The sequence below is a fragment of the Perca flavescens genome, chromosome 22, assembly GCF_004354835.1.
Source record: "Perca flavescens isolate YP-PL-M2 chromosome 22, PFLA_1.0, whole genome shotgun sequence".
In the NCBI taxonomy this organism is placed as follows: domain Eukaryota; kingdom Metazoa; phylum Chordata; class Actinopteri; order Perciformes; family Percidae; genus Perca; species Perca flavescens.
The window spans coordinates 2,731,961-2,802,679 of NC_041352.1; the positions used below are offsets into that span (position 1 = coordinate 2,731,961).

General features: G+C 41.1%; 2 protein-coding genes, 1 long non-coding RNA gene and 16 other non-coding genes across 22 annotated transcripts; 17 read left to right on the forward strand and 2 right to left on the reverse strand.

Moving 5' to 3' along the window:
- Positions 1-9,007: 9,007 nt before the first annotated feature.
- Positions 9,008-36,822, forward strand: LOC114548832 (uncharacterized). The gene is made up of 3 exons (XR_003691429.1): positions 9,008-9,166; positions 12,554-12,680; positions 36,405-36,822. It is a non-coding gene; the product is annotated as an uncharacterized LOC114548832 (long non-coding RNA).
- trnas-aga (transfer RNA serine (anticodon AGA)) lies at positions 14,539-14,620 on the forward strand. Its single transcript has one exon. It is a non-coding gene; the product is annotated as a tRNA-Ser (tRNA).
- Positions 15,162-15,243, forward strand: trnas-aga (transfer RNA serine (anticodon AGA)). Its single transcript has one exon. It is a non-coding gene; the product is annotated as a tRNA-Ser (tRNA).
- On the forward strand, positions 15,527-15,598 carry trnag-ucc (transfer RNA glycine (anticodon UCC)). The gene has a single exon. It is a non-coding gene; the product is annotated as a tRNA-Gly (tRNA).
- trnas-aga (transfer RNA serine (anticodon AGA)) lies at positions 15,815-15,896 on the forward strand. Its single transcript has one exon. It is a non-coding gene; the product is annotated as a tRNA-Ser (tRNA).
- On the forward strand, positions 16,688-16,759 carry trnag-ucc (transfer RNA glycine (anticodon UCC)). The gene has a single exon. It is a non-coding gene; the product is annotated as a tRNA-Gly (tRNA).
- On the forward strand, positions 17,014-17,085 carry trnaa-ugc (transfer RNA alanine (anticodon UGC)). The gene has a single exon. It is a non-coding gene; the product is annotated as a tRNA-Ala (tRNA).
- Positions 21,436-21,507, forward strand: trnag-ucc (transfer RNA glycine (anticodon UCC)). Its single transcript has one exon. It is a non-coding gene; the product is annotated as a tRNA-Gly (tRNA).
- Positions 21,732-21,813, forward strand: trnas-aga (transfer RNA serine (anticodon AGA)). Its single transcript has one exon. It is a non-coding gene; the product is annotated as a tRNA-Ser (tRNA).
- On the forward strand, positions 22,088-22,159 carry trnag-ucc (transfer RNA glycine (anticodon UCC)). The gene has a single exon. It is a non-coding gene; the product is annotated as a tRNA-Gly (tRNA).
- trnaa-ugc (transfer RNA alanine (anticodon UGC)) lies at positions 22,778-22,849 on the forward strand. Its single transcript has one exon. It is a non-coding gene; the product is annotated as a tRNA-Ala (tRNA).
- On the forward strand, positions 23,777-23,858 carry trnas-aga (transfer RNA serine (anticodon AGA)). The gene has a single exon. It is a non-coding gene; the product is annotated as a tRNA-Ser (tRNA).
- trnag-ucc (transfer RNA glycine (anticodon UCC)) lies at positions 28,397-28,468 on the forward strand. Its single transcript has one exon. It is a non-coding gene; the product is annotated as a tRNA-Gly (tRNA).
- trnas-aga (transfer RNA serine (anticodon AGA)) lies at positions 28,693-28,774 on the forward strand. The gene has a single exon. It is a non-coding gene; the product is annotated as a tRNA-Ser (tRNA).
- On the forward strand, positions 29,049-29,120 carry trnag-ucc (transfer RNA glycine (anticodon UCC)). Its single transcript has one exon. It is a non-coding gene; the product is annotated as a tRNA-Gly (tRNA).
- Positions 30,740-30,821, forward strand: trnas-aga (transfer RNA serine (anticodon AGA)). The gene has a single exon. It is a non-coding gene; the product is annotated as a tRNA-Ser (tRNA).
- map3k8 (mitogen-activated protein kinase kinase kinase 8) lies at positions 35,480-43,370 on the reverse strand. 3 transcript variants are annotated; one of them, XM_028569376.1, is made up of 8 exons: positions 43,086-43,370; positions 42,079-42,441; positions 41,431-41,601; positions 40,543-40,804; positions 39,540-39,646; positions 38,555-38,707; positions 36,344-36,590; positions 35,480-36,251 (listed from the first exon to the last, which is right to left on the reverse strand). In XM_028569376.1, the coding sequence occupies exons 2-8, from the start codon at positions 42,412-42,414 to the stop codon at positions 36,127-36,129; spliced, it is 1,401 nt and encodes a 466-aa protein (XP_028425177.1). In that variant the 5' UTR covers positions 42,415-42,441; positions 43,086-43,370; the 3' UTR covers positions 35,480-36,126. The 3 variants fall into 3 exon arrangements, with proteins under 3 accessions (XP_028425177.1, XP_028425178.1, XP_028425179.1); XM_028569377.1 differs by having other exon boundaries at positions 41,431-41,598; positions 43,082-43,370; XM_028569378.1 differs by having other exon boundaries at positions 43,082-43,368.
- A 1,824-nt stretch (positions 43,371-45,194) lies between these two features.
- Positions 45,195-57,597, forward strand: mtpap (mitochondrial poly(A) polymerase). 2 transcript variants are annotated; one of them, XM_028569433.1, is made up of 9 exons: positions 45,195-45,407; positions 46,084-46,247; positions 46,387-46,620; positions 48,063-48,287; positions 50,848-51,059; positions 52,687-52,913; positions 53,988-54,080; positions 54,187-54,260; positions 56,769-57,597. In XM_028569433.1, the coding sequence occupies exons 1-9, from the start codon at positions 45,260-45,262 to the stop codon at positions 57,105-57,107; spliced, it is 1,716 nt and encodes a 571-aa protein (XP_028425234.1). In that variant the 5' UTR covers positions 45,195-45,259; the 3' UTR covers positions 57,108-57,597. The 2 variants fall into 2 exon arrangements, with proteins under 2 accessions (XP_028425234.1, XP_028425233.1); XM_028569432.1 differs by having other exon boundaries at positions 45,198-45,407; positions 46,081-46,247.
- Positions 57,598-61,191: 3,594 nt separating this feature from the next.
- On the reverse strand, positions 61,192-61,263 carry trnae-cuc (transfer RNA glutamic acid (anticodon CUC)). Its single transcript has one exon. It is a non-coding gene; the product is annotated as a tRNA-Glu (tRNA).
- Between the last annotated feature and the right edge of the window lie 9,456 nt (positions 61,264-70,719).

The window sequence follows — 70,719 nt, forward strand, 5'->3', positions numbered from 1 at the left end:
TTTGGGAATATACAGTTGTGGTTACAGTGTGGGGGTTAAATCCTCCTCACAGACACATAACAGCATCTCTGCCCTGTGAGTGGGTGTGTATCAGACTGCCTTTTTTGTAATTGAGTCTGACATCCCAGTATTCATCTTAGCCGTTTTCTAAGGTTAGTGTTGTTATTTTGCTCTGACCAAATCAGTGATGTATCCCTCCTGCTAGTCTAGCATTGCCAGACCTTCCTCCACAGCGTTGCGGAGGAGGGTCTGGCTAGTCCACACAGCATTACGGGATGGGAGAAAAACGTGCTCTGGTTTATTGGCATTTCTTTAAACCAATCACAATTGTCTTGGCGGTGCTAAGCGCCGGACGGAGCCACGGTGCCTCTGCTAAATAGCCTTGAGAAGGAACTTGTTTTGGTGGAACATGTGTACGTTCAAAAGTAGTTTTAGTCATGTGACTGAAAACTCAGATTGGACAGATAGTCTAGCTAGCTGTCTGGATTTACCCTGCAGAGATCTGAGGAGCAGTTAACCATAGTCCTCACAAATCCACCGGAGGTTAGAACGCCAACACAAAGACAGAGGAAGGGGACGGACATCTGGCCAAAAAGAGGGACATCCAGCGGAATTTCCTCTGGCACCTAAACAATCCCAGAAGTGGAAGGTCATGGGATATAGACTACCCTCCTGCTGATGTCATTTTTTGTCGTCACAATGCTAGCATGCTATGAAAAGTGGGGTGCCCCTGCAGCTCAGCTGGTAGAGTGTGCACCTCTTGTACACAATGGCAAAGTTCTTGCTGCAGTGACCCGGCTTCAAATTTGACCAAGGGGGTAAGCTTCGCTTCAGAAGTCGTACCTCCTATGGCGCCATTTTGATGCTACAAAGAGATCACCTCCCGTTAGCATTCCACTGACTAGCATTCATTTTGACGTCACTTGACAGCGAATAACTTTACATCTGAAGCGTTTAAAGACTCTATTTGTCCATTGTTTATTTCTAAAGAAACACGACAATGTATAAAAGGCTCCATTACCTTGTACCTCACGTTATAGCTCCGTAGCAGACGCTTTTGTAAAAATAAGCTAACGATTGGGTCATAACCACGAGACTTACTGTCGCACAGTAGATGAATTACCGTATAGTACAGGAGAAGCTCGCAGGCAGTTTCGACTTACATTAGCTGTTTAGGTTTAATTACTAATGTTAACTAGCATGTTAGTGATGTCTATGTTATCTCCTTACATATACCTACACTCTCCATCTCTGTAAGATTGGGAATGATTGAGATTTCTCTTGTCACAGCTACCAGAAGACTTCCAACTTTCAGACAGGTTGCTCACGTCACATTTACGTTGTCTCTGTCAGTTGGAGGCTGCGCAGTAAAGCAAGAGATCACCGGAAAAGTGCTTCTAATAGCCTTCACTGGTCTCCGTCCAGAGCAACGGGGTCTATTGGTCCATTATATACTGTCTATGACTCTGACCTGTTGCCTTTTGCTGCATGTCATTTCCTCTCTCTCCTCCCTTTCCTTTGATCTTGAGCTGTGCTGTCAATAAAAGGTTTTAAAAAAAATCATCATAAACAAATTTGCTAGAGCAGTTCAGTTAAAGCTACGCTATTCAATATTTCCATAAACGCCGGATGTCGCTCTTTTCACTCTTTGCACGAATAAAACTACTTTTGAACATACACATGTTCCACCAGTTTTGCAGAGGCACTTTGGCACCATCTGGGGCTTAGCACCAGCCACGACGTGATTGGTTTAAAGAAATGCCAGAGCACGTTTTTCTCCTATCCCGGAATGCTGTGTGGACTAGCCAGACCTTCCTCCGCAGTGCTGTGGAGGAAAGTCTGACAATGCGATCTAGTGTTATTCTGACTTACGGATCCGACCTAACAGTACTTCATGGCTTCTTCTCCAAAACATGGGTTTTCAACTGCAAGTTACTGTACTGTACTCAAGCAATGACATCATACAGAAACCACATGGGAAAAAATGTTTAAGGGTTTATGAAATCTGCATTTGACGCTAAAACATACATACTCCGACCAAAATGTGAGTGTTTGGATTTGAACACTACTGGGAAGCTACAGAATGATATAAAAACCTCAAGAAAAAGAAAAAATATTGGACTTTCCCTTTAAATCTTTAAAAAGAGATGTGGACAGCACTTATGTCTGAAATCAGGTGTGTGTGTACGTGTGTGTGTACGCTCACTGATGTCTTCTTTTCTTATCGAAGCCTTTAAATGCTGTGTCAAGCAAATATTTGTTAAGATGTGCGTAATTCCTAAAACAACATTTTGAAAAACGTGTAATGTTTTGAATCTGCCGAAAGTTTTTAACAATATAGCAGGTTTACTAATTAATAATAATAATATTTGCATAAATAAAGACATTTGCATGCAGAAGAGTCAGAAATTGTTGCAATAAAATTCACCAGAATGCAGGAAATTACCTGGGGGATGACCCAGACACCCCGCTTATAATTTGTCTCCCCCCCCCACCCCATGTTAAAACAAACGTTTTCACTAGATAGGTAGAGATCTCAACCCCCTCCCCCCAATGTTAAACCCAAAGTTACTCCCTGGCTTTTCTCATTATGTGAATATTTGTCTAGATCTATTTTGCGGGACTATTTGTGTCTCAGTTAGTCTGTTTGTGTGAGGTAGTTTATGTCTCCTCTGCCTGTATGTGTGTGTGTGTGTGTGTGTGTGTGTGTGTGTGTGTGTGTGTGTGTGTGTGTGTGTGTGTGTGTGTGACTGTGTGTGTTTGTGGAACAGACAGCAGTCTACACAAATGCAACCACTCTGGCTCCACAGCTGCTCTGTCACTGTCAGATCTCGTCAGCAAAACTGCGGTGGCTCGACCCCGTCTGGTCGTTGACTTTCTGTCTGTTGGGTTGCCAGATCCAGGGTGGTCCGTACCGCCACGCTCGTCCCGCACTGTCCGCCTTCGTTGTCGGGGGGATTATGCAGATTTAGGAGCACTGCCCTTACTCCTTCCCTCCTCCTCGTAAAGTAATCCATCCTCTTCTCATTCTTCTGTTCGCACGCCTCCTCATGCCAGTCCGGGAGATGCCCTTTCCACTAACGTCTGAGCAGCTGGCTCTTCACGAAGAGATAACATTCTCTGAATGTGATAAATGTCAAACGTACTGTATACATGAGATGCTACTTTCCTCAGCAGACACAGAAACAGTCCAGGTTGTAATATAAAGAATAATAAGCCAAATGTTGTGTGACACAGGTTTCATAGACTTGTAGTTCCCTCTAACTGCTGCCGCTGCTTAACACCTTATAATATATTTAGTGTTAAAGTACAAAGATATGGACGATTTAAAGTGCACCCAGTAAAACAGATCACATACTTGTCTTTTTAACATATTGTTTCATTATATGCTTACATAGAAAGGAAATACTTGTCAAATTGTGTATTATATTTCACTTTATAATTTGTTGGATTTCTTTTTATTTGGCCATTTTATATCTTACACTCAATTAGAACTATACTTTTGGATGAAAGTAGGCTATACAGCAAGAGAGGTTTACATCTGCTCATCCTAACCTAACAGAAGTCAGGTAAACAGGATCATAGTGGAGTTTTTAATTCAAGCTTCTGTGCTTTATGTGAGATCTTTCCAGCAGACAGAAACAGCTCATATGATCAACCTGAGGAGGGCCAGTTATGTGGAAAGAAGTCAAATTTAATTACCACACACAGCCACAACTGGCGGAATTTGCTTGTGGTGCAGCAGCATGGTCAGTACAGCTGAGTTTCTGATACATACTGTACAACCCACACAGACACACGATACACATCAACAGTAGACCTACTGTACATGCTGTACAAAAATGTGTTCTTTTGAATGAATTCAGTGTCCTTGTAGCATTTTGTAGCTCTGAGTGGGACGGAGCTGCAGTGTCAATCTAAATAGCCATCTCTGCTGGCAGAGAATCAGTCACCCTGAACGCTGAATGAATCAACACTAAGACACAGGGCCTATATGGAGACCCAATATCTAACTGTAAATCGAGGAATGTGTGTGTGTGTGTGTGTGTGTGTGTGTCTGTCGCATGCGCAGTACAGCAGTGGGGGCAGGGAGTTGCTACATCCCTAAAAGGCTTATTGATTGCAGTTGGCGTGAAGTTAATCGTACACAAACACATGTTAGAGATGAACGCCCAGGATTATATTTATTATAAACTTCTGAAAGAAAATACTGGGAACTAAGGATTTGGCCCATTCCGAACAGGCACATGCTTCAAAGCGGTTGTTTTTAACATTTTAAGGACTCAGCTCATTATTAGAAAACCGTTTTATACTGACTTTCACAATAATATATTATTGCATGTCATTTGTATTACCATCCCGTGCTGCCACTTTTCATCACAATGTCTTTCCAGACAAACAGGGGAGTTATGTGATTGGCTGTCAGCTATGCAGACCAAAGCAACAGCCAATCACAGAAATGGCTCTGTGCCGTTTGTCTTTGTTATTGACAGATAAAGACTTTAAGATGAAATGTCTCAGTATTGAATTAAAATAACAACTTTTGTGAAATAAAAACTAAAGTAATGTGAAAATATATAAAATATATTATTTAAAAAGCATATGACATTGTTTACAGAGGGGGCGGAGATTTAAGGCCTATACTGCAGCCAGCCACTGGGGGCGATCAAACCCTAAAGGCTGTAGTGCCCTTTATAGAGAGAGTGTGGCCAACTCAAATCATGGGTGCCATATTGGAGACCAACGTCAGATGACTCTACAGTGTAACCCTATGGGGCGAATAGGCTATCTTGAAATAAATCGCTTATTTTCATCTTAAACAGACATATCCATGTTATTATCAACGTTTGTCAATATGTAAAAGGCCCTTATGGAAATATTTCAATGTATATTTACCTTCTATATCTTAACTGGGCCTCAAAAAATGCCCATTGTAGTGAGTGACCACGTCGCCTAATAAGTCTCTGAGCAGTGTTTACCTTTCTAATGTCCACTAGCATACAGGCTAACTATAGCTAGCTTTGTGTGTAACGTAATAAAAACCCACCCATCTCAGATGAGCGAAGCTCAATATTTCATTCAATAAAATTATGGTACAAAAGGAGCACTAACACCACAGGTCTTATGTTGACAACGTGGACGCAGATATAGGAAACTCCGAAGGTGTAATATTTACCTAACAGGCTAGCTAGGTAACGTTAGCAAACATCGGCGTAGCTGTCTGAACTTGTGAAAAGCCGAACAAGCTGTGTTTCACTTTCCCTCCAATATTATTATGAACATAATAAAGACACCTGGATTTTGTCCACACCAAAAGCCATATGACTATGGCAAGATCACAAGCACTTAGGTACATGGAGTGCTAGCGAAAAAGCTAACGCTAACATAAGGCATGGCTAACTTAAAACTTCATTCATTTCTAAAGCAGTGTTAGAACTTTTTTGACAGCATGGTACACATTAACGATGGTATTACTATATTTGTCCTATGTAATTTGTTATCATATCGAAGAGAGAAATTGACATTTACCTCACACAATAATGAGTAGTCACTTTTTTCACCTCTTTTCACCTTCAGCTCCCATACTTTTTTCCTTTTTGGTTCTGTCTTTCAGTACAGCCAAATGTGCAACAGTTGGGCATTTTTTCCGTGATTTATGCCATTTTTTAAATAATTTATTACATTTTTCCACTATTCCCTGCACTATGTCAATGGGAATCAGATGAATGTTGGTATCCAACATGGAGTCCACGAAACACATGACCACCTCGGAACCAATTGCATAACGGGATAGCTCAGAACACTGGATTCCCTAGTTGGCCAAACTCTGTCTGATATACAGCGCTGAAAGGCTGATTTATGCTTCTGTGTCGAATTGACGGCATACTCCCTTCGAACCTCCCTTGACCACAAATGCTGTGATTGGTCAACTGGTCCTGTGTGTTGATAGTCGGTGTTTGAAGCAACCTACTGTGGAGAGTTGCAACATGCTAGTTCACTGACATAAGTTTTGCAAATAAACTCAGACATATTGGTTACAATGACAGGGTTATCCATTTGTAAAGAGTCTATTTGTCAGTAACGTAAATTAACACTTCGCTAGCAAGCAGTTGTGCTAAAGTTTGCTTGCTAACATAACATAAACTGACTGGCAGACACCTCGCAAATAACCTCAGACTTGTTTTCTGGTTACAGTAACTAGGTCAATGGATTTTATTGTGTCTGTTTCTCCAAAAAAGGGTCACGACGCCGTAGGAGCGATGGCGTACCTATGGCATGGATTTGACGCAGAAGCATAAAACAGCCTTAACCCTTTCCTCTTCACTTATATAGTCCATGCATCAACCCCTGGTATGAAACCCATGTCCAAAATAGACATACATTCTGTCATTGTGTTACTTATGGAAGCAATTATAGTAAAAAAATAAATGATTTCTCTTGTTGCTGGGGACCCCCAGGAACCACCTCAAGGACCCCTGGGGGATCCCACCTTGGGACAAACTGCCTTAGGCAGTTACATGCGCCGAAACTACAACAGATGTGTAAAAGAACAACAGTAAAACTCAACGGAGTAAGGTGGATTTGAGCTTGTCAAAACTTTGCAGATTATGATTCTGAAAACAATTAACAACCTAGAGTTTTGACAGGGCAAACCTGAGTAGCATTTCTCCCTAAACAGAGTATGTAGACACTAAAGTCTCTCCAATTCATACATAATTCATGGTTAAGCCTGTGCTGGATGGCTGGAAGGCCTTGTACTGTTTGTGGCCCACTGTTATAACCATATGAATAATTAAAGACAGAGGTTTCCTCTCCATTGCCATACAGTGTGTACCATGGTAATTTACACAATCAGGTTGAGATACAAAATGGAAGGTTTATATTGCAGCAGGATCAAGCAGTACTTGGAAGCTCCCATATACTCTTTGTGGCAGCTGGTGTTGGTACACCATATGTTATATAAAGTTTCTCAGCTGGCCAGGCCTTCATGTTGCTCATCTGGGTGTACTTTCCCAAAGTGAGGTAATGTTTTTCGGTCTGCTCTCCCAAAACTCTCAGAGCAAATCATTTTGCAATGTCATGTCAAGTGGGGTTGTTTTGCAAGCTTTCATTCCAGAAAATGGAAACAACTCTGTCCTTCGTTTTCTTCGTTTGATCTGTGCCAGATGTTGCCCTCACTCTGAATTTTGTCCTTCGCTCAGTGTGTCCAGCAAATAAAAAACTGTTGCTTGCTTTCAGTCCTTTTCAACAGACTCTGTGTCGCGTTGCTTAGCCATGATGGAAACCAAACAAAAACATGTGAGAGAAATGGTGGATGATGATGTCAGATACAAGGGTTGGATAGCCTCTTCCCCAAGCCCTTGACCCATTTTATTGAGATGCTGGAAACATTCTGTCAAATTCCTCAGTGGAAAGACCACAGTGGTTTAACAACAGCTGGATCTGTGGTCAGCTGAGAAACTGTAGATGAACCATTGTGTAGAGAGACAGCTTGTGTAACACGGAGGAACTAGCTTCAGTAGACAATGGAGGGATCCTGCTACTGGCTGAAAAATATCATCCTTTGTCAACAGAAATACAGTGTTCCTGCAATGGCCTCAGCTTGATTGCCCTCAAAGATAAGAGGTTATCCTGTGCATCAACATTAGTGAAAGCTGTAGTAACATATGGTGTATTAGTACTTCTGTGGACTTGTTTTTACCCTGTTTGTATGCACAAAAAACAGTGTCAAGGATTGTTATCAATTGGTAATGCTAACGATGCCTATTCCTGGGTAGAGCTAACCCCACAATGAAAAATTCGACTTGTAAATGGATTGCATTCAACTCGGTTGTGACGTCATTCCCAGCTCCAGCTTCCGAGTTCCAAGTTAAATGGAATGCACTCATCAGTCGCCCTAGTAGTTTTTGCGTTGTGTCACACACACCATGGCCAATTGTCAACCCTTGTCGGCTTTTTTCGGCCCTCATAATTACTCGTATAGGTATATTCATTTCAACATGTCTTTTAAAAGCTCCACATACACCTTACAAAATAAACAAATACAAAATTGTCTTAGCAGAGGGACCAGGCATAGATTCTGTGCTGCAGCTGGTTGATATGGGCAAACGCTGTTTTGTTGTAGGCTATGTGTCATAGCAACGCTTTATATATCCAGTTTTCCCTTTTGAATGAAGAATAGATTACCTCTGCCCCTCCCAAACACTTACCCACCATGCACCCAAAAAACTGCAGACTCTTTCTCACCTTGTAATCCTCCTGCTGTTAAACATGGAATCTTATCTTATTCATATGACAGATAAGGTGGGGTTTTGTTAATTTATCATAGAATAAAGTCATTTTCACTATAAATATTTGAAATGTAATGGCATACGTGTAATAACATTATTAATATCTGCATTCCCTTAATGTCTGCTGGTTCCAGGGCCCTGAAACTGTGCGTGCTGGCTTATTGGCATGGCTTATTTGGACACTTAAATTGAATAAAATCATCATTAATGTAATAGTCTCCTGTGGTTTATCTGCAAAGTCAAAATATCTGCTGTGAAAAAGGCTTATTATACACATGCAAACAATATGTCAGCTTTTCCGTCAACAGGTTGTGTTCCAGTGGCAAAAACATGGTGTGTAGTTACTTGTTATTTAACAGGTAACTTGAAAGACACATTTTCAATTCAAGCTTGGCAATTACGTTTATATGGCGAAATTTCTGTTTTTCTATTGGAAAAAAATCACCCATTTATTTTCGCAATGCTTCCTGTTCACTTGAAATCTCTTAACTTTGTGAATTAAAACAATTATATGAGAGGCACTGTAAACTCAACCCATTCATGAAGGTTATACAGAATGTTAATAAACTGGGGAACTTTATTAACGGATCTTTATTTATTTTATTTTTTTATAAAAACGGATCTACCAGAGGTCATGGAGGACATTTTGACGTCACATGATTTGGTTCGAGTCCGTGCGTGACCGTATACAGTCGTGACCGGCGTGACCCCGCCACACAGGACCGCACGCGAAACGTGAAGACGCGCACAGTAGTCAGTTGATTGACGTAGCTAGCTAATGGCGGCGAAACACAAATAAATAAATACACACAAAGTCAACAGCCAAAACAACTGGCAGGTCACAGTTTGTCAGTTAAACCGGAGCTTGTCCACAAGTAAGTGACATTAAACCATAGACTATGAAATAAGTAAATACTGCTAATAGGAGTTAGCTGGCTAGCTAACGTTCGAGCTAACTTAACTTTAGCTAACGTAACTTTAGCTAACGTTAGCTAAGTTTGACTCTTATTTCCGCCCGTTATATTCTTTTATCGTTTGCTTTTCCAGCACAATAAAACACAGGGCCTCTGAATCACAGTTTGGTTCATGTTTGTCCAGCATTATATTAAGTTGATATAAGGTCCCTCTAACTGTTAAGTAATAATAGGAAAATGTTATCCCCTATCTTGCACTAGCTAGCAAAGTTAACGTTATCCGAATGCATTGACGTTTGTGTACTGTAGGGATGGCTGACGCGAAACTGACGTTCCGAAGCTTTGTCGAGATCTTGTATATATGTCAATGGTCGAGATCCCGAAGCGCAGAGTTTCGAAACACTGAAGCGTGATTCAAAACACCCATGGCACCTGACTACGGCTAAATGAAGCATCGGAGTGTTTCACAAGTGTTTCGACAGGTGGCATGGTCCGCCGAATCAGCGTTTGATTGACAGGGTCTGGAACAAACCACACAATCGCACATCTGTATAGACGGGTTTCCTGTTTACAAACATTACAGGGTGCGTGCGCATACCAGGGGCAGAAAGCCAGATTGGTGAGCTGGTCCGATAATGCAAACGCATTTTTGTCTCAGTGCACATTGTCTTAGTCCCTTCATTTCATCATGGCATTTATATAACACATACTATATGGTCTTACAAAGCTAACGTTTTTGACCGATTACAATTTAATCATTTTTTTGTGAGCTGGAGAGGTCTCGTTACGAGGAAGCTAGCTATAGCTCTGTTTGCCATTCATTCAATGGGGAAACGTCTTGGCTAAACTTTGGACATACATTGCATATATTTACACTTTTAATTCCGTCATGGCATTTACATAGCACATACTATATGGTCTTACAAAGCTAACGTTTTTGACCGATTACAATTTAATACATTTTTGTGAACTGGAGAGGTCTCGTTACGAGGAAGCTAGCTATAGCTCTGTTTGCCATTCATTCCAATGGGGAAACATCGCGGCTAGACTTTGGACATACATTGCATATATTTACACTTTGAATTTCATCATGGCATTTATATAACACATACTCTATGGTCTTACAAAGCTAACGTTTTGACAGATTACAATTTAATCAATTGTCGGTTTTTAATTTTGCAGTGTTACTGTGATATATATGTATGGCTATAATGATCATTTTAGGCTAATGTTGGTTTATGCCTTAAAATAATGGCCAGGATTTCTGGGAAAAGGTACGATATGTTTGTTTCAAAACATCACTGCAGGTTGATGTTGATGTTTTTAGCAGCAGAGGTTGACTGAGGGCGACAACACTGTCTTGGTTAGCTCGCCGAAGCTCTAGCCACTGTCTCGGCAACGTTAGCTAATGTCCGCTAGCTAATGTAGGCTAACTATAGCCAGTTAGCTTTGTATATAACGTAACAAAACCCCACCCATCTCAGAGGAGCGAAGCTTAATATATCATTCAATAAAGTTATGTACAAAACGAGCACTAACGCAACAGGTCTTATCTTGGCAACGTGGACGCAGATATAGTAAACTCCGAAGGCAGTATTTATTTAAGGTAATATTTACTTAGTAGGCTAGGCTAACGCTGTTGCGCTAACGTTACCAAAACATCGACGTAGCTTTAGCTAGCAGTCTAAACTTATCTCGAATCCAGACCTTTAACTGTCTATGGTCCAGACTCGAGTACCACAGCCCTGACAGGTATATATCACTGAGCTGAACAACAAGTTTCCTGATTGATACAATGGGAGCCTGATTCTTGCATATGAACCCAATCAACCCCTCTTATGGCTTGAAGCCATAACCTCCGCCAGTTTTTGGCAAAAGCATGCTTCCCCCTAACCTGACTCCGCCAGATGGATTGCTTCGCATTTGCTCGGCATATCCATCTGGGAACTTTCCGTTGGAGAACTTTTGGGAAGGGGCGGAATACTGGTTATTTGATTGGATGAACCATCTGTCTATCACCTATATTGGTGATAGACGGACCAAATCAACCAATCAGATCCACGAAGCGTATGAAAATACAACCACAAGCCCGCCCCTGCTGCTGCAGGCAAAGCACAGCTCGTAAGCTCAGCATGCAAGCAACATGTCGGTAAAGGATATTTGCCATTTGTGTAACGAGAATTTAGGAATAAAAGGCCCCATTTCAGGTTCCCGGACCATATTCCAAAAGAAGGATCCAAGAGAAAAAAAGCATTAGCGAGCAGCTAACAGAATTAGGGCTACCGCTGGCTGATAATACTGGTTAGCTGATTGGATAAACCATCGGTCTATCACCACCTAACCCACCTCAAAACCAACGCTGATTGGCCCGGTCGTTTGGCTAACGGCTCCAAATTTTCTCTGCCTCAAGATGCCAGACTGATCTGCGAGTGGAAAACTGGAGCTCGCCAGATCAGGACGTCTCACGAGGCTAGCTTCACCCTAGGTGTGTTAAACATCAGGCACCCATCACTGGCTCTGTTTGTACAATTAACCACGCAACAACTCCTTGGCATTTTGACTTACGCTATGCCGCTACTACTACCTAGCTACACAACACGTCTTCTTTCTGCCCCCTGGTTGCGTGCGCAAGCCGTGATGACGTTGCCGAGAAACCCATGTATAAAAGTGAAGTCAATACATCTTGACCTCTTGGTTTTTGTGACAGGAGTTTGATTTTGAGATAGCGGATTTTTGGTGATATAGTGACATTTATAGTGCGATTTGTTTAGTTATATTTAGGCTTACATTTAAATTTACACATTGACTGATAGGCTAGAGACAGACAGAGTATACATACAGTGACACATTAATAGATAGATAGATAGATAGATAGATAGATAGATAGATAGATAAAAATGGAAGCTCTGTTTTCATTTTCATTCAGAGCCACAAATGTCAACATCAGGCCCATCATAATCCACATCAACACCAGTAGAAACACAGGACAGTTTATGGGAAAGTTTTGATGATAGTACCCGTGAAACAGTGAGGAGCCTACAAGCCTTACAAGCTTCACATATTACAAAAATATATATTTTTTTTTAATGGCTCGTTGTCAAGGTTGTTTCAGATCAACACCTGCAAGTGACCACTAAGTGTCATCGTTGAGACGGGTGTTGGATTGTTTCGAAGCCTCGACACAATATGGCACATTTGCTTCAACAGTTTCATTGTTTCACGAAGCCTCGATCTGTCCACCACTAGTGTACTGTAGCTAGATTGTTGTTGTTTTTTAAAAAGTACCATTGCCGCTGAATTAGTTAACAATTAAACCTTTCTCCCATTTGCCTTTTTCTGTGTGTGAAGTAACGATACACTAACGGCCAGGCAGCATAGGAGACTGGAGGGCTGTTTGAGAGGAGAGGGATAGTCATACTTATGCAGCTTACGGAAGACCTGTAACGTTAACTGCATCATTCCACAGCCTTGCAAGGTACACTTCCCCACACATCACACTCTGGCATTTTTCATGTTTTTATGTGTTTCACTATTTTTATATACAGTCAATAGTTAGTATGAGTGCATGTAACTTAACTAGTGGGTTACCTCAAGGTGACTTTTATAAGAATGTGAACCACTGCCATCTTGTGGCCAAGTTATGGAACTAAACATGATGGGTGCCTTTTTAAAATAAACTTCCTATGTTGTTAGAAGGAACACATTTCAGTCATATTCCAAGCTCAAGTTTATTTCAGATGAATCAATATCCAAAATACTTGCTTATGTAAAGTGATTCCACATGACAGTTAAGGAGATTGTTGAAATGTTTTTACTTTAACTTTACAATTTTTCCTTCACCTAGAAATATAGGCTATATAATCTTGGGTGGGTTGGAATGTAACTAAGTACATTTATTCAAGAGCTGTACTTAAGTACACATATATTACTATATTTGTCCTGTGTAAGTTGATATATTGAAGAGACACAATACCTCACACAATAATGAACAGCTTCCATACTTTTTGCCATTTTGGTTCACGGGGGGACTTGTGAAATCTTTTGCCGCTTCCCTGTCTTTCATTGCAGGCAAACGCGAAAGAGTTGGGCATTTTTTCAGTGATTTATGTCATTTTTAAAATAATGTATTAAATTTTTCCACTGCACTGGGTCAATGGGAATCAGATGAATGTTGGTATCCAACATGGAGTCCACGAAACACGTGACCACCTCGGAACCAATCGCATAAAGGGATAGCTCAGAACATTCGATTCCCTAGTTGGCCACATTCTCTATAATATTTTCAGGTTGTGGTCGACGACTAGCGGGGCCTGCTTTGGTTGTTTGATAAATTGATCAACATTTATTGTGATTGGTGGTTCGCTGTGCATGCAGAGCCTGGCTGTAACGCACTAGCAGCATACTTTGTGTATCCAAGAACCCTTAAATCGGTGTGAATTATGTTATATCAGACACAGACTTCTCATGTAGATTACTGTTACGTTTACAGCTTCGTGGCTCTGAACCGTAGTTAGAACAGATCCCTTGTTTCTTTAGGCTAACTCAGTTAGCTTTAGCCTGGCTGGTAGACAGTTTTTAGTCTGGCAACTCTGCGGTGATGGTCAGGTGACATCGTGATAATAGTGTATTAAACAGGTGCTTTATTTCGTCTTTGCAGCAAACACAAAACAATGACTACTGTAGCTTCCCTACCCATGCAATAGCATGCACTTTACTGTGTCTGTGCCCCCTGCTGCTTACGGTACTTCTCTACACACACATGAGAGTGCCTCACTTGTCATAACAAACCCTGCCAGACTACGTCATATACACACATTTTGCACATGGCCACCTTCCTTAAAGGGGAAGGGTCACCGGTCATTGACAATGACAACTGTGCAAGTTTTCCTTTTGTATCGAGTAGCAAAAAAGTTGTAGCATATCTATAGCACGTCCTGCGATGTGACTATTGCACATGTTGTTAATGTCTCCCAGATTTCAGATCATATTCCTGCTGGAACATGTCCGGTTGTGTAGTATTTGGGTTAGAAGCCTTTATTGGTGATTTTTCATGGTATAAAGTCCTGCTATATATTACGTTGCAGTCAGTATTTTTCGGGAGGGGGGCTTCACAAGACAAGCGCTCCATCAGAGGGTGAATACAGCTGATAATGCCATGGGCAGTATGAGAAGTGTTTTTTGAACATTAAAGCATGTTCTACTAGTAGTTAGTAGATCTGCTTAGAAGTGGACTTTTCCTATAACTACGTTCCTGTACCTACTTGGTTTGAAAGCGGCTATTGACTACTATTGATTAAGAGACACAGAGTGCAAACTGCTGAAACAAAGTATGAGTTGTTGTGGCCGAGTGGTTAAGGCGATGGACTAGAAATCCATTGGGGTCTCCCCGCGCAGGTTCGAATCCTGCCGACAACGGTTGGTTTTAAGTTCTGTCTGCTAAGTTGTTAAAACTTGATCAATACAAATAGCTCAGTTGCTTACAGTCAGGGTTCAAAAGTAGCACCATCTTCTAGCCCAGATCTAGTTAAATATGCAATTGTCTGGTAGATTTGCTTCACTCACCAGTAGTGGTGTGAATCTTCACTGATCTCCCGATTCAATTACGATTATCAGGTCAGTGATTTGATTCGATATCACGATGCGTCAAAAAAAAAAATTCTGTTAAAGTTAATGCAAAAAAAAAAGTTAATGCAAAAAAAAAAAGTTTTGCATTAAAAAGTTAATGCAAAACTTTTCTTCTGAGGAATGTTTGCTGTAGACCAACAAATTTGGTCACATCCAAAACCTGAGAGGGAGGTGTAGTTAGGAAAAACCTGACTGAATTTGGCAGGGAAAATAACTGCAAAGCTATTTGTAAGCTACAAATGTGGTACTTTAATTTTGGCAATCGTCCTAATTGATACACCAAAAAGTCAGTGTGTAGTCGGAGATGTGCTGGTGGTGAAAGGTAGTATGAGTTGTCGTGGCCGAGTGGTTAAGGCGATGGACTAGAAATCCATTGGGGTCTCCCCGCGCAGGTTCGAATCCTTCCGACAACGGTTGGTTTTAAGTTGTTTTGATAATGTTGTTTTTTACTGTTTAACTCATATGGTTAATCGGTCGACTCAAAATTTGTATTTTCGGTTAACGGTTAAATGTTAATCATTAACATCCCCAGACACTACTGAGACATATACTACTGAATAATGTCAGATTCTGAATCTCAAAGGCAAGCAGAGTTTTTGATGCACCTCCCCTTTCCTCTGCTCCACTCCTCCTTTTTCCCCAATCCCTTCGTCACATAAACTGAGTCTGCAGTGGAATACTTTTTTTATTTGTACTGCGATGGTGGTATAGTGGTGAGCATAGCTGCCTTCCAAGCAGTTGACCCGGGTTCGATTCCCGGCCATCGCAAAACTTTTCTTCTGAGGAATGTTTGCTGTAGACCAACTAATTTGGTCAGATCCAAAACCTGAGAGGGAGGTGTAGTTAGGAAAAACCTGACTGGAGTTTGCTGGGAACATAGCTGCAAAGCTATTTTAAAGGTACAAATGTGGGACTTTAATTGATACACCAAAAAGTCAGTGTGTAGTCGGAGATGTGCTTATTGTGAAAGGTGAAGTAGCATAAGTTGTCGTGGCCGAGTGGTTAAGGCGATGGACTAGAAATCCATTGGGGTCTCCCCGCGCAGGTTCGAATCCTGCCGACAACGGTTTGTTTTAAGCTCTGTCTGCTAAATTGTTAAAACTTGATCAATACAAATAGCTCAGTTGCTTACAGTCAGGGTTCAAAAGTAGCACCATCTTCTAGCCCAGATCTAGTTAAATATGCAATTGTCTGGTAGATTTGCTTCACTCACCAGTAGAGGTGTGAATCTTCATTGATCTCATTGATCTCTCTTCATTGTAAAAAAGAAAGCCCCCTCCCACCCCCCCCCCGACAATGACGATATCATCGTCCATCACGACGTTTTACTGTAAACATCGTCAACTGCCAATTTAGGGGACATCGCCCAAACCTAGTGTCTACTGCTAAATCAAACTAGCTTACCACAATAATAGCACGACGTCAGTGCTTCAGCGTCTCAACAGAAAACATTTGAATCTAACTTAATCATCCATTCCACGAAGCGGACCCGACAAAAGTAAATCACAGAGTCGTATGGACGATGAAACTACACCAAACACAACAACTACCAAAATCAAAGACAAGAAAATATGTAGTGGTGACTACAATTTGATGTAAAGAGCTGACGCGTTGACCATCCCTTCGGAAAAACAGCTGATTGTTGCGCACCATTTTCTCTCACTCTCTCCACGGAGAAACAGCTGATCAACGATCTACTAGCATAAGTGTAACAGAGCTGTTTAGCATTGTAATCAAATATATAGATGAAAATAGGTTGAGTATAACTAATATTTACATATAGGCCTATATACACCCTATACCCTTCGTCACATAAACTGCTGAGTCTGCAGTAGAATGCTTTTTTTTGTTTGTACTGCGATGGTGGTATAGTGGTAAGCATAGCTGCCTTCCAAGCAGTTGACCCGGGTTCGATTCCCGGCCATCGCAAGCATTTTCTTTTCAAAGAATTTGTGGTACAAGTACATTTCTGTCTTTGTAGGGATAAGGCTTTGCCAGGCAATTGTTACACTTCAAGTCTTGTCACTCTAATGACTCCCTTGACTTGTGCTGAATTTATGAACAAGTAATGAGTGAGTTGAGTGATACGGTTACTACTAGCAAGATGAACTACACTCCTTTGTCAATTGCTATGTTGTTGTACGTGTTGCTTGATGTCTGCTGTCTTCACATTTTGTCAGACAGGGGATGTAGCTCAGTGGTAAAGCGCATGCTTTGCATGTATGAGGCCCTGGGTTCAATCCCTGGCATCTCCAGCTTAACTTATGTTGTTAACTGTGAAGCTGTAATTACAACACATGTGGCCAAGTCAGCTGAAAGAACTTGTAAATTCAAGACAGATAATACCCACAGGATGTGAGAGCTTGTATACTTGCACAAGTGGAATAGAACAGTGGCTGTAAGAAAGGACATAGAAAGTGGTTGAATATTTCTTCCTCAGGAAAGCAAACACAGTTGTGTTTTCTGTTGTTGGTTATTGACTATTGTTGTAACAATTCTCTGCAACATACAGTATTTGCTTATTTCGTATTATTATTACGAGCGTCATACACCAAAACTTAGGATTCTCCCGATCAGACAGCATGTTTTAGCTGCCTGGGGCAGCGTTTTTGTAATTGTTTTCAACGATGTGAAGCGTTTTGCTTACTGCTTTTGAGTGCTTTTGAGGACGGGTGATTCGGTGCTTACCTAGCAAAAATTACAAAAAGACGCAACTGCAAAAGCTCTGTCTGATCGGGGCATCTTCATCAAAAAAGGCAGCGCAGCGTGCCTAATGTTTGCAACTCTCAAAACACACTCTGTCTAATTGGGTTCTGGTATTGCCTTTACAAAAAAAAGGCTGTATAAAACAATAATAAAGCTAACACTTGTCCGATTTCGGATTGCGGCTAGTTATCTTAATTTTCTGCGTAATTAGAGTATATTTACAGTTTGAATTTTGTCACGCCACTTATATAACCTCTACCCCAAGGTCTTATAAAGCTAACAACGGTGTCCGATTTCAAGTTAATGAATTTTTGTGAACATTACGGGTTTGGTTAGCTGCGACTGTCCCTTCAATAATGGTGTCCGATTTCAATTAAAATTTATTTTGTGAATTTCAGAGAAATTCTAAGAGGAGGCTAGCTAGCTCTCATTGAGCGGCGTTTGGTAGTCCATTAACCCACAAAACGGTGACTTTGCGCGGGTATGGAGTGCCGTGGGCTGCCAGCCGTGACGGAGCTCAATCGAGCTCACAGCAGGCCGGGGTCTGTGAAGGAAGGCAGGCCAGGCGGCAAGGCAGCAAGACAGGCAGCACCGGCCGCTGAACTCTGACACACAGTCGGACAAAATTTGCAGTAAGACATCAATTTTTGTAAAACGGCCCATATTTGATCTCTACATAGTTGATTTCTCGCATAGAAAAGTCTCAGAAGTAAATTTTGTAATGGAATAGCAAAGATCTGCGCGACCTAGATTCAGAAGACTACCTGATCTCAGGTCAGTTTTGTAGCCTATGTAAATGTTTGGGCGTGACCGTTCTCTTAATACACCCATGAGTGTGACAAAGGTACAGGTCTTGGGATTCTTACATCAGCTTCTAGCTTTGTTGAGATTCGCCCGTTTTCAGCGGCAGTTTCAAAATATGAGATTTTCATAGTGAAGGGGTGTCAATGGGATTTTGAGCTTCTATGTATGTCCTATTTACTCACAAACTGTCGTTATTCAACTATGACAAGGTAAAATCGGTTTTGCATTCTATCACCCCTTTAAAGCAAACATTTAAAAAAACTGAGACTTGCAACATAAAACACAATAAAAAAAAAAGAATAAATAAAAACATAAAAAGCTTCCTGAGGTTTTTATCATATTCATTAGCTAGCTTGCTAATTTCCACGATGCTTCCATGCTACACAGAAAATAAGTCGAACAACTTGTCACTCATCTGACGATACTAATGTGCGTTGGTACTCTGTAATAAGAGCGTGCAAATTAAACATTATTTTGTAAAATTTTGCTCATTTAGGTAGTAACTAACTAGTTCTAACTAGCCAGTGTTTCCCACAGTTTTTGAGATCCTATGGTGGGTCAGGGCTCCACACTAACTTTTTGCCTTGGTTGCACTGGTGCGCCTAACTTTTTTTATTTAGGTGCACCAGCACAAAATTTAGGTGCACCCAAATTTTTCCTTTCAACGCTGTAACGCTGAATGGCGATATACGATATATAGCTCTGTATTTTTTTACAAAATGGGCTTAATGTTCAGTTTTAAGTCAAAGCCACTTTTCACAAGCTCTTTTATTAAAACAAAAATCAAAGACAGGGTTTCCTTTACCAGTTTGAAAATATACAGCTGCAACACATGTAAATGAAAGTTATCTAAAATAAATAGCCTAGGATATATATATAAAAAAAATATATCTGAGAAAGCTCCTTCATAAGCTTTCAACAACAATAACAGACTGATTAAAAGAGAAAGAGGATGCCCAGATACAGTGGTGTGAAAAAGTGTTTGCCCCCTTCCTCATTTCCTGTTCCTTTGCATGTTTGTCACACTTAAGTGTTTCGGAACATCAAACCAATTTAAACAATAGTCAAGGACAACACAAGTAAACACAAAATGCAATTTGTAAATGAAGGTGTTTATCATTAAAGGAGAAAAAAAATCCAAACCATCATGGCCCTGTGTGAAAAAGTGATTGCCCCCTAAATCTAATAACTGGTTGGGCCACCCTTAGCAGCAACAACTGCAACCAAGCGTTTGCGATAACGTGCAATGAGGCTTTTACAGCGTCCTGGAGGAATTTTGGCCCACTCATCTTTGCAGAATTGTCCTAATTCAGTTACATTAGAGGGTTTTCGAGCATGAACGGCCTTTTTAAGGTCATACCACAACATCTCAATAGGATTCAGGTCAGGACTTTGGCTAGGCCACTCCAAAGTCTTCATTTTGTTTTTCTTCAGCCATTCGGTGGTGGACTTGCTGGTGTGTTTAGGATCATTGTCCTGCTGCAGAACCCAAGTTCGTTTCAGCTTGAGTACACGAACAGATGGTCGGACATTCTCCTTCAGGATCTCTTGGTAGACAGCAGAATTCATAGTTCCTTTTATCACGGCAAGTCTTCCAGGTCCTGAAGCAGCAAAACAGCCCCAGACCATCACACTGCCACCACCATATTTTTACAGTTGGTATAATGTTCTTTTTATGAAATGCAGTGTTCCTTCTACGCCAGATATACTTGGACACACACCTTCCAAAGAGTTCCACTTTTGTCTCATCGGTCCACAGAATGTTGTCCCAAAAGTCTTGGGGATCATCAAGATGTGTTCTGGAGAAATTGAGACGAGCTTTGATGTTCTTTTTGCTCAGCAGTGGTTTTCTCCTTGGAACTCTGCCATGCAGGCCATTTTTGCCCAGTCTTTTCCTGATGGTGGAGGCATGAACGCTGACCTTAACTGAGGCAAGTGAGGCCTGCAGTTCTTTGGACGTTGTTGTGGGGTCTTTTGTGACCTCTTGGATGAGTCGTCGCTGCGCTCTTGGGGTAATTTTGGGCGGCCGGCCACTCCTGGGAAGGTTCACCACTGTTCCATGTCTTCGCCATTTGTGGATAATGGCTCTCACTGTGGTTCGCTGGATTCCCAAAGCTTTGGAAATGGCTTTATAACCCTTTCCAGACTGATAGATCTCAATTACTTTCTTTCTCAATTGTTCCTGAATTTCTTTGGGTCTCGGCATGATGTGTAGCTTTTAAGGATCTTCTGGTGGACCTTACTGTGTCAAGCAGCTCCTATTTAAGTGATGCCTTGATTGTGAACAGGTGTGGCAATAATCAGGCCTGGGTGTGGCTAGAGAAATTGAACTCAGGTGTGGACAACCACAGTTATAGTATGTTTTAACAAGGGGGGCAATCACTTTTTCACACAGGGCCATGATGGTTTGGATTTTTTTTCTCCTTTAATAATAAACACCTTCATTTACAAATTGCATTTTGTGTTTACTTGTGTTGTCCTTGACTTTTGTTTAAATTGGTTTGATGTTCCGAAACACTTAAGTGTGACACACATGCAAAGGAACAGGAAATGAGGAAGGGGGCAAACACTTTTTCACACCACTATCGTCAATGCGCTGCATTTTTATGAACTATGATCCAGCAGGCTCCGTCTCTTACATGCTATTACTCAACAACTGAAGTTAGTTGCATTTAATAACTTCTAATGTGTGTTTCGCCGTGGCGGCCGCAGTAACAGAGAATTACCAGCGGAAACAGAGAGTTACCAGCGGAAACACTGGTTAAATACAGGTTTCCCTCTCATACTTAACAATATAAAGCTGTGTTAATAACAATTAAAACTGTAGACAAATGTCGGGAGTTTGGACTGGCGGCGCTGTGTCTCTCCATGTTGCAGGTGAGCCGGCCGGTGTGTGAGTGAATGGGGGCGGGGCTGTGTGGAGGAGAGATCCAAACACAGGCAAGGCTTTCCAGAAGGAATGGGTCATGTAACGCAACATTAAACCATATCGATAGAAACGACATCGCTTCGTTAATGGAGAGGCAGCGGATGCGAGGACGTTTCCCCCAATCCCTTTGTCACATAAACTGCAGTGGAATGTTTCTATTTGTACTGCGATGGTGGTATAGTGGTGAGCATAGCTGCCTTCCAAGCAGTTGACCCGGGTTCGATTCCCGGCCATTGCAAAACCTTTCTTCTGAGGAATGTTTGCTGTAGACCAACTAATTTGGTCAGATCCAAAACCTGAGATGGAGTTGTATTTAGGAAAAACCTGACTGAATTTGGCTGGGAACTGCAAAGCTATATTTAAGGTACAAATGTGGTACTTTAATTTTGGCAATTGGCCTAATTGATACACCAAAAAGTCAGTGTGTAGTCAGAGATGTGCTTATTATGAAAGGTAGTATGAGTTGTCGTGGCCGAGTGGTTAAGGCGATGGACTAGAAATCCATTGGGGTCTCCCCGCGCAGGTTCAAATCCTGCCGACAACGGTTGTTTTGATAATGTGGTTTTTTACTGTTTAACTCATATGGTTAATCGGTCGACTCAAAATTCTTATTTTCGGTTAACGGTTAAAACGTTAATCATTAACATCCCCAGACACTACTGATACATATACTACTGAATAATGTCAGATTCTGAATCTCAAAGGCAAGCAGAGTTTTTGATGCACCTCCCCTTTCCTCTGCTCCACTCCTCCTTTTTCCCCAATCCCTTCGTCACATAAACTGCTGAGTATGCAGTGGAATGCTTTTTGTTTGTACTGCGATGGTGGTATAGTGGTGAGCATAGCTGCCTTCCAAGCAGTTGACCCGGGTTCGATTCCCGGCCATCGCAAAACTTTTCTTCTGAGGAGTGTTTGGACTTGCACAACGTGACTGATGAGTCTGATAGATGGTTAATGTTACATCATTGTTCACAGCAGGTTGACGTCGGGTTGCTTTTTTCCAAAAATTGATTTGGACTAAACTTTTGCCGTAGGCATTCAAAACAAACGCAAAGACCTGCGTTTATACCAGACTGACGAGCGACGACAGACTTAGTGGGTGTGTGAATGAATGCTCAGTCAGCCGGTGTTTCACTGTACGGCCGTACTACTACTACTGTCACATAAACTGCTGAGCCTGCAGTGGAATGTGTTTATTTGTACTGCGATGGTGGTATAGTGGTGAGCATAGCTGCCTTTTGACCCGGGTTCGATTCCTGGCCATCGGAAACATTTTCTTTTCAAAGAATTTTTGGTACAAGTACATTTCTGTCTTTGTAGGAATAAAGCTTTGCCAGGCAATTGTTACACTTCAAGTCTTGTCACTCTAATGACTCCCTTGACTTATGTAATAATGAGTGAGTTGAGTGATACGGTTACTACTAGCAATTTGAACAACACTCCTTTGTCAATTGCTATGTTGTTGTACGTGTTGTTTGATGTCTGCTGTCTTCACGTTTTGTTAGACAGGGGATGTAGCTCAGTGGTAGAGCGCATGCTTTGCATGTATGAGGACCCGCGTTCAATCCCCGGTATCTCCAGCTTAATTTATGTTAACTGTGAAGCTGTAATTACAACACATGTTGCCAAGTCAGCTGAAAGAACTTGTAAATTCAAGACAGATAATACCCACAGGATGTGAGAGCTTCTATACTTGCACAAGGGGAATAGAACAATGGCTGTAAGAAAGGACATAGAAAGTGGTTGAATATTTCTTCCTCAGGAAAGCAAACCCAGTTGTGTTTTCTTTTGCTGGTTATTGACTATTGTTGTAACTTTTCTCTGCAACATACAGTATTTGCTTATTTTGTATTGCGTATTTCATTACGAGCGTTATACACCAAAACTTAGGATTCTCCCGATCAGACAGCATGTTTTAGCAACCTGGAGCAGCGTTTTGTAATTGTTTTCAACGATGTGAAGCGTTTTGCTTACTGCTTTTGAGTTGCTTATTGCCCTTATGTTTTTCGCCTTGACTCTGAACTTCAACTCAGAGCAGAAAAGTGCCCAACGCCATTAACTTCACAGCAAAATAGCGGTTCGCTGAGGACGGGTGATTCGGTGCTTACCTAGCAAAAATTACAAAAAGACGCAACTGCAAAAGCTCTGTCTGATCGGGGCATCTTCATCAAAAAAGGCAGCGCAGTGTGCCTAATGTTTGCAACTCTTAAAACAGTGGTGGTGAGCATAGCTACCTTCCAAGCAGTTGACCCGTGTTCGATTCCCGCCATCGCAAAACATTACTTCTGAGAATGTTTGCTGTAGACCAACAAATTTGGTCACATCCAAAACCTGAGAGGGAGGTGTAGTTAGGAAAAACCTGACTGAATTTGGCAGGGAACATAACTGCAAAGCTATTTGTAAGCTACAAATGTGGTACTTTAATTTTGGCAATCGTCCTAATTGATACACCAACAAGTCAGTGTGTAGTCAGAGATGTTCTTATTGTGAAACGTGAGGTAAAATTAGTTGTCGTGGCCGAGTGGTTAAGGCGATGGACTAGAAATCCATTGGGGTCTCCCCGCGCAGGTTCGAATCCTGCCGACAACGGTTGATTTTAAGTTCTGTCTGCTAAATTGTTAAAACTTGATCAATACAAATAGCTCAGTTGCTTACTGTCAGGGTTCTAGCCCAGATCTAGTTAAATGTGCTATTGTCTGGTAGATTAGCTTCACTCACCAGTAGGACTGTACTGAATACCATTTCTTGAGCGTAGGTGGTTTTTAATTAACAGTGAATATTCAAAGCTTCGGTGGCAGTGGCAACGGCGGGGGAAACCAACGTTTCCGACCGCACTTGAAGGCAGCTTTGGAAAAAGAGAGAAAATGTGCAGTACTCCTTGTCTTTAAGGTACATGGCCTGTGAACACTGTTAAGTAAATTGATTTCAATCAAAATCTATACTTTAATCAAAATTTCAACTTCAAATGTGTCTTAAACACTTGAAGAAGTCATAAAAGGGCGTATGCTTACCTGCAGATTAATGGCGGCATGTATGTCCAATACTTGTGATCAGTTTCCCTAAAATGAAGCCATTTCATGTTCTGAGCATTAAAAAAGCTGCAGTGTCCAGAATTCAAATGTATGTCAAACTGCATGGAGGAGAGTTATGTTAACTACTTAACCACGATAGCTGAAATCAGAGACAAGACTGAATAATTCCTGAAGAGTCAGCAGTTCACAGAAGGTCAAAATAAAATAGGAGAGCCAAAGATATAGACTCCTACAACCTTGTAACAGGACACACAGCCCCTGATGAAAATATGCCTGTTTTTTATCTGTTCAGCAACACAGTAGTGAGTTCATTCAGCGAGTTGTATCTTTATTTACCAGCAGATGGTAGTATTTGTCTTTCCTATTCATTGGGAAACCGTTGAATTTCACTGGAAACGCTGCCGCTTTCAGATCAGACTCTGAGGCATGCCCCTCCACAGCAGGGTTTGACGCCCACTCACATGTGACGCTTTTAGAAAGAGGAAGAGTAGGCCTGAGCCACAGACAGGAGAAAAACACATCATACATTTTAATCACTTGGGTTTCCCTGATGCAAAATCAGTAGTAGATATGGCCCATGACTAAACAAGAACAATTAAAAGTAACTCAGTAGAGGTCTTCACTTAAACTTGATTCAACCCTAATCTGTGATATAGCTGCTAGCTGGGAAATCCAGGAAAGCCCACATTTACCAGTTTCCAATGAAATGTTAGTTTGGGATTTCACCATTTTGTTGCTCTTTCTTGATGACATACTGCAGAATATGTAGCAGGAACATTACCAGTTGTACAGTTTTGCTTCATGTTGGGTAAAAGCGTATTCACTAGCTATCACCATCTTGGACTTCAAATGTCCTGTCGCAACTTAACAATAATCAAAAATGAAGTATTCTTATTCTTTACTTAGGTAAAAATAGTAATGGAACAATGGAAAACTACTCATTATTACTTCATGTTCTTAAAGCTACACAATTAAAAGTATAATGGTGCATTCAATCTTTTTTGCAAAATTAGCAAAGTAACTAGTTACTATAGTTGTCAAGTAAATGTCGTAAAAAGTACTTGATATTTAGAATACAATAGCAGGGCTTGACATTAACTTTTTGAGGCACTTGTCCTTCGGACAAGTACATTTACGTTTCACTTGTCCATGAACAAAAGTCACTTGTCCGGGTAAAGATTAATCATTTTATAATTTTTTTTATGTTTTGCTAATGCAGAATTTTAAGAAACCATTGAAAGCATCCAAACACTATCAACATTAATACAATTCAGTTTAAACAGTAGAAACAAATGTGTCCCAAGAATAGATTTCCCCTTCAACAAGAAAAAAGGATCTCCAGACTCATAATACAAAGTTATACTTTGCACGCCGGTGTGCAGAAGTTAATATATTGAGATTCTAAGTGAATATTTTAAAGTTTCTCATTACTTTCAGATTCCTAGTCAATATTCTAAGTTACTATGTCAATTGAGATATTTTGAGATATTGAGTCAATATATTGAGATTGTAAGTCAATATTTTGAATGTTCTCATTGCTTTGAGATATTTTATATTCCTTAAAGTAGCCACCCTTTGCTTTTTTGATAACTCTGCAAACCCTTGGTGTTCTCTCAATGAGCTTCATGAGGTAGTCACCTGAAATGGTTTTACCTTCACAGGTGTGCCTTTTCAGGGTTAATTAGTGGAATCTTTTCCCTTATTAATAAAAAAGCAAAGGGTGGCTACTTTGAAGAATCTAAAATAAAAGACAAGTTTTCAGTTATTTCACACTTTTTTATTAAGTACATAATTCCATATGTGTTCATTCATAGTTTTGATGCCTTCAGTGAGAACACATGTAAATGAAAGTTATCTAAAATAAATAGCCTAGGATATATATATAAAAAAAATATATCTGAGAAAGCTCCTTCATAAGCTTTCAACAACAATAACAGACTGATTAAAAGAGAAAGAGGATGCCCAGATACAGTGGTGTGAAAAAGTGTTTGCCCCCTTCCTCATTTCCTGTTCCTTTGCATGTTTGTCACACTTAAGTGTTTCGGAACATCAAACCAATTTAAACAATAGTCAAGGACAACACAAGTAAACACAAAATGCAATTTGTAAATGAAGGTGTTTATCATTAAAGGAGAAAAAAAATCCAAACCATCATGGCCCTGTGTGAAAAAGTGATTGCCCCTAAATCTAATAACTGGTTGGGCCACCCTTAGCAGCAACAACTGCAACCAAGCGTTTGCGATAACGTGCAATGAGGCTTTTACAGCGTCCTGGAGGAATTTTGGCCCACTCATCTTTGCAGAATTGTCCTAATTCAGTTACATTAGAGGGTTTTCGAGCATGAACGGCCTTTTTAAGGTCATACCACAACATCTCAATAGGATTCAGGTCAGGACTTTGGCTAGGCCACTCCAAAGTCTTCATTTTGTTTTTCTTCAGCCATTCGGTGGTGGACTTGCTGGTGTGTTTAGGATCATTGTCCTGCTGCAGAACCCAAGTTCGTTTCAGCTTGAGTACACGAACAGATGGTCGGACATTCTCCTTCAGGATCTCTTGGTAGACAGCAGAATTCATAGTTCCTTTTATCACGGCAAGTCTTCCAGGTCCTGAAGCAGCAAAACAGCCCCAGACCATCACACTGCCACCACCATATTTTACAGTTGGTATAATGTTCTTTTTATGAAATGCAGTGTTCCTTCTCGCCAGATATACTTGGACACACACCTTCCAAAGAGTTCCACTTTTGTCTCATCGGTCCACAGAATGTTGTCCCAAAAGTCTTGGGGATCATCAAGATGTGTTCTGGAGAAATTGAGGCGAGCTTTGATGTTCTTTTTGCTCAGCAGTGGTTTTCTCCTTGGAACTCGCCATGCAGGCCATTTTTGCCCAGTCTTTTCCTGATGGTGGAGGCATGAACGCTGACCTTAACTGAGGCAAGTGAGGCCTGCAGTTCTTTGGACGTTGTTGTGGGGTCTTTTGTGACCTCTTGGATGAGTCGTCGCTGCGCTCTTGGGGTAATTTTGGGCGGCCGGCCACTCCTGGGAAGGTTCACCACTGTTCCATGTCTTCGCCATTTGTGGATAATGGCTCTCACTGTGGTTCGCTGGATTCCCAAAGCTTTGGAAATGGCTTTATAACCCTTTCCAGACTGATAGATCTCAATTACTTTCTTTCTCAATTGTTCCTGAATTTCTTTGGGTCTCGGCATGATGTGTAGCTTTTAAGGATCTTCTGGTGGACCTTACTGTGTCAAGCAGCTCCTATTTAAGTGATGCCTTGATTGTGAACAGGTGTGGCAATAATCAGGCCTGGGTGTGGCTAGAGAAATTGAACTCAGGTGTGGACAACCACAGTTATAGTATGTTTTAACAAGGGGGGCAATCACTTTTTTCACACAGGGCCATGATGGTTTGGATTTTTTTTCTCCTTTAATAATAAACACCTTCATTTACAAATTGCATTTTGTGTTTACTTGTGTTGTCCTTGACTTTTGTTTAAATTGGTTTGATGTTCCGAAACACTTAAGTGTGACACACATGCAAAGGAACAGGAAATGAGGAAGGGGCAAACACTTTTTCACACCACTATCGTCAATGCGCTGCATTTTTATGAACTATGATCCAGCAGGCTCCGTCTCTTACATGCTATTACTCAACAACTGAAGTTAGTTGCATTTAATAACTTCTAATGTGTGTTTCGCCGTGGCGGCCGCAGTAACAGAGAATTACCAGCGGAAACAGAGAGTTACCAGCGGAAACACTGGTTAAATACAGGTTTCCCTCTCATACTTAACAATATAAAGCTGTGTTAATAACAATTAAAACTGTAGACAAATGTCGGGAGTTTGGACTGGCGGCTGTGTCTCTCCATGTTGCAGGTGAGCCGGCCGGTGTGTGAGTGAATGGGGGCGGGGCTGTGTGGAGGAGAGATCCAAACACAGGCAAGGCTTTCCAGAAGGAATGGGTCATGTAACGCAACATTAAACCATATCGATAGAAACGACATCGCTTCGTTAATGGAGAGGCAGCGGATGCGAGGACGTTTCCCCCAATCCCTTTGTCACATAAACTGCAGTGGAATGTTTCTATTTGTACTGCGATGGTGGTATAGTGGTGAGCATAGCTGCCTTCCAAGCAGTTGACCCGGGTTCGATTCCCGGCCATTGCAAAACCTTTCTTCTGAGGAATGTTTGCTGTAGACCAACTAATTTGGTCAGATCCAAAACCTGAGATGGAGTTGTATTTAGGAAAAACCTGACTGAATTTGGCTGGGAACTGCAAAGCTATATTTAAGGTACAAATGTGGTACTTTAATTTTGGCAATTGGCCTAATTGATACACCAAAAAGTCAGTGTGTAGTCAGAGATGTGCTTATTATGAAAGGTAGTATGAGTTGTCGTGGCCGAGTGGTTAAGGCGATGGACTAGAAATCCATTGGGGTCTCCCCGCGCAGGTTCAAATCCTGCCGACAACGGTTGTTTTGATAATGTGGTTTTTTACTGTTTAACTCATATGGTTAATCGGTCGACTCAAAATTCTTATTTTCGGTTAACGGTTAAAACGTTAATCATTAACATCCCCAGACACTACTGATACATATACTACTGAATAATGTCAGATTCTGAATCTCAAAGGCAAGCAGAGTTTTTGATGCACCTCCCCTTTCCTCTGCTCCACTCCTCCTTTTTCCCCAATCCCTTCGTCACATAAACTGCTGAGTATGCAGTGGAATGCTTTTTGTTTGTACTGCGATGGTGGTATAGTGGTGAGCATAGCTGCCTTCCAAGCAGTTGACCCGGGTTCGATTCCCGGCCATCGCAAAACTTTTCTTCTGAGGAGTGTTTGGACTTGCACAACGTGACTGATGAGTCTGATAGATGGTTAATGTTACATCATTGTTCACAGCAGGTTGACGTCGGGTTGCTTTTTTCCAAAAATTGATTTGGACTAAACTTTTTGCCGTAGGCATTCAAAACAAACGCAAAGACCTGCGTTTATACCAGACTGACGAGCGACGACAGACTTAGTGGGTGTGTGAATGAATGCTCAGTCAGCCGGTGTTTCACTGTACGGCCGTACTACTACTACTGTCACATAAACTGCTGAGCCTGCAGTGGAATGTGTTTATTTGTACTGCGATGGTGGTATAGTGGTGAGCATAGCTGCCTTTTGACCCGGGTTCGATTCCTGGCCATCGGAAACATTTTCTTTTCAAAGAATTTTTGGTACAAGTACATTTCTGTCTTTGTAGGAATAAAGCTTTGCCAGGCAATTGTTACACTTCAAGTCTTGTCACTCTAATGACTCCCTTGACTTATGTAATAATGAGTGAGTTGAGTGATCTGGTTACTACTAGCAATTTGAACAACACTCCTTTGTCAATTGCTATGTTGTTGTATCGTGTTGTTTGATGTCTGCTGTCTTCACGTTTTGTTAGACAGGGGATGTAGCTCAGTGGTAGAGCGCATGCTTTGCATGTATGAGGACCCGCGTTCAATCCCGGTATCTCCAGCTTAATTTATGTTAACTGTGAAGCTGTAATTACAACACATGTTGCCAAGTCAGCTGAAAGAACTTGTAAATTCAGACAGATAATACCCACAGGATGTGAGAGCTTCTATACTTGCACAAGGGGAATAGAACAATGGCTGTAAGAAAGGACATAGAAAGTGGTTGAATATTTCTTCCTCAGGAAAGCAAACCCAGTTGTGTTTTCTTTTGCTGGTTATTGACTATTGTTGTAACTTTTCTCTGCAACATACAGTATTTGCTTATTTTGTATTGCGTATTTCATTACGAGCGTTATACACCAAAACTTAGGATTCTCCCGATCAGACAGCATGTTTTAGCAACCTGGAGCAGCGTTTTGTAATTGTTTTCAACGATGTGAAGCGTTTTGCTTACTGCTTTTGAGTTGCTTATTGCCCTTATGTTTTTCGCCTTGACTCTGAACTTCAACTCAGAGCAGAAAAGTGCCCAACGCCATTAACTTCACAGCAAAATAGCGGTTCGCTGAGGACGGGTGATTCGGTGCTTACCTAGCAAAAATTACAAAAAGACGCAACTGCAAAAGCTCTGTCTGATCGGGGCATCTTCATCAAAAAAGGCAGCGCAGTGTGCCTAATGTTTGCAACTCTTAAAACAGTGGTGGTGAGCATAGCTACCTTCCAAGCAGTTGACCCGTGTTCGATTCCCGGCCATCGCAAAACATTACTTCTGAGGAATGTTTGCTGTAGACCAACAAATTTGGTCACATCCAAAACCTGAGAGGGAGGTGTAGTTAGGAAAAACCTGACTGAATTTGGCAGGGAACATAACTGCAAAGCTATTTGTAAGCTACAAATGTGGTACTTTAATTTTGGCAATCGTCCTAATTGATACACCAACAAGTCAGTGTGTAGTCAGAGATGTTCTTATTGTGAAACGTGAGGTAAAATTAGTTGTCGTGGCCGAGTGGTTAAGGCGATGGACTAGAAATCCATTGGGGTCTCCCCGCGCAGGTTCGAATCCTGCCGACAACGGTTGATTTTAAGTTCTGTCTGCTAAATTGTTAAAACTTGATCAATACAAATAGCTCAGTTGCTTACTGTCAGGGTTCTAGCCCAGATCTAGTTAAATGTGCTATTGTCTGGTAGATTAGCTTCACTCACCAGTAGGACTGTACTGAATACCATTTCTTGAGCGTAGGTGGTTTTTAATTAACAGTGAATATTCAAAGCTTCGGTGGCAGTGGCAACGGCGGGGGAAACCAACGTTTCCGACCGCACTTGAAGGCAGCTTTGGAAAAAGAGAGAAAATGTGCAGTACTCCTTGTCTTTAAGGTACATGGCCTGTGAACACTGTTAAGTAAATTGATTTCAATCAAAATCTATACTTTAATCAAAATTTCAACTTCAAATGTGTCTTAAACACTTGAAGAAGTCATAAAAGGGCGTATGCTTACCTGCAGATTAATGGCGGCATGTATGTCCAATACTTGTGATCAGTTTCCCTAAAATGAAGCCATTTCATGTTCTGAGCATTAAAAAAGCTGCAGTGTCCAGAATTCAAATGTATGTCAAACTGCATGGAGGAGAGTTATGTTAACTACTTAACCACGATAGCTGAAATCAGAGACAAGACTGAATAATTCCTGAAGAGTCAGCAGTTCACAGAAGGTCAAAATAAAATAGGAGAGCCAAAGATATAGACTCCTACAACCTTGTAACAGGACACACAGCCCCTGATGAAAATATGCCTGTTTTTTATCTGTTCAGCAACACAGTAGTGAGTTCATTCAGCGAGTTGTATCTTTATTTACCAGCAGATGGTAGTATTTGTCTTTCCTATTCATTGGGAAACCGTTGAATTTCACTGGAAACGCTGCCGCTTTCAGATCAGACTCTGAGGCATGCCCCTCCACAGCAGGGTTTGACGCCCACTCACATGTGACGCTTTTAGAAAGAGGAAGAGTAGGCCTGAGCCACAGACAGGAGAAAAACACATCATACATTTTAATCACTTGGGTTTCCCTGATGCAAAATCAGTAGTAGATATGGCCCATGACTAAACAAGAACAATTAAAAGTAACTCAGTAGAGGTCTTCACTTAAACTTGATTCAACCCTAATCTGTGATATAGCTGCTAGCTGGGAAATCCAGGAAAGCCCACATTTACCAGTTTCCAATGAAATGTTAGTTTGGGATTTCACCATTTTGTTGCTCTTTCTTGATGACATACTGCAGAATATGTAGCAGGAACATTACCAGTTGTACAGTTTTGCTTCATGTTGGGTAAAACGTATTCACTAGCTATCACCATCTTGGACTTCAAATGTCCTGTCGCAACTTAACAATAATCAAAAATGAAGTATTCTTATTCTTTACTTAGGTAAAAATAGTAATGGAACAATGGAAAACTACTCATTATTACTTCATGTTCTTAAAGCTACACAATTAAAAGTATAATGGTGCATTCAATCTTTTTTGCAAAATTAGCAAAGTAACTAGTTACTATAGTTGTCAAGTAAATGTCGTAAAAAGTACTTGATATTTAGAATACAATAGCAGGGCTTGACATTAACTTTTTGAGGCACTTGTCCTTCGGACAAGTACATTTACGTTTCACTTGTCCATGAACAAAAGTCACTTGTCCGGGTAAAGATTAATCATTTTATAATTTTTTTTATGTTTTGCTAATGCAGAATTTTAAGAAACCATTGAAAGCATCCAAACACTATCAACATTAATACAATTCAGTTTAAACAGTAGAAACAAATGTGTCCCAAGAATAGATTTCCCCTTCAACAAGAAAAAAAAAGGATCTCCAGACTCATAATACAAAGTTATACTTTGCACGCGGTGTGCAGAAGTTAATATATTGAGATTCTAAGTGAATATTTTAAAGTTTCTCATTACTTTCAGATTCCTAGTCAATATTCTAAGTTACTATGTCAATTGAGATATTTTGAGATATTGAGTCAATATATTGAGATTGTAAGTCAATATTTTGAATGTTCTCATTGCTTTGAGATATTTTATATTCCTTAAAGTAGCCACCCTTTGCTTTTTTGATAACTCTGCAAACCCTTGGTGTTCTCTCAATGAGCTTCATGAGGTAGTCACCTGAAATGGTTTTACCTTCACAGGTGTGCCTTTTCAGGGTTAATTAGTGGAATCTTTTCCCTTATTAATAAAAAAGCAAAGGGTGGCTACTTTGAAGAATCTAAAATAAAAGACAAGTTTTCAGTTATTTCACACTTTTTTATTAAGTACATAATTCCATATGTGTTCATTCATAGTTTTGATGCCTTCAGTGAGAATCTACAATGTAAATAGTCATGAAAATAAAAAGGAAACGCATTGAATGAGAAGGTGTGTCCAAACTTTTGCCCTGTACTGTACGACTCGTCAAGTCGTCTGCACTCAGAGGACCCCGAGTTCACTTTCAAAGATGGCTACATCGTGCATCACACGTAGTAAACATTGTGGTTTTCTACAATTTTAAGCACTTTTGTCTTTGTTGTAACCAAATGAAGAAGTCGTACACATAGCACTGTATACTGCTACCCATAGGCATGTCTCTACAGTCTTATTAGGAGTTAAATAACGCCTAATTAGTTATTTTGTAGCTTGTGCAGCTGAAATTGGCTAGAGACGCTCGGTTGCTATATGACAACAATGGCTTTAAGCGTAAAAAAAAGTAATTTTCATGTATCAAACTGTGAAATATATTTGTGTAATATGTCAATAACTGGGTGAATAGAATCCTAAATGTTACTAAAAATGTTACGAAAATCCATCTTTTCTTCGACTCGTAGTATTGTGTGACAAAAAGAACGCAACAACCCGCGGTTATTCGTTTTTCGACATGGATGTGACGTCACACTCGAGCTACTAATCGCGTTTACAAGACAAAAAGAACGCACCATTAGTACAGGCATTCATGGTCTCCAGTGTATGACTTTGGTGACCCCCTGAGTTTTCCTCTAGTGCCACTACAACGTTGACATTTGTAGTTTAGACTGAAATGTCCTTGCTGCTGTTGGAGGGATTGCCAATTTGTCCAATATTTAGTTTACAAGTGGAGTGCCCATTGAAAACATGCCTGTTCAGAACCAGCCTATTGCTTGGCCTCCTGTATTATTTGCTAAAAGCTAGCTATTTGGGACCCAGCCTTTTTTCCCAGAACAAAAGTGCTCATGCCAAAAGTTACCCAATCACTTGATGTTTGAGTTTGCTACAATGTCACTGCATTCAGACAGACATCCGGACGGACTACCTCACTCACTCACAGAGCTTCCTGCCTTCATTGGGTGATGACCAAATACATGCTAAATGAATGACAATCCCATCAGTCTCAGCCAAAGGGAATGGGAATGTGTCGTCATCAACAGCAAGTCGGACATTTTTGGAGGATAAGGGTGAGAGTGACATCCGCTGTCTGTTTACTGTCAAAATGTGTCAAGAAAACTGTTGAGTTGACAGGAAAACACAAAATGTAGTAGTTTACAGTCAGACACAAAGGTAGGCTAATGTTATGTGTTTCATTTTGCTAGATAACGGTGTATTAATTATGCATTATTAACCAACTTTTTGTTGGCATTCACTTAGCATAGCATTAGCTAGCTTATGTTCGTGTATGATTTGTGTAGTTGGCATTTGGCTTTTAGATCTGTAGGTCCTGTACCCTTGTAAATTGGACATGAGCCTCCAAGTATTTTTTGAATTGCTCACCGTTGTAGGCGCCTATGCAGACACCTGATAGGCAGCAACATCAGTGACCATACTGGGTGGCAAGCTGTAAAGGTCCTGTGGCCATTTTATGTCTCCTATTTAGTAAGGATTAATATCACTAACTAAATTCAATTTTGTAATACATGGCTCCTGTGCCTCTGTCTAGAGCTTCTCTTTTCATGGGCATTTGTCTTTCGTGCATACTTTATACATTTCTGATGATCAGCGATTGACTGTAGGCACTGCAGATCCCTGGTCTGGGCAGAGTTCGATCCCCGGTCAGAGCTGGGCTTTTCGGCGTGAGTTTGCATGTTATCCCTGTGTGTGGGTTTCCTCTGGGTGCTCTGGTTTCCTCCCCCCGTAACGACATGCATTGTAGGTAACTGGGACTATAGTTCACCGACTGGCTATATTCTTGTTTAATGTGCCTTGATTAAATTGTCCTAATAAATAAATAAATCTTAAAAAAAAAAATGATATGGCTGTATCATGAGACTTACAGTCCCAGTCTATGTGGGTGCATTAAGTGCAGGGACTGCACTTTCCAGTAGGCTGGATCTGATCTCTTAAATTACTTTTATAGTAAAGAGAAAGAGAGCAAATGAAAGAGAGAGGGGAACTCAACTCTCATGTTACCATAGAACCATGTTCCCTCAAGAACAGACCTCATTCTGTCCTTTCCATTAACACTCATCAGTGATCAAGACTGTATAAAATACCAAATCAAAAACCCCTTGTTGCTTAGAGATATACATACCTTATGTCAGTGCTGCCAACACATAAGTCTAATAGTAAGGACATTATGTTAGAAAAAGAAAGTAGAGGTTATCAAGACTAATGTGAAACATTCTGACATAGTGAATGTTGTAATTTCACAGGAATCTTTCTTAGTTGTGAACTTACAAATCTAAAGTGAATAAACTGTTTAAATCACTACCCAAAGTAGAACTGAAATATCACAGATATAATGGTATTTTCATTTTATTGCATATTTCATAATGACACATTTTCAATTAGATATCGCATGCATTCCACAGCAGTGTCATTTGCATAGCATCGTGATGTATTAATATTCCACAGGAATTTACCCACAGTCCATAAAGAACTACATATACATGTTTGCATGCACGCATACTTTAACAGATAGCTTACATATTTTTGGTGATGCATAATTTCTTTTTTAAGACTATTAGACATAGTTTCATTAAAAAAAATAGCTTTCATTTGATTACTGTGTTAACTACCACACTGAAATATAGCATGTACTAGAATAACGTAGGGAGGTCTGGGAAATTTAACCAATAGCTGGCAGTTAATGCATAATGATACACAATACCAATCTCTTCCAACCACTGTCCTGCAGTGTTGTTGAGTCACATCAGCCCATTTCAGCAACAAGGTTGAGCTAATTCCATTCATTTCAAGTCATCTTGAAGTCTTGTAAACAATAGCAGTTCGTTAATGAGCCATGTCGCCTGCAGCTGTCCACCTGTCTGAAGTATTCCTCAGTCCTCCAACGTGAAAGCCATATGTCAAAAAAAGGCTAAAAAGTCAAATATCAGTAGGCTTTGACTAAAATTCAGCCACATAAATGGTGAGCTGTGGTCCGGTGCTAGCCATATTCTGAGGTGGGGGGCCCTGTCACCAGTTTACAGTAACCTGACAAGGCCCCTAGGTCAATATACAAGGAGCCCTTCCTCCTCATGTGGCCAGAGTCCTCAGAGTACAGAGAAGATTCTGCAGAAAAAAAAGAAAGGCATACATGTCTGAATACGGCAAGTATCTTGTCATTAATTACTGGAACCAAACTGATCTCAGCATGTGCTTACCCTGTGTGGTGTCATGGTGCTGGCTCTGCTGCCGTAACATTGTGTGTGTGGCTTCCTCCAGGGCTGAGTCGAGGCTCCAGCAGCGTGGTTGATCCTCCCTAGGTGGGTTGATGGCCTCGTCCTTCAGCAGCTCGGACGCCGAGCTCCGCAGGGCAGGGTTCTTCTCCAGGGCTCTTTCCAGGAAGGAGCGCATGGCCGGGCTGCAGTCATCAGCTATGTCCTCAAGAGGGGGGGCTTGCTTATGGATCTGTTGGGAGAGAGATAAGGCAAAAATTGGCATAAGAAAACTGCAGCATGAGAGAAAAAAATATTAAATTACAAAGACAGTCAATGCTTCCAAATAACTAACAAACAAAACAACACATGTATATATTAAGGCTGAACGATAAATTGTTTTCAAATCGAAATCACGATTTAAAAGAATGCGATTAGCTAATCGTGAAGACCGCGATAAATCGAATGTGCAATATTTAGTCAAATGATTGGTGTAACATTTGGTAACATTTTTTATACCTTTTATATTTTTTATTCCTTTTATATATATATATATATATATATATATATATATATATATATATATATATATATATATCCACTGAAAATAGGACATTTCTGTTGTTAACAGAAATGGATTTTTCATTTATTTTGTATCACTTTATTGAACATGATGGTAGAAGCAGTAATATGTAGATGCTGCTGTTGAACTGAGGCAGATCAGACATTTCACTTTACAAGAAAGTACTGATATTTTTTATTGGAATTGTTTTCCATTATTATAACTTTAGCCTTTGTGATAAATGTTCTGTGTTTGACTGTTCAATGTTCCATGCTTATTAAAAGAAAAACAGTTATTGTTGGCAATTCATATCTATGTTCTCATCCTACATAAGAATATAGAGCACTTTTGATTGTGTCTCATGTTATAATGCTCCATGACATGTTGTATAGGTTACACAGTGAATATTGAACTTTAGCTTTACTTACAAAAAATAATAATAGCCAATCAGATTGTAATCGCAATATCTGCCTGAAAAATTGCAATTAGATTTTTTTCCCTAAATTGTTCAGCCCTAGTGTGTGTATATATACACATACACATATATATATACACACACACACATATATATATATATATATATATATATACACACACACATACATATATATATATATATATATATATATATATATATATATATATATATATATATACACATACACATATATACATAGATATATATATATACATACATATATATATATACATACATACATATATATACATACACATATACACACACACATATATATATATATATACACATATATATATATATACACATACATATACATACACACACACACACACACACACACACACACACACACACACACACACACACACACACATATATATATATATATATATATATATATATATATATATATATATATATATATATATATATATATAAGGAGAGCAAAGCTCAGCCTGTAGAAGCGACTTAAACCACGTAACATTACTTCTCCATGACAGCAGTTTCACAAGGAAGTGAGTAAATCAAAAGAGCTGATAATCATGTAACATGACTTCTTGAAAGCAAAGAACCCATGTAATGGAAAACCTTTTAAAAGAAACAGAAGTAGTGACTGACTAACTGAGCCATAGGTCAAAAACTGCAATCTGTCACGTTGAGCCTTTTTTATCATATGCTAATCTAGGCTGTGGAAGACCTGAACAAGGTCATGGAAAAGTGTGTCACTTTTTTAAATGCAGCAAGATACAAGATACTGTCTATCTCTATTAAGTGTAATATATGCTACCAACTCTGTGCAGGTGTGATGCTAATTGCAAAGAAAACCAAACTTTCAGATGGATAAAAGCTTAGGGCCCAAAAGACATGCTTTTGATATTTAGCAGTTGAGGTGACATAAAAGTAATAATTGTCCAGAGGGCTTTGGCGCAAATAGAAATAGTTCAGTCCTTGTATTCTTGAATAAGTCTTCAAAGATATACACATATCCAATCGTTGGTGAGACATTTCACTATAAAACTGAAAATATCAACCATGCAAATTAGTGGCACTAGAAGAAAAGTCAGTAGGCCTCATCCTCTGGCAATCATGCATGTCTTGCATTGTCTTTGCAATCATTTCAATAGTGAGAGATATTTCAATCTAGCGTGGCTCATAAAAAATGTACAGTTCTTACAATGTAGAGGTAGGAAGGGTATGCAGTGCGTGGGTATCTCTGGACCCATGGAGGGCTTCCAGTCTGCATGTGAATGATCGTAGTACCCAGGCTGTAGATGTCTGTCTTGGTGTTATGTCCTCGACACAGAACCACCTCTGGACTCATATACATCTAAATGAAAGAAGGGTGACAGAACATGCATTAGAAATTGCATTGTGAAAGTAGTTCCTCTTTCTTTGTTTCCCATTTGAAATACATGTATCAGTCTTAAACAACATACAGGATAAACATATTCACAGTAAAAGGGTTTTTCTGTTTCAACAAACAAGATAACCTTTAGACCCACGCTGTGTGTGTGTGTGGGTAAGAGCAGTGCAAAAGCGTGTTGGCCTTTGGAGTGTGAAAAGTAAATACACTACCAGAGTTCATCTCTTTCTCTGCTGGAAATTCCAGCCTGCTCTTCCATGTTAATGTAGGCCTGAGCAGCCCAGTGTATTTGCTAGCTTTGTCTCTCTTATTATTACTGCTGGGTGTATGCCTTGGGAATTTCCCTAAGCCAAGCCATGAGAGGCCCAGGGTGCATTTGCAAATACAGACACACAAACGGGTCTATGGGAAAGCTAGGCAGATACATGATGGGAAAAAAAAGGCACGTGAGAAATCTCTTGGATTAATCCTAAAATGTCCAAAGTACTGATTACATCTGTTCAGAGAACCCTAAGCATAAACACATTAACATCAGTGAGATCAATGAGTGCACTGACTGCTCTGCAACAACTCTTGCCAATCAGTGACTTCCAATCATTTGGGAAAAGGCAAGTGCTGACAAGTCCTAAAACTAATTTCTTTAAATCCCTGGGGAGGTCTAGCCTGAGTCATGAGTCAAGAAGAAGTTATCATTAGACCAAGCAATTACAAAAGACACGTTGGCTTTATGCATGCATTACGGGCTTACAGTTGCAGCCTGTAAGACTCAGATCAGATCTCTGGCTTATTTTCTTACCTCTGTTCCTCTAAAGTCGCTGGGAATGTATATATCCTCTGTCATCTGCACCGTCAGGCCAAAGTCCACCAACACTGCCTTGTCTGACATCAGGACAATGTTACTGGCTAAAGAAAACAGAGAAAACAATAGTTATGGCACTGTCTGTAGGAGAGGCTGCTGTGTACAGCATTTTTCAGTATTTATGCTTTGCTGTGCAGGTTGGCATTTGAGATAATAATTAGTGACTTCTCAGCATACTGAACTGGCTTGAGTTTGCATTGATTTCAAGTGGGAAAAAGGCCACTAAAACCTCCCAAGAAGAAAACAACCAAGTCACATGCTTTAAGCCAGTGAATTTAAAAGATAATTTGAGGGCAAGCCTTTCGTGAAAAGTCTCATCATTGCGCTTAAAAACCCCCAAGAGGTGTAATTACATATTTTGATCGCAGGCAGGAAACACTAAGTACCACAGCAACGTCTCGGAGGGCCAATTAGGCCATTGTCGTAAGTCACTTGCTTCTTTGGACCCTACATTTAACCCTGAGAGAGCACAAGAAGCAAACTGGAATTTCCTGACACCACACTGCCTCTGGAGAATGCTTTGATCCCTGCAGCGGTATTGTGATTCAACCAATGTGAAACAACCTTGCATCAAACCTCAGCTGAGCCCCACCTACTGAAACTGGCATGTGTTCTGGTTATCCATTAGGTACCAGGCAGTGTGACTCAAAGCTACAGAGAAGACAACTGATATACAGTAATACACTGTCAATAGTGTGTAAGATTGTCAGTGTCAGATCTCTTGTGGTCCGTTTGGTTTGTGTCAGTTGGGACTGATGCACCGCTTCCTGCTCACCACTTAAGACTCTATAATTATTTTACAAGAACTGCATCCGTCTGTGGCTTGACTTTGACGTAAAGAGGGTAAAAAGTGACATTACATAATTCCTGAACCATGTGTTAGAGCTTACTGCAACGCCGTACACCCATCAACAGATGCCAAGTTGTGTTTTGCTCTCACGTTTGATGTCATGATGGATGACGTTGTGTGAGTGCAGGTACTCCAAGCCCCGCAGGACTTGCTGGGTCACCCAGATGATCTCAAACTCCCTCATGGGCCCACAGCTGTCCAGCTTCTCCAGGACCGAGCCGCCCTCTCCGGCCTCCATGAACAGGTGAACGCTCTGGTCCCAGAGCACAGCGCCGTAAAGCTCGGCGATGTTCTCGTGGCGGAACCGGGCCTGGAACTCCACATCGGCTGCTTTAAAGTGCTCCATGGGGATCTGTGAGGATGATAAGATATAAATTATCACAAGGAAATCTCTTGTAACTCAGATACCAAGCACATAAACTGGTGCCAGTAAGCCTTCTCTGTTTATTTAACAGTGCGTACAATACACTGTGTCAACATAGCATTCTGATGACACCATCACACTAATAGGAAATGACTTTCCTTAATTGTTCCCATGTAGGAAAGAGTTAACAAACAACTATTTATATAATGAGAGGGGTTCTTATCAGATAGATAAGGAAAGGACAGAATGTGTGAAAAGTGTGCCACACGCGCAACATGCAGTATTTCAAATTTATTATACATTATATTTAACTTTGTCACAAACATCCAGAGAAGCCGTGGAAAGCTGTTAAATTTCCATTCTTACTTTAATCTTGGCCCATTTTGTAAGTTTGTTAGACAAAACATGGTTCTGCTTTTAAGAGCACTCTTCCTCTTTTAATTCAATGGCAAACATACCAAATGTCATGTTGACGTTAGCATTCATTGTACAAACACGGGAGTAGATGACCTGTTAACAAAGAGTACTTGGCAGGTGAAATATTTGGCACCTAGTGTAAGAGTTTCGAGAAGTCAGCACGGGCTGGATTCCAGGTACTGCTCAGCAGGACTCACCAGTTTGCAAGCCATTCTCTTTCTGGTGGTGGTGTCCTGAGCCAAGTGGACTTTCCCAAATGAGCCCTTGGGCACAAGGCTAGAGCCGTGATCCTTGTAGGTCAATTTCCATGGAAACAGGAGCACATCCATGTTGATCTGGTAGCGGCCTTTTTTCACAGCCATGGCCTTCTGCAAACAAAGTTTCAGTTAAGAAATGGATCCTATAAAAAATATAAAACACAGTAGAGGTGCGGGGGAAAATCCATACAGCATAGTATCACGATATTTTCCGTGGCAATACTGTATCGATACACAGACGCCAAGTATTGATCTTTTATTAGATATGTGTTGGTCAGTTTGTCTGCTTGACGACAATCCCATTTTGCAGCAATGCAATTGAAGTGAGATGAACAAACAGAGAAATGTCAAAGTTTCCTTTTGGGGACATCATTTGAAACTGGGAAAATATATGTTGTAAAATCGCAATGATATCGTATCGTGACATAAGTATCTTGACGATATCATATCGTGAGGCCTCTGCTGATTCCCACCCCTAAAAGACAGTAGTTAAAGATTGTTTGTGCATGGCTATATTTCATGTGCACAAGACATTCAGTTTTGTTCTGGAGTCAAAAGACCAAAAAATAAAATAAAAAATCTTCTGACCTTGTTCAGCAGAACACCCGTCTCCTCCGTCAGGTGCTGCAGGGCTGCTGGCTGGTTGGAGAGCTGGTTGACAAAGGACAGGAGGTCTGTCACCGCCCCGTACCGAACACCACCAACCCCATCGGCGTAGTCCTTCTGCTGACTCCCCAAGTCCACCGAGTCCCCCGCCTCCTCGTTCTCGTCCATCTCCTCCTGGGAAAGACCTTCCTCTTCGAATGACAAGCCTCCTTCCTCCTCTTCCTCAAGTTGATACAGAGTCTCTGCAGCGTTGATGATGTCTTCTATGTTCATGTGAGCCAACAGCAGTTCTACTCCGTTACCATATTTGTAATCCATCTTGCTGCTTGACTTGTGCTGCTCACCCTAAAATGAAACATCAGGAGGTCAGTTGATGGACATTTCTCTGTCTGGTCTAGACTCGCACAAGATCCTGTCAGTGATCAGTCAGTGAATGACACAGGATGCGCAGGATACTCAGTATGGCACTTCACTTAAGCACTGAAACTTTGATTCAGCATGCTGGAAGCACAGCTGGGAGGGGCTTCAAAAACTGTTTTTTAAGCAAATGAAGGGAGTTTCACAGTAAAGCTGGGAAGCCCCCAGGAAAGCCTGGACCTTATTGTACAATTATAAAACGCTCATAATAATAATAATAATAATAAAAACGTGTAAGCAAGAAGAAGAAGCTCATATTCGTTGGGCTGTGAATAGAAATCCAGCTCATACACATATATTACTGCATGCAAATCATACACATCTGCAAAATATTTTTTTCAGACCATGTTCAAATTAAACAAATAAGCCACTGGTGCAATACAATACAACCACTTTATCCCAATCTAAAAGCAAATTAAGAATACCTGTCTTTGGAAAAATTAAATATATTAATAATTCGGGATGTTGGAGATGTTACAACCAATCTCTAAAAGTATTTAGCTGCTAATTTTCTTTTTCTTTTATTTCAACAGCTTACGTCGGATGATATAGGGAAATGCACACGTACTTGCCGAATTCTTCGAGTCAAAAGTTTAAAGCGACTGTCGTCTCCCCATTGTGCGTCTCAACCGTCCAACGGTCCCTTGCCGACTGGCTGTCTGACAGGAGGAGACTGTGTTTAGAAGGAAGTAAACAGAGGAAGTGGCGTCGATGGTGTACCCGTGTCAGGTGCCAGCGCGTTACTCTCCAACTCCGTAGGTTTCGTTTTCCCATCTCAAATGAAAAACAAATTTCATGTGGCTTGACTGCTGAAAGGCTGAAACACAGGACATCACCTTCCGCAGAACTGCCGGGTGTTTTCCTGTGGGAAAATGGGTTTTGCAACGTTTAAAAGAAGTCATAATAGAAATGTAAGGTAAAGAGTCCCTGCAACATAAACCCTCGGTTACAGAAATATATAACATACTCGAATTGTTAAGTTCATTAGACGTAGAAAAAGTCAAACGACACATTTCAAATGTAAGTTATATACACTACCGGTCAAAAGTTTGGGGTCACTTAGAAATTTCCATTCCAGACAGAATACCTGCTGAGATCAGTTGCATTGTTTTTTTTAATCAGGGCAGCAGTTTTCAGATTACATTATGTGCTTACATAATTGCAAAATGGTTCTTGACTGTTGTAGACAGAAGTGGCTGAAGAAATGCTTGAAATTCCATGCTTTTTGGTCTAAACGTCATACCCAAATTAAAAGTGGTACAGCTCCCATATACTTTGACACTTAGGGGTGTGCCTGATATCATTGGAAAGGAAACACTCAAGTTGTGTCAGGGTGATTCTAGGCCTTACTGACACAGAGTTACAGAGGCTAGAATGGAGATTTTTTATTTCTGTCCAAGTTATAAATCTGTAAAATTATTAAAATACACTGCTGTCAACACATCTGACAGGTGACAGACAACACAGCATTAGCCACGTCTCAGCTTACTACAGAAAAAAATCAGAAGCTAAAAGACTCAAAAATGGATTTTATATGAATTCTTTTCTACAAATATGTCTGTGCGTTTTTTATTTCTATTTGAAAAGTGCAAATAAAAAAGCCAAAAAACTACAAAATACAACACTTCTCAAATACACAAACAAACCCACATCAATCACCTTTCCAATGATATCAGGCACACCCCTGAGTGTCAAAGTATATGGGAGCTGTACCACTTTTAATTTGGGTATGACGTTTAGACCAAAAAGCATGAATTTCAAGTGTTTCTTCAGCCACTTCTTTCTACAACAGTCGAGAACCCTTTTGCAATTATGTAAGCAAATAATGTAATCTGAAAACTGCTGCCCTGGTTAAAAAAAACAATACAACTGATCTCAGCAGGTATTGTGTCTGGAATGGAGTGGAATGGAAATTTCTAAGTGACCCCAAACTTTTGACCGGTAGTGTATGTAACTGTTATAGCTACTGTTAAGAATTCTGTAAAAGACGTGTTCGTTCTGATTTCTGGAGGAGGAAGGAGAGGCTGTGGTCGAATTGAAAGTTAAGCAAAAGGTTTAATGAAACTGCATGAAAACGACAAGACAAAACACAATCAACATGAAACATAAAACACTGCAGCTGACAGCGGACTAATCTCATGCTTCTCCTTGCGGAGTTACAGAAGAACAGTCATGTGACATGACAAACAATACTCTGTAAACAGCGGACTTCAACGTGCTTCCCCTGTCGGGGTCACAGATTGAAGTGCCGACATCACATCAGTTTCCGAATTATATTCCTGTGGAATTGTGGGTCTCTGATTAAAGACACACCTCTGATTTTAGGTTTACCCCAGGTCACAGACAAAGGTCGTTTCACATGGTAGTGCCGATTCTGTCTAATCACGCCTGGCCCTGCAGGGAGTGGCTCCCCAAAACCAGAAACAATAGTTACCTTTCCTGTGGGGACAATGAGTCTTCTTCATATGCTAAATGTCAGACATGACCTGATTAATTCTTTAGAAGCTAGGTTTTAGGTGAGACACTCAAATGCTGTATTAGTGTACTTGATTAAATTTAGCTGCAGGCCCCATTAAACATTGTTTTCAAAACTTAAGCCGGGTTTTAACTTTTTAACTTCAACACTACCAGTGACACAGTAGAAGTGTAACCAATCATCCATAGGCCTACATGTATTTCTCAGACATTTTATTTATCGCCACGTGAGATTTGGTACCTCTCTGTTGCCGTAGACAAAACCGCACGCATGCGCATTTCCGTTTCTTTCGGAGCAGCAATGGCGTCCCCCTTTGCAGTGTGCAGGTTGAAGGGAAGGGGCATCCTGGTGAAGTGTCTACAGAAGGTCGATCCATTTCTTCACAGGAATATTGGAACAGACGTTGTCGCTGCCCGAGGTGAAGCGCTAGTTAGTAAATCAAGCTGTTAAACAAACGAGGTTAGCCTACTTGCTAGCCCTGTCTCCTGTATAGTTACCGTCAACCAGACTTCATTCAGAAATGTTTATATTTTCAGTAGCCTTGGCCATATATCAAAATTGGTAACTTGTTTAATAGAAAAGGAAAAACTGAAGAAACCACCAGGGCTCTCCGTAAAAATCGGCACTTTGTTTGCCACTTTGCCACCAAGGAGTCTTGACAATTAGCTAGTTAAGCTAAATCTTCTGTGTTTAAAGTGATTCTAGCTGTCATTTTAGATAAGATTTCTTTTTAATAACATGCTACTTTGTGGATGATATTAATGCCAAAGTGAAGTTGTTTCTAAGAGTTCATAAGACGTGCTCTGTGACGTATGACATTTTTGTATGTGTTTTGTGCCATGCAGAAACAATCTTAACAGTGCCACATACTGTAAAATTGTCAGTTTTTTTAATGAAGTTTGGCGTTGCGTTCTGGGGCCACTGAAGCGCAGACTTGTGTAACAAATAGTGCTTAAGTCTTTAACAGATGATGCTGCAAAGTTTGTCTGACAACAACAGGTGTGCTAACAACAAAGGGATGAAATATGACAGCAAAAGAAAAACTGAAAGTTATTCATGTAATTGTTGGATATTTGCTTCTTTGTTGTCAGAAGAAAGGCATGGATGCAAATCTTTGTATGCTGTCCAGGCGGAGGGACAAGAACAAGCAGAGAGATCCGTTCTTATCAGCTGCCACTCCAGAACCAATGAGAAAAAGTTCCTCAAGTATATATCAAGACATGGAGATATCAAGAAATACTTTTTTTATGAAAGTTATGTAAGTGAAAGACCAAGTTCTTCTCATCGATAAGCATTGTTTTCCAACATATTTTAAGACACAAATGACACACTTTGCTGTCACGCTAGGATTCAGTTGGATGATGAAGTTGTGTGTGTATGTTGTACTTATTTTCTAGGGCTTGTATGCCGTGGTTGAATTTGCCAACCGGGAAAGTGTTGCCTCGTTGTTTGAAGGGGCTGCCATCCCTAGCGTCAGCCATGAATCCATGGTGCCTTTTAAATCCAGGCTGCTGTCATTAAGGAACATCGGCTTAGCGGACTCAACAAACCAGCAATCGGGCCAACAGTGCCAACCACAAACGCCCATTCCCATCAACGAGCTCATACAGAGACTGTCCAAAGAGGAGAGTGTAAGTGGTTGGGTTATCACACCCAGATTTACAGTTCACATTAAAGGATTCATCCAGTGGATGTGTGATTTAGGGCTGAATGATATGGGAATATAATCTTTTGCGATCTCTTTAGATCAATATTTGGATTACGATTTCCTATTGGATTTCTTTTTTCAAAGGTCCTCATCTTCCTCTATCTTCTTCTTTATCTATAATATTATTATTATTATTAGTAGTAGTAGTAGCATTGTTATTGAACAGTAAATATGAATCTTACTGATCTCTAGTCAGTAACAGTAATGTAACAAATCACACAAACTAACACGGCTCTACCATTTGAAAATATTTAGATAACTCAAAGCCTCCTTGTAAACGCGTTGGTCAGTCTTCGAGGCTAACACGCTTCTCTTTACCCTGCAGTTGGGAAGCAAGTACAATGTACAAACTGAAACCTACATAGTACATCAACTACAATTTGAAAACGTTAACGCTAATTTGTTTTCTGCTCCGATCACCAACACCTGTCTGCTCTGATCCACCATCTCTCTCTCTCTCTCTCTCTCTCACACTCAACCACACCCTCACTACGCGCTACTTTTACAAAAATGTAATATGTAAACGTGAATTGCACTTGAAACTGGCCTTTCACACAGTAGTACTGCTAGCATCAAACTTGCGCGTGACGTTTTACAAGTTGTTTTCTTCATCTGCTTTCATTCCCATATGTCCCATAAAGCATAGCGTGTGTGCACGTGAAGCCCACAGGGCCAGGTGTTTCCGAACCCTCTTGTTGGGTTGATTGTGTAACATTTAGTCTATATCGACGACATTTCATTTACGGGATTGTTCCGGTGCCGCTGGAGGTTCGGCCGGATGTCCCTCCTTTTCGGCCGGATGTCCCTCCTTTTCGGCCGGATGTCTCTCACCTTCCGCTTTCTTTGTGTTGGCGTTCTAAACCTGATTCTAAATGATTTGGGAAACATCTCTTCGAGCTAGAACCGACAATCAAATTATATTTATTTTTTTCATGATGATGAAATTCTCATCACACACTCAACAGCCATTTTAATTCCAGAGTTCGCCTCCCTACGTGCACATGTTCCACCAAAACAAGTTCCTTCCTGAGGCTATTTTGCAGCGGCACCGTACCTGCGTCTGGCACTTGACGATTGTGATTGGTTTAAAGAAATGCCAATAAACCAGAGCATGTTTTTGTCCCATCCAGGAATGCTGTGTGGACTAACCAGACCCTCCTCCGCAGCACTGTGGAGGAAGTTCTGGCAATGCAAGACTATGTAACACTAAAAAAATTGCGTTCTTTTACATTGCTGTATCGATTTGAATTTAGTTTAATAAATCGTACAGCCCTGGTGTGAATCCATTCCAATAAATTCAATTGAAGTAGGATGTATGCGTCAAGGATTGTGTTAATCGTGGCCTCTCTCCTCCTTTACTCTCAGATAGACCAACAGATAACCTCCCTGACAGATGTCTATCAGCTCACACAGGAGAACAGCCGACTGCGTTTCCTCGTCTGCTCTCTGCTCAAGGACATTGCTGCTGCATACTTCCCAGAATGCACCATCAAGCCATTTGGCTCATCAGTGAATGGCTTTGGAAAGCTGGGCTGTGACCTGGACATGTTCCTGGACCTGGATGGCATCAGTGGGAGAAATGCATCAATGGTAATAAGGGGAGTTTGGGGGGTTGTCCTTGAGTAGGTGCCTATAGACTAAATGAGGTGAAAACCAAAGCCACTAGCTCAGTGTTTCTCAAACGTATTGCACCATGTACCACCTCAGAAAACATCAGGGCTCTCTAAGTACCACCATTATGGCCCACGTTAAAATAGAGTAGCATAGACTTACTCTATTCAGCTAGGGACAGTTCACGCGGGAGGCAGGTTTATTGCTAAAAACAATATTTATTGCCGGCAGCCACAGCCACGCTGCACTCCCACCGTCCCACTCCAACTGAATCCTAATTTAAGGTAACTCGGGTCATATCTCCCTCCGGTTTAGCATCATTTGCTGCTAGCAGGTGCCATGGAGACTTCACCGCCGCTGCTTTAGTAGCGACTAGCACTTGTGTTCGCCCACCTTAGTTTCAACAGCACTGCTCAAAATATTCTCCTCCTCATCCACACTTCTCTTCCTAATAGTTCCTGTTTGGAGTTTTGCTTTTGAACCATTCGTTTTACCTCTGCTTACTATCTTGCAATCACAGCTCATAACTAATTATGGATGTATGTGCACTGCGTCCATGAATGCAACTATGTAGCAAGCTGATGCTCAATTCAATTTTATTTATAGTATCAAATCATAACAAGAGTTATCTCAGGACACTTTACAGATAGAGTAGGTCTAGACCACTCTGTAATTTACAAAGACCCAACAATTCCAGTAATTCCCCCCAAGAACAAGCATTTAGGAAAAACCCTACAAACAAAACTGTTACACTTAAACAAACACTTATTTGAAACTGATCATATTTTAAGTATTATTATTGGAAATGTTGTAGTATTCCTATAGTATTGTTTTTAAATTAATTAATTCTTTTTTTTTAAACACAGTATATCAGGGATTCCACCTGCGTACCACTAGAGGCAGCACGCGTACCACCAGTGGTACTTGTACCAGAGTTTGAGAACCAGTGCACTAGCTGACGGGGGGTGTTTACGTTATTACTGCCACACATAACATTTTAAATTTACAAAATAGGAAGTTGTGCTTGATTAAACAGTTACTGTACATAAAATCTTGCAAAGACACGACCCATCTGGCATGAAAAAAAGCATGTACTGTAAGTATTTTGGTTCTAGGTACTTAATACTGATCCGTTTCACAATTGAGCTGAAGTTAAAGCACCTCTTTCCACTTGCAACAGCTTAGCCTTTCCAAAAAAAAACTACGTGAAACAGCTACCAGCTGCTGTGGCCACAGTCATTTGCTGCCATCTGAGTTCTGTGAGGGCTGAGTTCTGCAGAGTGGAACTGAAGACAGCTGCCGATGGCAATGGCCAAAAAACCCCAAACCAACCGAAGAAATACTACAGACAAACTTAGCTGCTTTGCATTAAAGCTTTTCTTTGAAGCTCTTACTTACTACTTTTAAAAATTAAACAAACGTTATCTTGGTAATGGATTTGCATAAATTCAGAAACTGATGCCTGGACTCACTTAATTATATTACATTAGCAGAGCTATATGTTTGAAAAGTCATTAAAATATAAAAAAGATTTGAACAAGAACTTGCTATGAAAAATCTAACCAGTGTCAGAATTGTTTTATTCCTAATTCATAGAGTATTTGCCCTTGTTAAGAGGAGCATTTATTGATTTCATAATCCTTTTGTTAAAAAGAATCGATGCAATAATGGTAACACTCCTAATAGCATTTGTAAGCAGTATATAAGCGTATAATAAATGTTTTTGTATACACTGTAATGTAGTTTGTAAGCAGCTGTAAGTGTTCATAATAATAATACAACTTTATTTGATATAGCACCTTTTACTGACAAAGACACAAAGTGCTTCACATGATCAACATTTGTTAAAATACATTAGGATCCAAACAGAAAATAAGCAAGTAAAAATAAATAAAATACCAATGGAAGTAAAAGATTAAAAACTTAAAACCCAAAGTTACAAACATGAGACAAAAGCGAGTTTAAACATGTGTCTTCAGCTGCTTTTTAAACGCATCAACCGAGACAAAGTTAACAGGAACGGCGTTCCACAGAGTCAGAGCCCCCGCTTCAAAGGAACGGTCACCTTTAGTTTTTAAGCGAGTGCGTGGGACCACTAGTAGTCCCTGGTCAGAAGACCTGAGGGACCTGTTGATAATCTACGGATGGAGCAGGTCCGAGATACAAACCGGCCCCTGACCATGCAAAGCTTTATATGTCAGAACAAGAACTTTAAATTGGATCCTGAACTTGATCGGAGGCCAATGTAACAAGGATAAAAAGGGAGTGATGTGCGACGTCCTGCTGGGCCTGGTCAGCAGCCCTGCAGCAGAGTTCTGGACCAGTTGTAGACGGTCCTGGGACGACTTGCTGAGGCAGGTGAAAACGGAGTTGCAGGAATCAAGCCGGGATTATATAAAACCATGAATGATCATCTCAAGGGGGGCACTGGGAAGTTGGCAGCCTGAATAAAATGGTACAAAATGAATACATTGCACTAGGTAGGGAATGGAGAGTGACTTTTAGCAACATTAAAAATCTCTTAACTGTCTGTGTGCAGCCAAAATCCGGTCTGTCCCTGGAGTATCAGATGAAGAGGGCCAGCTCGGAGCGGGCCGTCACCCAGAGCATCCTGTCCGTCATCGGGGAGTGCGTGGACCAGTTTGGGCCGGGGTGTGTGGGGGTGCAGAAGATTCTCAACGCACGATGCCCCCTGGTCCGTTTCGCCCACCAGCCCTCTGGTTTTCAGTGTGACCTCACAGCAAACAACAGGTATTCACCCTGTGCACCCATGTATTATGAGACCGAGCCTATTTGCCATACATAAACAGTATGAACAATGAGTTGTCATGGCTCTGGTGTTGCAGTGGTTCATTAAAGTATGGGTCAGTTTCAGAAGGGTCATAACTCGAAATGTCAGAGTTGGTCAAAAGCCTCTCGCTTCACAGAAACTGCTAGTTTTATGGCGTACTTGGCGTTGCAAAAGCTCCAAACAGAAACCTGACTCTGACAGGAAGTGCTGTGGTGGCACAGTTGCATGCGTGCCGCAGTGAAACTGAACAGCAGGGCCAAAGAGGGGGCTTGTTTGTTTTTCACTTCTTCCCTTTCAACATTAAAGGTATGTACACAAACACGTACACACACTTGCTAACGTACAGAAAACCACTTTGCAGTTTCTAAGGAAATGGGGTTGAACCACCGGCTGTGGGTGGATGTGAGGGGGACTTTTCTTAAATCATGCTCGGAGATCTTTGAAGCGCAGCACTTTCCTGTGTGTGTGTGTGTGTGTGTGTGTGTGTGTGTGTGTGTGTGTGTGTGTGTGTGTGTGTGTGTGTGTGTGTGTGTGTGTGTGTGTGTGTGTGTGTGTGTGTGTGTGTGTGTGTGTGTGTGTGTGTGTGTGTGTGTGTGTGTGTGTGTGTGTGTGTGATGCTCGGAGATCTTTGAAGCGCAGCACTTTCCTCTCTCTGTGTGTGTGTGTCTTTCCTCTCTCTCTGTGTGTGTGTCCACAAAACCGCAGCTGTGTGTGTCTGTACCAACAGCTGAAGGCTGCTCTCTAGTGGTGGTGGTTCCACTGACCCTTGACATTCAACATAATAGAGTATTTTGTTTTCTGTACAGAGGAGGCTTTGAGGTATGGAGATCAAAAATATTTTCAAATGATGCTAAATGTGTGTAAAAATACAGGCACTTACACACAATAGTGGGATGCTTGCTTACACTGTTGCTTAAGAGCATTACAAATATGATCTTCTTACATTATGACATACAGTATGTCACAATTAACATTATTCATAAGGCATACTAAAACATGTAATAAGTTAGCCCACTGACAAATCCAATAATTTTATATCAATATCACAGTCATAAAAAGTCATATATTTAATATAAAGTCAGAAATTTATAATATACAGAACTATTGTACATATAAATATATTACAACTAACAATTAGGTCATCATGTGCAGATTAGATGAAACAAGATGGATGTATGTTCTCAATAAGCCCATGTGGGGACACCGTGCCCACATTACAACACAGCCGCTGATAAAGTATATTTTTCCTTTTAATGTTCCATCAATATATTAATGAAGAAGCTTGAATCATTCCAACATGGTGACTGACAACAACATGACCAGATGATATTTGTAGAAACTGTACACTGTGTGGGATATTATTTTATACTGTCCTGGCAGCATTTCCTATTTGGCTGTCCCAGAGCAGGACACTGGATTTCTATCCAGTCATTTTTGCTAAAAGAGCAAGCAAAAAATGCAGTAAATATCAAATATTTTAATATTCACCCAGTGAAGGGTCCTGCCTGCACTTGTATTGGAACTAAGCCCCGTCAAAAACATGCAGCAGAGTAAAACAGTGGTTGTAACTCTATGTTCTCTCCATAGGGTTGCAATGAAGAGCACGGAGCTGCTCTACCTGTACGGAGAGCTGGACCCGCGGGTCCGTTGTCTAGTGTTCACGGTGCGCTGTTGGGCCCGAGCTCACGGCATCACCAGCAGCATCCCCGGCGCCTGGATCACCAACTTCTCCCTCACTGTCATGCTGCTGTTCTTCCTGCAGAGGAGGAGCCCTCCCATTATCCCCACCCTGGACCACCTCAGGGACCTCGCAGGTACCACCCAGCACCACATCTAACACAGTAGACAAAATATTTGGTAAATATTTTGGCAAAATATGGGTCAACCCATTCTGATTTAAGTATTGTGGTGCTGCAGAGACGTACCAGCCTACAAATCCTATCTACTTACTAAAAGAAAAAAATCTTTGTTTGGTACAGATCCTCGCGAAAATCACACTATAATCATTTTAATTTTTTTTTTTTTACATTTAGGCTTTTATTGTGACAGCTTAGACATGGAAGGGGAGAGGGAGAGGAAATGACATGCATGAAAGTGCCACAGGTCAGAACCAAACCTGTGGCCTCTGCGTCGAGGACTGAGCCTCTAGTATGGACTCACGTTCACCACTAGGCCACCCAGGCACCCTCATTTTGATTTCAATATTTTTCAATGAAACTGAGAATAATGATCCAAAAATGATTCCCTCCAATACTGTGAATCATATAGCAATCACAATATCAGTAAAATAATCACGATTAGATATTTTTCTCACATCGTGCAGCCCTACTTAGGAGCATACCTTACTATGCTATATTACCATGTATACATCTGTAATAAATGTGTCCCGTGATCATTAAACCACCAGCGCGCCAGTCTGCCTGCAAGTCCACTGCAGTCCCTCCCTCTCTCCCTCCCTCTGTCACCTTGGCTGCCTGATAATTGCCTTCCAAAAGCAATCTACCCCCCACCCCTCTTCCCCACACCTCCTCCTTGGCCCCGTTTAGCGCAGACTCTATCTCACAGAGTGCTAACAGGACAATAAAGGGCCCATCACTCTGGGAAGGTCAATGACCCCGCCTCCTCTGGACAGATGCGCGCGAACGTACAGGCGCAGCCCCACCACCAGCCTCATCGTGGTGAAGGAGACTGTTAACAAGGGCATTGCTGGAGAAGCAAACCAGCCAAGCAAGGACATGATCCAGGCCCCCTCTTTTTCCTTTCCCCTTGTGTCTTTCTGTCCCCTCTCCATGAATGCACCGACACCATCCATCTGTGTCTAGTTTATGGCCATCATAGGCATGTAAAGGCAGTAATTTACCTTGTATCCCCCGCTCCCATCCCACAAGGTCCCGCCGACAAGAGCGTGATTGAGGGGAACGATTGCACGTTTGTCAGCGACTTCAGCAAGATCCAGCTCCAGAGCAACACGGAAACACTCGGTGAGCATGGGAGCGTAGAAACAGGGCTGCAGGGCTACAATTCAGTTTGATTGATACCGATGTTTCTGTTAGCCCGCTAACTTTACTTTGTCTTGCTTTGTCTCAGAGCAACTTCTGTGCGAATTCTTTGAGTTCTACGCCACCTTTACATTCAGCAGGATGTCCATAAATATCAGAAAGGTATGTATGATTATTCACATCCATTAAGTCCCTTGTAACAAAGAAACAAAGAATTTGCCCAGTAATGAAAGTTTACATTATCTTTCAATTGTTAAGCTAATCTAAAGCGGCTTTTTTATAATGATAATGTGGGACCAACCATCAAATAGACACAGTTAGAGACCAGCTGATGAACATAGTGAAGCATTTAGCAGCGAAAGAACCAGATATTTCTTTCAGGAGCTGGTAGAGACCAAAAACTGAGCTAAAAGCAAGAGAATATGGGACTCCCATTCATCACATGGATACAAACATGGCTCCAAATGAATGATAATGTTGCTCTGCTGGATGTGTAAATAGGCAACAAGTCGAATAAGTCCGCCAAATCAACTTAAAAGGTGATGATATGTTAATGTTGTGTTCGGTTATTGCAGGTTTAAGTGCAGGTTGAAATATATTCCCACATTTAAGCCTCCTTTCAGACATTCTTTTACATACAATGTTAGATGTCCCTCTCATGGCTGAATAAATGCCTAAGCTACTTTAACGTAACAGTCACAAAGGAAATGTTACTAGGTCGAACCGGATCATACCGGATCATACAACCACAGCAATAATTAGACCAGCTCTCCCCTGCCAAATATCACACAATCACTGTGGCTCTTTCCGTAAATGTCCTCTGTCTGAGTGAGGCTGTAAGGAACACTGTAAAAGTCACCTATGTCTGAAAGACAAAAACCACTCTAAAGCAGGATTTATGCGTATGCGTGCGCTCTACGCAGAGCTTTCGCTGTAGCCTACAAAAGTGGCCTGAAGTTTATACCTGTGGGTTGTTCCTGCGTCGTTCTAGCGTATCTCTTTAAGAGAATAGCGGGGCCGGCATGTGTGTACGCGTGGGGAGTGTGTGGTAGAGCAAGTGAGAGAGTGACGGGGATTAGCCTATACCGAATCTGGAGGCATATATGCAAAACAACAAAGTGTCTCCCCTGTGCTTTCTGACTACAGTGGGAAAGCTATAGCAGGAAAAGTTAACCCTCTCCTTGATTTCATGTTGTTTATGGAGAAGGAGAACCAGGACATGAGTCGGAGGGGGATGCAATGCGCATTCAATGGATTCTGTGTTGCAGAATGCCAAATGCTGAATCTTTGTTTAATATGAAATATGAAACCGTGTCAATGTTATTTAGTTTGTCCACCAGAGAGCACTGTCCATTCTTACAAATAAAATTTAAGGGATCCTGATCAAAAAAGTTCCTTTTAATCTATATTTTTATGTAAAAAAAAAATAAAGTGCACATTGGCAATAAAGTGTATTTTTGTAACTCTCTAATACCATCCTGCGGCTTGGATGGCGTCTAATTTGACCTGAAAATGAAATAATTGCATCACTGAGAAACCAGAACATAAAAAAGTATATTCAGAAAGAACTTCGGCGCTCAACGAAACCCAGTTCAACTTCCTTCCAATATTTCCTCCCAGCCTCAGAGCTGAGCTCCAGCAGAGAAATCTGTTGGTAATAAAGGCAGTGTTTGGTGGATGGCGTCTTCCCACACACACAGATGACAGCTGTCCTTGTCATATATGATTGATGCCAGCCCCACAGGGCCCGGCGCCCTTGCGCTGCAATCCCAATTAAGAGCTCCGTCAGGCTAAGTGTAAACAAACATATTTATTCTATTTAGACCCATATTCAGTCTGTTGCTGCCTGTGTAATACTTTTTGTAGGCACTGAAAGTGTTCACGTGGAACTTTGGAACTTTTAAAAAATAAAATGGAGAGGAAAGATCAAGCCAAAAGTCTTTCCAAAGTCTGAAAGATAATACCAGTGGGAAGTATTCAGGGTGGACTTTTCCTCTCTAGCTGTACAGGTTAGTTAATTAACCTACCTCTAAAATCATTTAATGATATCCTATTTATCATCTATTGCGTTGCTTCGAGAAATGTAGTTGATAAAGTAGGCGTTCATGCTTTGGTGGCGCATTATGTGTGATGCAGAGACTTTGCTAGTGCTTCAGTGGAGTTTAATGAATTGATGTCACTGTGAAAGAGAGACCCTGCAGCTTAATATATGAGACTAATGTCAAATTTGACACAGCAGAGGAGGCCTGCAGGTAGACTGTGGCCGTGACCCACGCATATAGGCTTTCACCAGTGGAGCAACAGCCATAAATCTGCTTTACTGTGTTCCAATTCTCCAGTTAGCTCCCCTCCTCTGGGGAGGCTTTATGCTGCCATCTTCTGTCTCTCTCATTCCAGTCATGTTTTGGTTCCCCTTTTTGAATTATTCTCACTTTTCACAACTCAAGTCAAAAGGTCTTCCAGAGCTATGTCCATGCCTCTCCCATCTGCTAGCCTGCTGAGAGGTGTACCAGTCAGCTATATGTTCCCCAGATACAGCCGCAAAACCTAAAACCATTTTTTTAACGTTTTAGATGGACCCTAGCATACCGTACATACAGGAGTGTGCTTATGGCTGCTGCTCACATATGTGTTTTCATCTGCTAACATTGTCCCATTCCCTCTCTTCAGGGCAAAGAGCAGAACAAGCCTGAGGTAGCCCCGCTGCACATCCAGAACCCGTTTGAAACCTCTCTGAACGTCAGCAAGAACGTTAACGCCACACAGCTGGACCGCTTCGTGGCTTTGTGTCAGGAGAGCTCCTGGCTTCTCCAGCAGAGTGAAACCAACGCACCCAGAGGTGGTAATAAAGAAAAGGCTTCCAAACCTTGGGGACTCGCTACCCTCCTCCTGCCCTCCCAGGTTGCAGGGATCAAAAGTCGCAAGAAAAGGAAACGGGAGCCAGCCAGTGAGAGGATCAAGAGCTTGCTGGAATCCTTGAAGAATACCAATCAGCAACAGAAAAGCTAAGAATCTCAGAAATCCACTCCATCCTCTTGCTATCACTTAAAGTCATGCATTGGTGGACATCTTCTGGTGTTATTGTCTGCTGCCTCACCGAGGAGGCGAGGAGAGGCTTCTGCAGTTAAATTCATCTGCTGGACTATAGTTCCAAACATGGACACTGGAGGGTGTTACTGAGGCCTGTACAGTATGTGCATATGTTTGGGACCTGGAATAAGGGAGTGATTACTGTGTACTTTACTATAGACTTGCCTGCTCTGTTGTAATTAAAGCCAGTGCTGAGGAAACTGATGCAAGTCCTGCCAGACGCTCTTAAGGAGCTAAGACTGTAGATTCACAGGTTAATTTGATTCAAAATGTGTTATACATGGATGTTTTTATTTACACTGATCACTAACATCTGTTAACATCTCAAACAAAATCATTATGGATATCTTTTTTTGTATTAATGTTACAATACAGATGGAATAATGAAGCTTTTATTGCAAACGGAAAACACTGGGTTTGGTTATTATAGTGCTCCAAAACTCAAAAGGCAGTAAAAGGGTATCAGAGGCATCAGAATATAAGTGAATACATCAATACTATTAGTTAAAAGGAGGGTAGAACATAATAATAAACGTAATACTTTTCGTCAATTTCCAATTGATTAAAAAAAAGGGAAAATCTTTTTATTGTTTTCTTCTACCTCCAGTAACTTAATAAGATAAATTATAGGCGTTTTTATTTGACTCCTCTGTTTATCTCTGACTAGCTGGTTTAAATTTTTTTTTAACTAGAGCAAATGGAGGACAACTTTGCAAGTGAGCTCACCTGAAAACACAGGTAGCTAAGCAAACTGAGCACCAGAATTTTCACCTATAGCTACTTAGCTGGAGCTAATAAGAGCACTACACTAGAGCAAGTCAAGCATCCATACCACATAGAGCTATAGCATCGCTATATGTATATAAATTATAAACTCTTGTAACAGTAGCTTAAAGGTCCCATGGCATGACAATGTCACTTTATGAGGTTTTTTAACATTAATATGAGTTCCCCCAGCCTGCCTATGGTCCCCCAGTGGCTAGAAATGGTGATAGGTGTAAACCGAGCCCTGGGTATCCTGCTCTGCCTTTGAGAAAATGAAAGCTCAGATGGGCCGATCTGGAATCTTCTCCTTATGAGGTCATAAGGGGAAAGGTTACCTCCCCTGTCTCTGCTTTGTCGCTCAGAGAATTTGGCCCGCTCATGAGAGAGAGAGAGACATCATGGCTTTCAAACAAGCAAAGTGGCAGTTGGTCAAGGCCACACCCCCACCCTCCACCTTGCCCCCCCTCTCTCCTCCTCAATAGCTAGAGACAGAAATGGCACATCCTAAGGAAAGCTCATTGTGGGACTGACTCTAGTGGCTGTAATTCTGCACCAAGGCTGAATTTTGGGAAAGAGACTTCAGATACAGTATTAAGGGACCACTAAGGTCTATATAAAAGAGACTTCAGATACAGTATTAAGGGACCACTAAGGTCTATATAAAAGAGACTTCAGATACAGTATTAGGGGACCACTAAGGTCTATATAAAAGAGACTTCAGATACAGTATTAGGGGACCACTAAGGTCTATATAAAAGAGACTTCAGATACAGTATTAGAGGACCACTAAGGCCTATATAAAAGAGACTTCAGATACAGTATAAGGGGACCACTAAGGTCTATATAATAGAGACTTCAGATACAGTATTAGGGGACCACTAAGGCCTATATAAAAGAGACTTCAGATACAGTATAAGGGGACCACTAAGGTCTATATAATAGAGACTTCAGATACAGTATTAGGGGACCACTAAGGCCTATATAAAAGCATCCAAAGAGCACCATGTCATAGGACCTTTAACCCTTTTAGCTGGCAAGCTAATTAACAAACTATCCTCTACACTAATTAGCCATTCACAGACACTAGCTCCATAACATCATCTTCTATTACCTGCCGAGCTAGTTGTGCTTTATTAACCCATTCAAACCTGATCACACATCTGTGTGTGTTTACCTTTAAGACCTGAACACGCATCTGCGTCATTTTTGTTGTTTATAGTTTTTTTTAAATGCAGTTGAAGATTATGGCCAAGAAAGTCAGTCAAGTTGAAAGCCAAAGAAGTAAGCTCTCAAATGCTTTTTATTTCATGTTTTTATCTGCTATAGAGCCTGAGAAATTAAGATTTTAGTAGGCTTTTTACAAATATTTCTGGAAACCCTTAGGTTTTGGGAGGGGGTTTACAGAAACTGAATACATTTGTGGTAAGATTAAGATTTACTTTATTAATCTCGCAAGGGTGAATTAAAAACATGTTTCACTCTGTTGTTAGTTATTACGTGCAGACCCGAAATGCACACACATGCCCAGGAGATATATATATATATATATATATATATATACACACAGTACAGGCCAGCAGTTTGGACACACCTTCTCATTCAATGTGTTTTCTTTATTTTCATGATTATTTACATTGTAGATTCTCACTGAAGGCATCAAAACTATGAATGAACACATATGGAATTATGTACTTAACAAAAAAGTGTGAAATAACTGAAAACATGTCTTATATTTTAGATTCCTCAAAGTAGCCACCCTTTGCTTTTTTGATAGCACTGCAAACCCTTGGTGTTCTCTCAATGAGCTTCATGAGGTAGTCACCTGAAATGGTTTTACCTTCACAGGTGTGCCTTGTCAGGGTTCATTAGTGGAATATTTTCCCTTATTAATGGGGTTGGGACCATCAGTTGTGTTGTGCAGAAGTCAGGTTGATACACAGCCGACAGCCCTATTGTACAACTGTTAGAATTCATATTATGCCAAGAACCAATCAACTAAGTAAAGAGAAACGAGTGGCCATCATTACTTTAACAAATGAAGGTCAGTCAGTCCGGAAAATTGCGAAAACTTTGAATGTGCAGTCGCAAAAACCATCAAGCGCTACAATGAAACTGGCTCACATGAGGACCGCCCCAGGAAAGAAGGAGACTGCGCGAATCAGGCCTTCATGGTCAAGTAGCTGATAGAAAACCACTGCTAAGGAGAGGCAACAAGCAGAAGAGATTTGTTTGGGCCAAGAAACACAAGGAATGGACATTAGACCAGTGGAAATCTGTGCTTTGGTCTGAAATTTGAGATCTTTGGTTCCAACCGCCATGTCTTTGTGCGACGCAGAAAATGTGAACGGATGGATTCTACATGCCTGGTTCCCACCGTGAAGCATGGAGGAGGAGGTGTGATGGTGTGGGGGGGCTTTGCTGGTGACACTGTTGGGGATTTATTCAAAATTGAAGGCATACTGAACCAGCATGGCTACCACAGCATCCTGCAGCGACACGCCATCCCATCCGGTTTGCGTTTAGTTGGACCATCATTTATTTTTCAACAGGACAGTGACCCCAAACACACCTCCAGGCTGTGTAAGGGCTACTTGACCAAGAAAGAGAGTGATGGAGTGCTGCACCAGATGACCTGGCATCCACAGTCACCGGACCTGAACCCAATCGCAGAGTGAAGGTAAAAGGGCCAACAAGTGCTAAGCGAACTCCTTCAAGACTGTTGTAAAACCATTTCAGGTGACTACCTCTTGAAGCTCATTAAGAGAATGCCAAGAGTGTGCAAAGCAGTAATCAGAGCAAAGGGTGTCTACTTTGAAGTAACTAGAATATAAGACATGTTTTCAGTTATTTCACACTTTTTTGTTACGTACGTAATTCCACGTGTTCATTGCCTTCAGTGAGACTCTACAATGTAAATAGTCATGATAATAAAGGAAACGCATTGAATGAGAAGGTGTGTCCAAACTTTTGGCCTGTACTGTATATATATCTAACCAGAGCACGTTTTCCTCCCATGCCCGAATGCTGTATGGACTAGCGAGACCTTCCTTCAGCATGCTTTGGATGAGAGTCTGGCAAAGCGAGACCAGGGGTTTGGTGCCTCACTCAAAGGCACCTTGGCAGTGCCCAGGAGGTGAACTGGTACTTTTCCAGCTACAGTCTGCAATTTGTACTTGGTCCCCACGGGGACTTGAACCAGCGACCCTCCGTCACTGAGTCACTGATACCCCAAAATTTGTTCCCTGACCGGGAATCGAACCCGGGCCGCGGCGGTGAGAGCGCCGAATCCTAACCACTAGACCACCAGGAATTGTTAATGGTGATATAAGCTAATTTCTCTCATACATTAACAGCTACAACAAACTTCTCTGGGTACCCCTGGTGGAATAAAAATGTCTCCTAAAACTATCAATTATCAAAAGAAACAGCTTAAAAGCTAGTTAATTCTATTTCTGTTAGCTTGCTGGCTAAAATGTTTTAGCTACTGTAAGTGGACTTTATGGCAACAGTATTATGTATTATGGACGAATAACATAACCTCTACTGGCTGGTATAGTTTTATGATTAAGTTAGCTTCAGCTCGGTACAGTTGCTAGTTGAAAAGGCTGTTTAGCTACCTGTGTTTTCAAGTAAGCTAGCTAACCACATAATCTGATGGTTTAGTCTGATGCATAAGCATGATGTTCTTCCTTGGGGAAGATAGTGTATATAGTTTTAATGTATCATATAAATGTATTGGTGGTAAAGGAAAAATAAAAAAGCATCTTTTTAGTTCCAAAGTATAAAGCCTAATATATGTTTTTACACTGTATTTTTTTTTATTGTTAATGTATTCACTTATATTTTTGACTTTGTCTGATAACCTTTAACTGCTTTTTTGTACGGTACAAAGAACACTAACAGCATTTTCTCTAATGTAACATCTGGATTTCAATTTTTAGAAGCAAATGAAGAAAAACGGTGACATAATGTTGCTAGGCTGTGTCAAACGTATATAGAAGTAGACAGCCCATCAGCCTGATCACCCAGATCATTGGAACCAAAGTCAGCCAGCTTTGTGGCAATGTCTGTTGAATGGATCGACCCCTCTTAAAATAACCACTGATTGATATGTCATGTTACGTATGTGAAAGAGACGTACCACTTTAACTCTTATTAAGTTTCCAGCTGACAATGCCCGCTAATCACATGGAAATGTGGCTGAAACACCAAAAAGGTCATTCACATCTAATTTTGTTTTTCTCCAAAGTTATATAACCTGTAACCTGATTGTATGTATGTGTCTGTGATAGAGGAAAGAGAAAAGACCTCAGGGGTGCATGTGTTAAGAGTGCGGGTGCAGGTTCACATCCTATGGGTTTGCCTGAGTGTGTTTGTACACGAGTGTTTCAGGCCCATGGGATAGTGTTTGAAGAGCAGGGAGTGCGCGGCCCGCAGCTGTTTTTCCGCCCATTGCTGTGGGAGGTCAGGGGGTGAGAGGATATACTTTTAACTACCTTCCCTCCCACCACCCATCCACCCGTTGCCACGGGGGCACAGTGCAGATGGGAAGAAATGGGAGTGAGGCAGAGGAGAGCCCATCGCCGCTTCGCCCCCTCCTGGTTTTGAACTTCCCTCACTGTCCCTGCCTCCTCTGTTCTAGCTTTCATTTCGCTTTCAAATTCAACGTGCCTCTCTTTTTATCTCAGTCATCTCCTTTTCCTCTCAGAGTGGCAGCGTGCCTTGAGGTTTGCAGAGTTTGTTTATTACCAAAAGTGAGTTTCTGATTGATGGATCTGCTCCAGTGAAGCAACAGAGTTATGAAACACTAAGCATTGGGTGGGGAAATCAACACCTCGGGAGAATTTGATGGAATGGGACTGCTGTGTGTTGTAGGGTTTATTTAAAGCAGCTTGATGGCAGTGACTAGAACCTCGGATTTGTATTTGGTTGTTTAAATGTGCGCTCAATGGTGTTTCAAGCCCCCAACGTCTCCTTCCAGGCAGCGCTGCGACCGTTGACTTCCAGGCACCTAATCCTAACCCTAACCCTAACCCTAACCATTAGGGGTGTGCAAAAAAATCGCTTCACATTCGTATCGCGATTACTTTTTTATTTATTTATTGTATGTCTTCTGCAATCACACTGGAAATGTAACCACATTTACATACTGTGAATCGTTTTTTGAATCGAAAATTGATTTTGAATCGAATTTTGAGCCTAAAAATCGACATTATCTGAATAGTGCACCCCTACTAACCATAACCATTGCCTAATCGACTTCAAGGCAGCGCTGCGACCGTTGACTTCAAGGCACCTAACCCTAACCATAACCCTAACCATTGCCTAATCCTAGTGCCTTCCAGGCAGCTCTGCCTGGGAGGAGACGTTGGGGGTTTAAAACACCGATAAACTAAATGTGCTCTACTGTTCATTATAATTTATAGACCCCTCTTGGATGGTACTTTCTCCATTTATTCGAACAGTTTATGGGGTAATTACAGGCATAGATAGAAACTGTGGCCACTTGCCAAAAGGTTGCCACAGGTCAATGTCAAGGTTAATCATATTTTTTTTCTAGCTCATCTTAACCATTGCAGTGGTAGGTTTTATGTGACAGACTTTCAGCGATAGAGCACTTAAGTCTGCAAAGGGGATCAAGGTTGTGTTTAGCTAACCTGTCGAGCTGTGACCTTCCTCAGAGGTGTTTGCCTTTCGGCACACTGTGGGTTCTGATTTATTGGTAAAACTGGCGACAAGTCCAAGATGGATTGGCCCTCTCTCAGGAAGTGCAGAGGTTCAGCAGGACGATGGCCAGAGTTTATGTTGCTGCCTTTTTCTTGGCTCCTAATGTGCCTTCAGAGCCTGAAAGAATGTAAAAAAGGTGGCCTGAGGGTTTGAAAAACATGGGAGGGATTTGAGGAAACATGGTGAGGGTGAAGAAGTACGAAAAACAACAAGAAATGAAAAAGATCTTGGCACGCATTTGAGGTTGAATGCGTGCCCCACCCCCCCTACAAATGTTAAAGTCTCGGGGCAGCTTCTTTCACAGAGTGCTGTGAGCATTTGAGGAAAAGGGTTTTGCTTCTGGAGAACGTGCTGTTTGATGTGGAGGCCTTATCAGTTGGATCCCTTTCAGAAGTTATTTTATCAAGCCGTGTGATCACCACGCCACTCCTTCCACTTACCTCCACAAAGACCTGTGAGCAGTGTGGAGAACGGAATCTCCAAAGCACTTCCCCTCGCAGTTCCATGAATTGTCCCGCGCAACATTGTTAGAGGTCATTACGCTGGTTTCCGTGGTTGAGGGACAAGCGTCCTTTTTTGCCCCCTGGGGGACCCAAACGCCCCCCTTTACTCCCAGGTTTCCCACTCATCAACACCAGGCCGCATCTCCGTCGTGTCTCCATGTCTCTCAACAATGAAAACATGAGGTAAACTATTGGCGAACAACTTGAGGATTTACACTTTGTGTTTACGCTGTGTGGGAATGCCTGGGACTTACTGTACCCTCCAACAGTACCATTGTTTCAGTGTAGGATGCATGGCTGCCTAATTGGAGCCTGGCACAGAGTTACCAGCAGCCTCAGAGTGTCAGTGACCGTGCTGGTTTTTCTCCCTCTCACTGGACAGTAAAGAGGCTCCATCCATTCAACACTGGCCAGATCAGGCCCCTGTTGAGACAGTGACTGCGTGTTGTGATGGAAGATGAACTGTCACATGGGTACACCACACACAAGCACACATGGCCGTTATACCACTGAGATCGCAACACGGGCGGGTATCCATGGAAACGCCCCCTGCTCATCCAGAGCGCTCCACCAAGCCCTCCTGGGTGCCTTTACTCTGTGACTGGAGAATGCATGTGTAATGCCACATGCATGTGACACCAAGTCCCCAGAACTCAGGCTGCTGCATTTGTACCATCACTTTGTGCTTTGATGTTTTGTCGAAGCTGCCGCTGTGCCACGAAGAGGCTGAAACTGGTTTGATGTACAGTATTGGGATATAGCAGTTGAGAGTTTAGTGCCGCCTTGAAAAAAACAAAATTAGGGTAATGCTGTAATTTCCAGGTCTGTAAAGAAAGAACTAATGTTGTACTTGTTACAGCCAAACAGGGATACTTCATTAAACTGTACTTTCCTGTAGACATATTTGTTATTTTTGCATGTTCAGCTAACCTGATATGGACTGACTGAAAGACTTCTGGCACAACCTGTAAGAAAAGAATTCTTTAAAAGTTATGATTGGATAGCTACCTTTCAGTACATCAAGCTTTTTCTGGCTCTTCCTTGATGTTGTACTGAAGTGTAGCCTATCAATAAATGTACCATCAGGGATGATTTTTGTTGCCTAGGTCCATGCCCTAGGTCTCTAGTCTGTATTTGTAAAGTTTCATGAGGCTGTGTGATTATCCTAGAGGTCACAACAGGTCATTTTGGCAGTGACATCAAATAAAAATAAATAAAACTGTTCTCACTACAAAGAAATGGCTACTATGGGGACTAACATCATCACACATGAATACAATTTGGGTCATTGAACCCACAAGAGTCTCACCTTACCAGTCAGACCCACTTTATGCAATCCCAAGACCCCGATAGATAGATGGATAGATTCAATTCAATTCAATTCAATTTTATTTATAGTATCAAATCATAACAAGAGTTATCTCGAGACACTTTATAGATGGACTGATAGATAGACAGACAGATAGACGGATGGATGGATGGATGACTTTATTACTCCCCAGCGGGGAAATTAAGGTGTCTTCGCAGCCAGGTACCTTAAAAACAGTTACAACAGAATACAATACTATTAAAGCTTTAGTGTTTAACATTTTGATATTAATGAATGCCATCGCCAAATGAGTTGCTACAAAGCTAATTAAGACTATCAGCTCCACACAACTCTCTCTGGATTTCTCAGTATTGTTCAGAAGATTGTGGCGTCCGAATGACTTTTGCTCGCAAAAGCTCGAGTGAAGATAATGACCTCTTCTGAAGAGTCCATCATGGTTTTTTAATCCTCCGTGTCCTCCTTGGTTACTAGCAACTGTGTGGAGGAGGGGTGGGGGAATCCGCGATCAGGGAAGGCTTGTATCATGTGGACGCGCCAACAGTTTGTTGTCATTACTTATGGGGGAGACAGAAATACACACTATAGCTTTAATACAGTACAATACAACACAAATGCACTTTAAGAGGAGGGATACAAATACATTGGGAATGCATTGCACAGTAAAGAGCTTTACAATGTGATCTGTAGATAAGGTGCAGAGAGGACATAAGGCAAATATATAGATATGATTGTAAATAGATATTATCAATAGTATAGAAGTAAGTGGTAATGATTCTGGAATGTGGAGTGTGGGGTGCAAAAGATAAGAGGTAGCTTAAAAGTCCAGTTTCCTGACCATTTAGAACAACAATCAGAAATATACAAATACACCATTTTAGAATAGGCAAATATAACATATTAAATACAGCAAGAGGAAAACTACATGGAATTATTATAAAGTTGGCATGTCTGTAAAGTGGAGAGCCGTGGGTACCAGAGAAAACCAATTTTCATTCAGATATAATGAGGTGAGAGAACCCGTTTGAAAACGTCCATGCCAGTTTTTCCCCTTACCTACCTTTAGCCTACCTTTGAAACGACATTTAGCCCCCTTCCTGATAAACTAACATGACATGGTCCCAGTGGATGCCTTGGATCGTTAAGTTTCATATCATACCAATATCTTCACTCTAGTTTAAATGCGCCAGTGTAGTATGACTATACAATACCGGGAAACCTTCTAGGAATTGCGGGAATAATATTCAGAAAATTGTGGGAAATCAGTGTTTCTCTTATTGTATTGTATTTGAACTCTGAATACCCTGTTCATTTTGATCAGGATTCTGTTATAAGTGCTATATCAAGGCAGATCTTCTAAACTCTTACTGAATTTTGACCGAGTTCATTTTTATCTGAACTGCCTTCGTTTGCAAAATATTTTAAAGCAAAGTCATGAAAACTGATTAATTCTGGACATTAAAATGTACTGTTGATGTATCCCTCAGTCAGCTTAGCCCAGTGTGTAGGCTGTGTGGGCCCTGAACTGAGCATCAGGCCAGTGTCCAGAATGTTTGTCCGTCTGTGTGCGGCCCCTACGAGGAGGGTATAGACAATGCTATTCCAAGGACAGTAGGGCTGGAAAGGGGGCTGAGGGTACAGTGTTGGGGTTATAGAGATAATAATGTTGGCCCTGTGCTGGGTGTTTGATCACTAAGATCCCCTCTCCCTCCGCATCCTCATGAGCCAGATTTCTCCTTCCTTTTCTATAAGAGCTTAATCTACAGTGTGCAGTGCAGCCAGTTGGGGCTTTATCAGCTCTGTGAGTGCCTGCATATCAGCTCCAGCCTTGGCTCCCTTCGCTGGACAGACCTGGCTGTGTAGCCAGTCCACGCTCATATGGACATTCATAATATGCGCAGCCACAAGGCTAGTTCAAGTTCACACTCAGCTCTGAAAGGACTACAACAGTGTTTTTAGGGGAGTAGATTCACAAGTTATGAAAGCTACAGAATAGAAGACAGTATTAGCTTTCGATTGCTGAATAGTTTACTGTACTGGACTGATTCCAAAACATTTTTCAGCTTGTGATTATTTATAGCCAAGAAAGTCTTTCCCAGTGAACAGTTACATATGTCTATGAGCAATGAGCAGATCAATCAAAGAGTGATGTTCCCTTCTCACCATAGTGGAGCGAAGTAGTAAACAACTCTGTGCTTCTGTTTCTGCGGGCACCAATAAATGTGGCACCTAATTCTTTGAAACATTAGATTTTTGTATGACTTATCACTAAAATAATAATATAATAAATGAATATTAATAAGATTCCATCCATCCATCTGTTAGTAAAGCTAGACTATAGATCGAATCACGGTGAGATTGCGCTAACACAAAAAATGTCTCCTGGGTAGACAAATGGCAGTTGATTTGAATTATGGAGATATGTGAAATCGGCAAACTTGTTTAGTCATTTTCAGCCGTAACTGCTACGGTTAAAGATAAACTAGTCTATATCCACAACGTTCCACTTCCTGGATTGTTCAGGTGCCGCCAGAAATTCCGCCGGATGTCTTTTATTTCATCCGGATGTCCGTCCCCTTCCTCTTTCTTTGTGTTGGCGTTCTAAACTCCGGTGGATTTGTGAGGACTATGGTTAACTGCTCCTCAGATCTCTGCAGGGTAAATCCAGACAGCTAGCTAGACTATCTGTCCAATCTGAGTTTTCTGTTGCACGACTAAAACTACTTTTGAACGTACACATGTTCCACCAAAATAAGTTCCTTCCAGAGGCTATTTTGCAGAGGCATCCTTGCTTCGTGCTCCACCAATGACGATTGTGATTGGTTTAAAGAAATTTCAATAAACCAGAGCATGTTTTTCTCCCATCTCGGAATGCTGTGTGGACTAGCCAGATCCTCCTCCGCAGTGCTGTGGAGGAAGGTCTGGCAATGCGAGACTAAAGATAAAGTAAAATGGTGGTCTGGCCTATCTGATGTATTTTCTGTACTGTGTTGCTTTGCTAGCGTCTTTAATAAACCAACCATCTACTGTTATGAACAGCAACATCCAATGGATTGCTACTTTGGGTGGTGTCATTTTCTTTAGTCTGTTGTCCAACAGATAAATTAGCTCTCCAAGCTAACGTTAGTCAAAGTGTTGACATATGAAAGCATCAAACATGCATTTTAGATGAATGAGAGTATATCCAGTTGTTCCCTGTTTGATCAGTGCCGTTATATTATATATGGGACGCAGGGGTTTTCTACCCGGAAGTTATTGTAAACAAACAATTGTGATTGGGTCTATACTTTATTTGTCACATACATGTAGACATGTACCCATCCCTCAAGGGAGCAGTGGGCAGCCAATGACAGCGCCTGGGGAACAACTCCAGATCCTTGATCAAGGGTACTGACTGGAGAACCTAGTACATGTTTTTTGATGTCCGGAGCACACCCACGCAAACATGGGGAGAACATGCAAACTCCACACAAAAAGGCCCCGGAACGACCTGGATTCGACCACAGAACCTTCTTGCTGTGAGGCCACAGTGCTAACCATTGGGCCACCATGCTGTGTGTGTGACACCTCATCCTAGCATCTTATGGCTCCAACAATTCTGTGGAGCACTACCTGATTTCATATTCCAGTGATAGGAATTCAATGGTTCCTTTCAATGACTAGTTAAAATGTTGATGCAAGTTCACATTAAACTGTGTTGCGGCACAGAAATAATGCATGTGCATATGTTAAAATGGGCAGCATAACCCTTTAACATAATTTTAGGCCAGACGCTTCTGTGTTTGGGTTCCATTGGCTCCCATCCATTCAGACGAAATGGCATTCATTCCAGGAAATCATAAAGATACCATTCAGAGGCTCTGTTTTTATAATCAAAAACTTGGGGCTCCTCTATTTTCTATTATTTTTCCAATCAAAGCCGCAGTATTTCATTCCCCCTCAGTGTAAAAGATTGTTTTCCTTCAGCGGTATTGCTCATGCAATATAGACTGCGACCTCCACACGTTTCACTTCTATGGAAAACATTTTCCTCCCTCTACTCCTCCATGCACAATTAATTTCAGATGTCACTTGTAGGTGGCTGGTGAATTCCTGAAATACTTTAGTGTTTTTTTTTCTACGCCTCACTGTATTCCAGTAAGTACAAATTGGAGATCTGCGTGTAAGAAAGAGCGACGGAAATGAAATGAGACAGACTGAAAACAAGCCTTGTGCTGCCGGTGCCCTACAGAGAGGGACTTATTCAAACTTATTAAGCTGCTGTTAGGAGCTGGGAGAGGAAGGAAAACCATCCAAATGCCACCCTCAACTTGATTAAATTGCACAAATGACTCGGTGACAGTGGTCAGATTTCCATGTTGCCCTATATAAAGGCAGAGAGTCTTTTTATACATATTCCTTCACAACACAAAATCATTGTCAGAGTCCTGTGGACAAACTTGGGAATATGATAGCAGCACTTGAAAAGAGCCAAATTAAAGCAATAATGAATTACACATGACCATATAAAATGGTAGTAGTTTCACTGTACAGGGAAAGTCAGCTCAAATCAGTCCTCTTTTTTAAGCCCTCATAAATAAATGAATAAATGTTTCCTTCAAAGGTTTGCGGAAATGTTCAATGCAATCCTGTTAAGGATGACCCTAGTCTGGAGCGACGGCAGTTCATATACTGGTAACTAATCGCTGGAACATCCATCCCATGCACAGTATATTTAGGTCATTTCCTCTCTAACTGGGACGTTTTGGGACCGTTTGGAGGGATTGCTGTGGACGAAGTACACACGGAGATACCCTGGTAAGAGCCAATGAGGTTTAACCATGTATCAGCTAATTTAAATAGCTCACGTTACTGTATTGTGTCAACAGTTAACTTCCTTTAATTTTGTATGTGTTCTTCCCGAGATTCACCTAAACCTATCTCCACATGCAATGCAAGACTAGGATGACCCTGACTATTACCATGTCATATTTAAAGTTATTTTACTGTACATTCTTTCAGGCAATTAAGGGGAAGCTGAGCTCAAACTACATTAAAACACACTGACCTTTTCCTCATATTTGAGTCATTAAAAAAAAAAAAATCCTTAATAGTTTTTCTGAAAAATTCAACCAATTCCTCTTAAGGATGACCCTGACTATAACCATGTCTAATTTGAAGTTGTTTTTCTGTAGTCGTTTTTTTTTTTTTTTAAATAAAGGGAAAATCA

Coding starts and splice junctions, on each gene's coding strand:
- map3k8 (XM_028569376.1), bottom strand. CDS start 42,414: ATGGATTACAAATATGGTAACGGAGTAGAACTGCTGTTGGCTCACATG. Junction 39,647..40,542: donor CATCCATCATGACATCAAAC/GTGAGAGCAAAA, acceptor TGTTTTCTTTAG/CCAGTAACATTGTCCTGATG. Junction 36,591..38,554: donor ACCCTTCCTACCTCTACATT/GTAAGAACTGTA, acceptor CTCTCCCAACAG/ATCCATAAGCAAGCCCCCCC.
- mtpap (XM_028569432.1), top strand. CDS start 45,260: ATGCGCATTTCCGTTTCTTTCGGAGCAGCAATGGCGTCCCCCTTTGCA. Junction 46,248..46,386: donor ACTTTTTTTATGAAAGTTAT/GTAAGTGAAAGA, acceptor CTTATTTTCTAG/GGCTTGTATGCCGTGGTTGA. Junction 54,081..54,186: donor GAGCAACACGGAAACACTCG/GTGAGCATGGGA, acceptor GCTTTGTCTCAG/AGCAACTTCTGTGCGAATTC.